The sequence below is a fragment of the Dysidea avara genome, chromosome 6, assembly GCF_963678975.1.
Source record: "Dysidea avara chromosome 6, odDysAvar1.4, whole genome shotgun sequence".
NCBI classification, from domain to species: domain Eukaryota; kingdom Metazoa; phylum Porifera; class Demospongiae; order Dictyoceratida; family Dysideidae; genus Dysidea; species Dysidea avara.
Genome location: NC_089277.1, coordinates 6,021,381 through 6,093,469, shown reverse-complemented (window position 1 = coordinate 6,093,469; position 72,089 = coordinate 6,021,381). Strand labels below are relative to the sequence as shown.

The following is a 72,089-nucleotide window of genomic DNA, read 5'->3' as shown; positions in this document are numbered from 1 at the left end:
ACTTTATTGATCTAGCTATACGTAACACACTAATAAGAGGACAAGTGGTCTCAAACAGTTTAATATAAAGCTGATGCATCTTCATCAAATGGGAATTTTGATAATCAGGACACTTGTCCATGGTCTCATTTGTACACAAACGTATACCTTTGAAATCAGGACACCTTGATAATTAGGACGGTAGGTGGGTCTGCACTGTATAAATGTTCAACAGAATTAACACTTCACTTACTACAATACATTCTATGCACATCACAAAGAGCTGGTTACTATGCATACCTACAAATGTCATGTAGCATTTATTGATGTATCTCACTAGAACACAAAGACAATGTATCAGATAGAAAGTACATACACTTATCCTATCAGTGTAGTAGTGATTAACATCCCACTGGTGTGGCAGCCATACAAGAGCTCGTACAGTTATCAAATTAAGACACTTTCAAAATATCAACACACCTGTCCTAAGTCATTTAGTCACTTGTGTATGGAATGTGTACAATGTTGTTGATAAACATTATCATTTTATTAGTAATCCAAACAATGAGTTGTGTACCTAGTCTATGACCTCATTACGATGTAATCACTGAATATAGTAATGAACATCTCGTTTGTACATTCCATCAACTGATGATGAAACTGGTGTGTGTTGTTGGTTGATATTGTTTACACTTCAATTGATCATGATAATATCATGTATGGCTTCATTATCTGACCAAGCTAACAAATTATTAGACACAGTTTTCATACTGTAATACTATGCACATGTCAAGTAGGTCCCACCATTTCTACTGCCGAGATGACAGCATTTAAAACAACACACGTAATGTTGTAATATGACATAATACATGTGTGTATTACTGTGTAGCTATGTAATCAGACAGGTTGTCTCTGTAAATTACCACATAATGTAGTTAAGGTTTTGAATTAGTTTTGTAATTGTATTCACATGCTTCTAGAAGTTTCTGGACCTGTACAGAACTTTTCTGTGGTTTTGTAGGTATAAAAGCAGTTGTAACTTTTAATACTTTAGAGTAGAATTGAGTAGCTGTACACTGTGTGACACTGTTTATTGAGTTGCTGATTAAAAGCTATTTTGTAGTCAATTGTCAGGTTAATTTGCGAATCTGCTAACACGTACACATGCAAAGCAAAGCCTATGGCAGACATGAGAAACACAGCTATTGCCGCCAACACTAAGTTTCCTGTGCAACACTCAGACACTTGAGGTAAATCCTCCTTGAGCAGGGTTAGTAGCCTGCAGGAGGACTGCCTAGGTCTCACGGAGAGAGATCATAGAACCTAAAATTCCACAATGACCCAACACTGCTGAACGAGACAAGGACAGTTTGTCCCAGTAAACACCAGATATCCATTGATATTAAAACTGTGTGGCCATGAGCTGCTTCCCCAGATGACACCAGGCCCCAATATACAGTGGGTAGACTGGAGCAATGTGAGTAAAGTTTCTTGCTCAAGGGAACAATAACAATATTAAATTGGCATAGCTGGGCATCACATTTCAATTACTAGCCAATGCTCTAGCCACTTGATTATGCTGCCTCTCTCTCACACACACACATGTGCTCGCAACACACACCTGTGCTTGCGTGCATACCAATATTAGCCTATTAGAGTGATAGTTGATGATATAATACAGGTCCCAGAACAAATGGAGTCACACTGCCATACGGTTGCAAGCCCTCACCATCAAAGTTCAGGATGATTGAGTAATTTGACAAGAAAAAATTTTAATGAAATAATTATTGAAATTTTTCCTGTTTACCTCTAGAGGTACACCCAACTATTCAGTTTGTGCATAACTCTGCATGTCTCATCCTATAGATGACCAATACAGTAGAACATTATCCAAAGAACATCTTGATAGCTAATCAGGACATTTGTCTGTATAGTTTCATTTGTACTAGGGTATACACACACACATTTAGAAATCTGGACACTAATTAAACCCTCAATATAAATATTAATAATTACTTGTTACTTGAGGATGGTCCCAACAGATCTAGGTTCCACCTTATCTTCACCTACAAAGACAAAAACTGTTAACAAGTCCTATGCCGGTGTAGCGAGACAGTCCATTCACAAAGGTATCCAGTATATATTGTATACTCCACCATTATCCCCCTAGTGTATAGTATTAATGTGAAGATGTAATATTTGCATTTGTCAATTCCACAGCATAATATATAATTGCATTTCAAACAACTAATTCACGCATAATCAGTATAATAATAATAATAATTATAGCTACAGGCCAGGGGCATAGAAAATGTGTCACTACACCCCTGAAATATATGTATAAAACTACATTATGTTGTTATAATGATTAGTCCCAAGCGAATGCATTCATCTATTATTTCCTGTACTGCTGCTTCTTTGACTTTATCCTTTCCAATTTTTTCATATTCATTACTGGTTAATGTTATCAGTTCCTTGCCATCACATATTATAGACAGCTTATAGTGACCTTTGTAATGTTGGTCTTTGCCCTCTACCCGTGCGATACTTGATAGGTCATCGCGAACTTCTACAAGTTTCTGGGCAGCTGTCTTCTGTATAAACTCATTTTTGAGCATTAGAACAGCCTTCTTTTTCAATGAAACTCTTGGTGGAAAAGGTTTGATCGAAAAATCATGATTTATTACTGAGTTATCAGGCATTTCATCAAGCAGAAAAGCAGCAGATAAAAGTCTCTTGGTAACATTTCTAACAAACGCCACTAATCTATGTAGGACAACTGTGAGCAAGTTATGAGTTCTCTTTTGCTCCTAAACCCTCAGGTAGCTGCAGAATGTATCCTTTCAGAGGCTTATCAAGGTAATAGTATGTCTCATCTTCTAATTTCTTTTTTTCTGTCGGTACTAAATTCGCTCTCCCTACACGTGAAGTTTGGTTAAATTCTATCCATACCTCTTTTTGCTCAACCCGGATGAGGCTTCTATGAGTAGAACAGTTACGAAAATAGTGCAAGATAGCTAAACTTTCTACATCACCTTCTGGTATCTCTAGTTTAATTATACTCCCGCTAGTTGCAACATGCAGTTTTGGTTGAAGTTCAAGAAAAAATTCAATAATATCCCGGTAAAAATGTGTGCCCTCTCTTATTTTTCCCTTAAAAAGAAACTCAGTCTTTTCTTTTTTGAAATCATTTCGTTTGTCATGAGGACATTCCTGATTCTCCAGACAAGTCTTCACTCCTTGGATCTTGAATGGAAAGTTACACTTCCTAGCATTTTCATGAAAATGATCTGGCCTTCCTTCATTTGCAAAGTGACAATATAAAAGAAAATACGTGTAGTCTAGGACGCTATAAAGGTCGAACATGATTTCACGGAACTTCATCCAATCGGTGGCTACGGGTCCGGCGCTGTCCTGCTGCGTACCAGCACCATCACCACGACGAAGAGTTTGGTTTGTCTTTTCGAAGTAACCTTGAATCGAAATTGCTTTCTTTAGGAGAAGTCGGATACTTTCGAGTTGATCCTTTTCCCATGATGTCAGTCTACTAGTTGCCGGTTGGACTGTACCGCACCTATCTGGAGTAACCCCAGCCATGCTGGTATAGTGGCTTAAAAGGAATATGAAGTCGTTACTGAAATAAATAAAATATGTTGAGTCATTGTTGACCTTTGTTATAGACCGTATTCCAAATTTCTGTTTTGGGGACTCTTATATTTTCGGGTATTATCCCAATTATCATCGAGTCGCTACTTGCAGCACTGCAACTTGTCCCTCACGGACAACTTACGTGCTCCCCCTCTGCCATAAGTGGTCCCCATCGGCTTTATCATAGACTCCATCATAGACCTTTGAGAATTAAGGCGTAGGGTTAGGCACAAAGTGCCCCGGCACTCAGCTTGCCGGCACTAGTACTGTGCCGACCTAGCTTCCTGTTACACTGTGGCGTTCGAGGTGGCCTTATTAATACTAGTATGCGTACGTGTTATACAGCTATATGAGACATTAAAGTGACAATCATGCCAGCAGATTATTATTATTATTATAGACCTAAAGAATGGCATGCATACACAAGATCGCAGGCTGGCATTTCATTTGCAAGATATCCTTGGCAGGCTAAATACTGTAGATGTTAGGTGAGTGTTCTATTAGAGTATTGACTGACTGCTCTATTAGAGTATCTCGATCTTGTAGTGAGATCGAGGTACTCTAATAGAGCAGTCACTCAATATATACTCTAATAGAACAGTAACCTAACATCTAAAGTTGCCGGCATTAGTATATTTAGCCTGCTAAGGATAGCTATCTTGCAAATGAAATGCATGCGATCTTGTGTATGCCATTCTTTAGGTCTACAATAATAATAATCTGCTGGCATGATTATTATTATTGGGGGTAGCTACAGGTAAGAAGGCAAAGCCTGTAAAAACCTGATCTAAACAATCAAACTACTACAAAAATAACTATACAATATCATACTGGTAACCATAATAAAATCTATCTAGGTGTGTCTTAAACAAATTGGTTGAATTAACATTAACTGAATCATGTGGGAGTCCATTCCAATCATTTATAATTCTTACTGAATAAAAGTGACGGTGTGGCAAGCAGGTAGCATGTGGTTTTTAGGTCTTTAAATTATGACCTCTTGTTATAGAAGATATCAAAGGGTAAATAAAGATGAGCTATCCATGTCCAGCATGTTATGAAATAGTCTGTATGTGTAAATTAAGTCCCCTCTATGATGTTGATATCTGAGAGATGGTAGGTTTAGGTGGTTTAATCTGTCAACATATTGCAAGTCTTTAATTTCACTCACTAACTTGGTAGCTATTCTTTGGATTTTTTCAACTGACTGCTGATCGAGTATATGAACTGTGGACCCCATATAATATTTCCATACGTATTCTAATATGGGATGGACAAAAGATTTGTATAGTTGGAGTAACACGTTGGTTACTCAAAGAATTTATTAATCACAGCTAGTATACGATTAGCTCTTGTAGTTACTAAAGCAGTATGAATATGAAACTTTAGAGAAGAGTCAACGGCGATTTCCAAATCTTTGACAGACTCAGTAGATGTTATACCATTACCATCAATACAATAATTTCCATAGGGGTGGGTGAGACCTAAATGCAAAACATAACACTTGCTAATATAAGAAACCAGGTTTTCGACCATTCAAACATTGATTGTCACTTTAATGTCCCTATACAACTCATGATCAATGTAGTCCACAGTAAACCATTCAAGATATGTGACCGGACCTGAAAAAACAGGGCATGTGGGCACAAACTACATCCCATCACTTAACAAGTCATATCTCAGTACTGGAACAGACTATTTGCATTCTGTAACTTGCATCATAACGCCATCTAAATGCTTACTATGAGCTGAAAATTGCATTGCTATAGCATTATGGTACAAAAGGTTATGAGTGGTGAAAGTTTGAAAAAGTATGCAAAAATCATGTGCCCACATGCCTTATTTTCACAGGCCCAGTCACATATTTTGTCCTGCAAAAAGCTTTAACTTCTGGGGGGCACTGATCCCTACTCCATATACTGGAGCACCCCCTTTGATAAACCCTGAATCAGCTGCTGTAAACGTTAGCTAGGGGTAAAAACACAATAGCTAGGTAGTATATACAGTGGAGCCTCTCTAAACAAACTCCCCGAATTAAGGACACAATAAAAAACCTCCATAATAAGGACAAACATTTTGGTCCCAACCAGTCTGGTCAATACATTTTTACCTCTGTAAAAGGAAAACCTCTATATTACAGCAAAAAGTGGCCAAAAATTCTGGGTCCCACAATGTCCATAATAGAGAGGTTCCATTGTACAATTAAACTTGCAGCTTTATGCCGACAAGATAAATTACTATAATAACACAACTTTAGCTGATACTATTTTTAGTATTACTATTATCAGTAGCTAACTATTAGTGTTCACAGTATTGAAGTTCACTAGCACAATCCAGTGGCAGAGCAAAAGGCTACTGGAGGTTTATCGGCTGTGATGCCTGATCATATAATGTACCCACATCCATGCATTACAGTTACAGTGCTATCTAAATAATGATGAAAAGTATAATGGCTTATTACATATCACGTAAATGCAATTCTAAGAGGTTCTTGGAAAGGTAATCTTATGTCGTTAACATGAAGCATGATTAAATTAGGAGCTGAATTTTCATAAAAGTACAGTATCACCTTCACTGATCTCATGCACAACACTATACAGTCCACGATGAGCTGATATTGTAGTCATTAAGTCACCAGGAAGGTCAGTGCCATTTGAATCAATAGCTATGTAGCAGTTGTAAACTGGAACTGCTATACAGTGTATTTCACCATCCCTAAAGTACTTGAGCTCTTTATAGCTATTGATTATATCCTGCATAGTCAAGGAGTATAATGCACAAGAAGAGAATGTCATAATATCAAGCGATAGAGATACCAGATCTCGTTTTCAAGGATAATTGTTTGTAATGATCATGTGATCAATGACTAACTTACTCACACTTAATTAATAAAACTATTTTATATTGCATGTACTGTATACTCTTTTTGAGTCCTGCAACTTTGAGTGGCCATGTCAGTACAATCTTCATGATGAATTGTGGGTCAATACTTTTGTGAAATAATGTTGTGAAGATGGTGAAAATAACCATGTGACACCCACGACCCTGTGTAAAATGGTGAAATATACAGTAACTTAAATAGTTGCATGGACATCTAGCTTTCAGATTTGGCAATTATTTAACTTGATTGCATGGTAATCATCCTAACCTACCATAGCACTGGCCAACAGTGAGGGTGGTCTGGTCATGACACTGATGCTTTCACACATGTATGGGTAAAACAGTGGATATTATAGAGAATCCACTAAGTGTAAAGTTTGCCAATGCTGGTATGAATCTCAACTACATGCAGGATTCAAGGAATGGAAAGCATGAAAGTACATAGCACTGACTCATTATCACAATATTGTTTGAAATAGCAATAAAATAAAATTCCGTTTCATCCCATTATAGGCCCACGCCTTAGCGCGCACTGTAGTGCAAAAGTCTACAAACTAGATCCACGCATGCGCAGTCGACAAAAGAATTCAGGGTGGAGGCCTACATCTGGTATCTAAGGATCACTCTTACTTTCGTTAGATTTGTTTACCTCGCTGTTCAAAAAGGTATGAAATATATACCTTTGTCTGGTGATTGCATGGACGTACTGTTGATGTCGAAGTAGTACTTGTATGCAAAACTGATAAGGGGCGTGCCGGGTGGGTGTAGCATCAGTTTGTGTTGTTATTGTTATTATCTACTTTACCAGTTAGGCACTGGAGGGTGTACACAGAAGGCAGAGCCTGTTCGAGGTGTTTACCCATAGCCTAGGAGCCGTGTTTTGTGGTCTTCGGCTGCGTAGAATCCTAGGTTCATACTCATTTAATATACTGTATTTGCGTTTGATCATTGACTAAAAAGAGGCGGAATTGCTCGAGAATTGGGCCACGTGTGTTCAAGTATTGTACTGGAAAAACAGCAGGGAAAAAAACAACAATTAATCGTTGGATTGTAAGTGGGTTGGGTCATTTGGGTCACACGGGTCAAGTGGGTATTATCCACTTCACTGAATGTCTGGGTCTGACTCGGATTAGATCACATGTGACTATAAGTTAACAACCTCGATTGTATTGGTGGAAATGCAGTCAAGAAACTTATGTGGAGCCACATCCACCATTCAGGAATATGCTTTGCTGTCTGTTCGGGATATGTAGAGCCACACCCACTTATCAGAATTGTATCAGCTGTTCTCTGTGGGCATGCATAGCATCACCGGATCTGTGTTGCTACTTGAAATGTAGGTACTGAACTTTCTTCTGGAAATTCTTCAGTAATTGTGTAGCTACATGTAGAGCCACACCCACTTCATAATACATAGTTACTCACTTCTTGTAGACAATCCTTTCTATAGTGTAAAAAAATGCAGGGCTAACTAATGGAACTTGTGGACTTCTCATCTTGTTCTTGAGGCATGTCTTTATTTTAATTAAACCATGTCAGATCCAGGTCCCATCTGCATTACTATTCGGGTCAGTGGGTCAAGCAGGTCAAAAGTACTGACCCACTTATAACACTGTTACTAGATGGAGAGTGTAGTCTCATCCAGCTGTAGGATAGAAACCATATGCATATTGGATCGTCCAGGTCTGACCTTCTTCATAGAAGATCGGATTAACATGTAAAATAAATTAAATAGATTTTATGATGTGGAATTGTTGTAGTCTAGTCCCAGCTTCTTTTGGAAGCCACACCCATTTATCAGGTTAATAACTAACTGTCTGTAAACATAATATGGAGTCATTCCCACTTATCAGTATGACATTGTGTATTGCAGCCTGTAGGTACCGTGTTTATCACTGTCTGTATGCATACATGGAACCACGCCCACTAATTGATTCAAGTCATAGTAGTAGGTCAGCTTCTTGCCCACTTATCTCAGAAATGTATGATACTGCGTATGTGGAGATTTACCAGTAAATTGCTTTCAAGTTAGTAGGTATGCACGAAGCCTCATCCACTTATAGAAAATGTGTAGCTACTGGTTTATTTTGCTTAATATTTTAGTGGAATTCCCAGAATGTATCTCTTGGCACAAGCCTCTGTTTTAACCAAGATCACAACTGGTCATGATTAGTAGTTGTATAGGTTTAGGGTACTATTAGGCTTATACAACAGAATTTCAGCTGTGAAAAGGTTAATTAATTAATTTAACCTGCTCACCACCACACCTGCCATTTTGCAGAATCGACATAAACGCCTATAGGATTACTATAGGATTACTATAGGATTACTATAGGATTACTATAGGATTACTATAGGATTACTATAGGATTACTATAGGATTACTATAGGATTACTTTCTAAGTGCTCTGTAGCTTCTGTGGGATGTTATAGTAGCCTCTGCACTTAACCTGTAGCGGTCAAGTTTTATGTGAATGGGAACAGGGATAACCGGTCACTCGTGCACTATTGCAGTTAACATACACTTTTTGATGGTTGACAACCTACCAAGTGTTTTATGGTAATGTGTGTTGGATAAACCATACAAGAGATAAAGGGTATCCAAATTGTGATCTGCACTTTCAGCGAATTGTTCCATCAATCTACATCATACAAAATGCATGTGGTGACATATGTATAGTGCCGGACATCATAACTTTCCAAAAACACAACAAGCTATATAATTTGATGTACCACTACGCATGGTTGTAAACAAAGTGCTGCACACTTCAAAGTGTTTATCCTATGGCTATGCAATCAATGTCACTTTACTCATGATGTAATAAGAATTAAAATGATACCTAGGGATTTACCCTACAACAAAAGCATGAGAACCAAAATACACAATGAAAATAAATTTTGGTTTATAAGTACGCAAATCCTTTACATATCTTTAGAAAATGATCCATAATTCGTTGCCAGTTGATCCTATTCACTCCAAATAATTGCTGGCTAATTTGCCATTCAATGGCAAGTAAGGCCATATATAGCTCATGTGAAACAAATGCTAATTAACATGGTGGACGAAGCGTGGAATGTGGCATTATGACAAAACCAGTTGCTGTCCTTCATCACTTTAGCCTCTGTTGTTACAGTGGTTGTTTGGCCTTCCCCTAGTAGCCCAATGAATAAGCTTCCTTTTGATATCTGGTAAAGTCAAGTAACCTGGCCATATACCAAAGCCCATTTGGTAAAAACACACATTCCTCAAACTTTGGTGTGGCTATAAGAGGTTAATGCTGGTTTCTCTATGTTTTGAAACTATTACTCTTGACTAAATTAGATTTTTTTTTAAATCTATTCTTGTACATATTAAAGCAATAATGTCAAATTTACTGGATTCCACTAGACTTTTCCCATTTTTGGTAAAATTACACCACCTCATAAACAAACCACCATAGCTTCCGCATACTTTATTTTATGGAAACACAGTTTGGTTTATCGGACTCCTTGATGTCAGGCAAGCCCCATGGTATATTAGATTTTGTTCTGTGACAAACGGAAAGGACAGAAAGAGTGTTGTTCTGCTGAATTATGCATCATCAGGTAAATAAATGCTGGAAAACAAGATTTCTTCGTATAGTTCTTTGTAAAATAACCAGTTAAAGACTCAGTATGGATGAATTCTTAATCACTATGCTTCAACACATTAAATGACACTACGCTTAGCAGATTTGGTTGAGGATAACAGGTTGTACTTTTAGAGTTTGTCCAGTCGCGTAATCAATTTGTCCAATAGACTGTTGTATGGAGTGTGCATTATGCCTTAATCAACTAATGAATAAATGACACTGTGGTTAAGTTAAAACCACAGTACAAGTGGCATTGTATAGGGCAATTCAAGGACTTTCTTTCATGTTATAATGTGCTGTAGAAATTATGGGTGCCATTGCCCGTATTATTGTGTTTTTGTATATAGTGCAAAATGCATGTGGACAAGGGAATCACAAGGAATGACATGGTTTTTGAATCAGCTTGTTTGACCAACCTGAAGTTGTGAAAGGGATAAAAAGCATATATTGCATCGTTTTAATGATGAATTCTTCAGAGTTAAGGGTAAAGTTTTGCATTCTGTAAAAAATATATTTGACCATTGGTAATGGCTGGGATTTGACAAAATGTACAGAGTAGCTACATTGTTAAAATTTAGGTGTAGTCATAGCACTTTTAAGGGTGTCTGCTTGCGTCTTTAAAAATAAATTTCTGCAGGTGTTAAAAAGGTGCTATGAAGTTTTTAACAGTGTAGTTGTGATATGATACATGTTATACATTATGTCTGTGTACCAAAATTCATTGCCACTGTTGTACGTTGGCTGAGAAAAGTGAAGTTTGTGTTATCTTTCAATGCACAATAAAGGATATAATATCAAAAATCCATTCTTGTAGAAAGTTAAAGCTATCACTGTACTTCTTCCTACCAAGATTCAGCTGTGTAGCTTGCACCTCGAATGTAAATTACTGCATCTAATTAGTTGTTGCATCACTGCATAAATATTCACATTAATATGGCTTCGGCACTTGTTTGTGTGACCACGATGGGTACATAGTGACTACGTACTTCACTTGTCCAAATTTTAATGATATTGACCAACCCCCTAAAGTTATGACATCACAAACATATAAAACTACTTTTGGAAATTTATGATGCCAAGCACTATAGTAGCTATGTATATGAATGGAAGATACAGTGCAACCTGTGATAATGGTCATCTGATTAAGTGGTCACCTTTGTATATCGGCCATTGTTACAAAGTCCCAAATATTTTCCCATACAAAAGTATGCATGCATTGTGGTTTGTATTAATCCCTCATCACCATATTTGTAGAGGCTCCAATCGACTGCTTCTAAACTGCTGTAACTTACACACCATGCCATATAATCCTATAAAACCACATATCATACAGTGCGATAATACTGTGTAGTAGGGACCACAAAGGAGTAAAATTCTTTAATGGAATTTTCTACTGACTGACTGACTGACTGCCTGACTGACTGACTGACTGACTGACTGACTGACTACCAGATGTCTTCAAACAAGCATAACTTGATAACGGCTAAGGCTATTGGCTTAATTTCTCACTATCCGACGTTGTTTCAGCCCGAGAGGTACCTTTTGGCATACTGTCGTACATACAATACATTCTTCATGGACTCACCAGTGTCCTCCTTTGTGTCCCTTTCATCTTTGCTAACAGCAAAAAGTTTTGACACGTGATAGCTTCCCTTTGTAATGAAAATCGTCCGTATTGTTCATAGTGGCTACTTTGTTTGTAGAGGTGCTTTTTAAACAGTTCTTGATTTGTACTGCTGTGTAATGGGTTGAACATAGCTGACAATGAAGCATAATAGATACTTCACTTTTCAGATGATAATTGATAAAGCTGGGGTGCACGGCACCATTTCAGATGCGGTATGGGTGGGTTCACTAGTCATACTAATTATTTACAAAAAAAGTTAACAAACAAGTATGCATGCAAAAAATTAGGAATTTTCAACTATAGTATGTTCACGTTGAGCTGAATCCTGAAAAACAGCTAAAAATTAAAAGTGGATTTTTTCTCAACAGAGTTAACATTTCAGCCAACCAGATGATTATTGGTAACAGCAAAGGTGTCAACAACAGACACGTATGGTTTGGCTCCACTACAAGTTCGGGAAAGGGCTGTAATGGACACTGTATTTATATGGCTTCCCCATAGGAAATGTATTGTGAAGATTTTGATTAGCCGTAAATATTATGTCAAACATTTGAACAAAAAGATTTTGAAATAGTTTTAGTGGGTCAAGCAGTACTACAAATGAGCCAAATTTCAAGATCGTGTGTAATTGCATCTGCGAGTTATTAAATGTTTTTGAGGGTTCAGCTCAACGTGAACATACTGTAGCTATGGAGTAGGGACCATTGCACATCAGACCCTTAATTAAATGTACAGCGCTTATTTTCATGCAAGAATTCACTGCAAGCATTCGGTACAGTCAATGGTGCCCTAGTGGATAGAATCTTATTTAATAAATTGTTTTGCAAATTGGCTTGCATAACATGTAAGTAGTGAGAAAAATGGCTCTACTTGTTGCCACATTCTTTAGTAATCTTATTGTCTGTATAGGTACTCTTCTATACATGCCTGAGTGAGATCTGTTATTAGAACTTATATTTTAACAGGGTAAAGATGTGCTGTGGCATGGAAGGGACACTTGACAACTGACCAGAATAGATGGCACTTGACACTATCAATCGATATGCACTTTAAAGCAAAGAAGCAGATGCTATTTATTGTATTTGTGATCAAAAAAATAAGCAGGACCGCCAAGAAAATTTAGGGGGCCTTGGGCAAATTAAGAATGTGTTGCCCCTATATAACTGATAGCTAGGTAACACCTTAGTGTGGTATGTGAAGCATGTCAGCTTAGGAGAGACTGGAGGCATTCCCTCCAGGAATTAGACTCTGAATATGAGAGTGATTTCAATAATTTGTTACAGTAATTCTAAATGTTTGACTGTTGTATTAGGGTGACTGCTCTATTAGCATATCTCAAGCTTAAATTAAAGCTTTACTTCTGCTAAATAAATACTACCTATAGCTAGAAACATTTTAAATACCACACCCTCTGAAATTGACTGTAAGGCAGTTTGTTAGACTCACTAATATGTTTGCCTGACTGTTTTATAAAGATCACAATGCTCTATAAGCGCTATATAAGATATATTACGAGTAATGGTTTGCTGTCCCTAGCACTATACTCATGTTGCTATGAATCTTGTGGAGCTTGCTGGCTAATAGATGCTGAGGTTACTGGGTCTTCGAGTCTACAGGGAGATTTATACCTTTTTATTGCATGTGGGAATATTGTAGCAACATATGGCCCTCTTGGGGCTTCCAATAAAGTTGGACCCAGGGAAAAATGCCCCAGTTTCCTTCCCCCCATCTCTGTTGATGGCTCTGACAATAAGTCCAACTTTTGAAAATGTGATGGTACTATTAGCGTGGCCTTATTACTGAGGTTTTACTGTGAAATTACCTACACAAAGCCTGAAATGTTGCTTTCATTTTTGTATGCGTAATAGGACATGTCATAGTCCTTGTCAACTTGAAACAGGTTGCTGGACCTGTATAGCTATTATTCAAACATCTGTAAATAATCTATTCAGAAAAATGTTTTCAGATTTGTATTTAGGATAGACAACCTCAGAACTAAGTTTATGGAGTTTACTTATCCTTCAGCGTCATCTACTGGCTGCAGTTTATATAGCACAAAATGTTTTGTTAATGTGGGAATGGAACACAAACATGTGAGAAAAAATTGGAGTGGGTCTATGAACTAACCATGGATGCATGGTTTAATAATAAACGATAGCTAGCCATGTATTTTTATTGAAGTATTTCTGTTTTATGTTTTTGTTATCAACAGGTTAGCTATATCATTTCATCATGTCTGCTAAAGAAATAAAGCAGGCAACAACAAACTTGACATGTCCAATCTGTTACCAGTTGTTCAAGAACCCCAAGTATCTGCCATGTTATCATTCCTATTGTGAAGAGTGTCTGGAGAAGATGGTGGTACAATCCAAGATCACATGTCCCGAGTGTAGACAGGAAGCAGTAGCTCCTGCAGGAGGAGTGAAGGAGTTTGCTAACAATTTCTTCATCAGCCGTATGGTGGATGAGTTGGTGCTACAACATAAAGTGGAGGGTGAAGAAGAAGTTAAGTGTGATGAATGTGATGAAGATGAACCAGTGGTGTCTTACTGTCCAGAATGTAATGTATTTTTATGTAATTTTTGTAATGATAACCACAAGCGCAACAAAAGATTTCGTGGCCATGGTATAGTGTCTTTTACAGAATTGAAGTCCAATAAAGATGTTCACCTTCAAGCTAAGGCTGTAGCTCCAATGTGCAAGGAACATGATGAACAACTCAAGTATTACTGTGAGACATGTGAGCAGTTGGTGTGTGTGTACTGTACAGTGAAGGATCACAATGGACACAATCATGACACTGTTAAGAAGATGACTGGCAAGCACAGACAGGAAATAGAGGAGATCACTGCTCCAGTAGAAGAAATGATTACAAGTCTCTCTGAAGCTCGTGATAACATTGACAAGATGAGGGTGAAGATAAGACAACAAGGTGATGAAGTGAATAAAAAGATCGATCAACATTATGATGAACTGGTCCAAAAGTTAATGGAACAGAAAAAACTGTTAAAACAACAAGTAGATGACACAGTGTCACAGAAGGAGAAAGTAGTGACAACACAACTAGAAGAAGTGGATTATGTACAAGCAGAAATTTTGAGCATGAAGGAACTGAAAGATGCTTTGGAGAAGAGCTCTGATCAAGAAGCACTGTCTGCAAAGAAACTAGTGATTGATCGTATGCAACAACTAACTGACAAGTACAAGAAACTCAATAGTCAATCTGTACGAGAATCTAAAATAGAGCTCAAGTTTGTGCCTAGCAAAGAACTATTTCCACAATTCGGCCAACTGTTTAATGATACTAAATTCCCTGCAGTGTCCACTAATGAACAGCAGATCACAGAAGTTTCCTGCAGCAATGGTCTGCAGTATCTCAGTATGGAAAAACCATGTAAAATAGTTAGCTGTAATGGACAAATGGGCTGCCCTTGGGGTATTGCATTTTGTGAGAATGGCATGTGGGCTGCGGCTGATTACAGCAAACATCGTGTGTATATATTTGATGATCAAGATCAACTGGTAAGAGTTGTTGGAGGTGAAGGTAACAAATCTGGTGAACTATACCATCCCATTGGGGTTGCATTTGAAGGTGATAATCACTTGTATGTGGCTGACCTTGATAATAACAGAGTGCAGAAGTTTGTTGTTGATGGAAACTACATACTCCAATTTGGTGGCAAAGGAAATAGAGATGATCAGCTAAGTTCGCCTTATGGCATTACAGCACATAATGGTAAAGTCTATGTTGCTGACACTGACAATAAACGTGTCTCAGTATTTCAATCAAGTGGTCAATTCTGCCATATCATTGGTGATGGACACTTAAACATTCCATTTGATGTAGTAGTAAACAATGATCATCAACTTCTCGTTGCCGATCATGGAAATCACTGCATATATACTTTCAGCATTGATGGTCACTTCATGAACAAGTTTGGTACACATGGAACAGGAAAGAAACTATTTTGTAAGCCACGAAATCTCACAGTTGACTTGAATGAATTTATCCTAGTGAGTGACTTTGGCAATTATCGTATATCTGTTTTTGACAAATTTGAAAACTGTATCCATCAATTTGGCTCACGAGGGTCTGATGAAGGTCAGTTTAGAAACCATGGTGGAATTGCTGTCAGTCCTAAAGGTCTTATATACATTAGTGATGGCGGTAATAAAAGAATTCAGATATTTTCCACAAAGACAGTGACTTAAGAATTGTGCATGTACTATACTTAGTTATAATTAAAACCATACAATGCTATTTGAATGTGCTAATGCAACTACAAAGGAAAAACTAATAAGGAATTTCAAGTTTGATTAGGGATCATAAAGAGAAGTTGCTCACACCTGTAGATATTTATATCAGTAAACATTTAATCCCTATACACACGACTGACGTAGTACCGTAATTTGCTTTTTTTTTTCATTGTAAAATTATTTTCATATGCAAAATTTGTATGAAAATTCCTTGCACGAAAATTTTTATACAAGATCAAACTACTCTAATAAAGCAGTCATTTACATAAATCATATGAAAATATTTTTACACAAAAATTTTTTGCACGAAAATAAAGTGAATTACAATATATCTGCAAGTTTAGGTGATCTCGTGTTTCACTTTTGTTGCTATGATTCCTTAAATTCCTAATTTTTCCTTGTTTACTTTTTTTATTATGACTGGTGAACTCATGCATTATAACATTTTCATTTCCCCGAAATCATATTTCAAGGGTTACCACAGAGAAGTTATGAGGATCTATGCAGGGACAGTGGTAATGTTGCATAGCATCAGTGACTGGAGAAGTTTCCTATAGTTTGTAATAAACATTTCTACAATAGTGAATACTGCCATCAACTATACAGAGAAATGTGACAAATAGAATAATTGGCTTACCAGTTGTATTTCCATACATTATATCATAATTGCACTTTTTTTAGGGTTATTTTGCAATTTAAATGGAATTGTTCACTGTTGGCTGTACAAATGCAGTGGCAGATCTAGAAATTTTCAGAGAGGGTTTCAGGTTCCACTCAACATCAGCCTAGCTAGCCGTAAGTCGAATACCAAAAAGAACTATGTATATAACTCTTGGCGATTTTATCACCCACACGAGTTGTAAATAAATTAGGGGGGTGTGGTATGGTTTCAGCTGAAATCTCCCTGTATCCGCCACTGAAATGATAAATGCATACAGCAATGAAAGGTCTCTGTTGTAAATTAAACACTTGAATATTTCACCCACCAAAAACAGAAATATATATATTCACAACTTGTATACAAGAGTAGTTTTGTACTTGTAGGAAAATCAAGTCTATAGTATATAATATCACCTATTGAATGACATATTCAATTGATCACATCATCATGAAGTGAACTTGTAAATGTGGATAAACTACATGTAGTGTATAGTTCCATATAGCCTTCAGATCATGTGTAAATGCTAATGGATGTTTCCAATACTTCCTTTGACAGCTGCTATTTAAATTAATAGTATGTAGTTGTTGGTTTATGCAAAACTAAAAGTATAATGCTTTGTGACGGTATTGGTCCAACTGTATGTTGGCCACAAACTAATACTTTCATTTACAATGCCACTTAATAGTTGCATGCACCAGTATGAAAATATAACATATATTTTAAAGGGGTTGTGTTTGATTTACATGTTAAAAATATCAAAGAGATATCATTGACCAAAGGTGATTGTCAGAAACTTGTCAAGGTGGGACTTGTAATTTGGGGATTCATTGATAGTATAATTTTATCAAAGGATGTAGCAAATCATCTCATACAATACTTGGTAGCTAGTTATTTCCATACAAAACATAGAAAGTTGAATATTGCTAATTACACATTGCAAGGTTGTATCAATTTAACTGCTTGAAAGATCTTCAGCTAGATGACATGATTGGATTGGATACCATGGAAATCAGAAGTTTTACCATGTATGTAAGTAATTGAAGGTAATGATGAACTGTACATTTCAAAATCTGGTCACCAGCTTATATGATTTTGACCCTAATAAATCCATTTTTACTACCCTTCATACCTTACAGTCAACCTTGGCTGCCTCTGATAAACTCCAGCATCAGAAATACCTCAATTTACCATGAGAGGTCAACCGCTGAAATGGTTAGAATGCTCTAAGTGCATTTGGTGAGCTGAGTCAAGTTGTGGACCCCAGAATTGATGGCAGGTATCACCTTGTGGACACAGCTAGTCTGACCACTTGTATGGAATGCCATCTAATATATCTGCTGACCAAGTGCATGGCCACCCTGAGATCTACCACTACCAGTATAGGGCTCTTGCAAAGCTATAGCTACAAAAGAGAGAGTTTTTGAATGAACTTGCTCTTATGAATCTTTCATCATTGATTAAGAAGACTGAATTCTCTGAAAATATAAGTGCATTCATTATTAGCTGGAGTCCATGATATTTTATTTGATCATTTGGCACTCTAGTAGAGTGCACATTTTTTTCTAAGCATTTGTAATACAATGCACATAATTTCCATTAAAATAAAACCACTGGGTAGTAAACTAGAACTTTTATTAAATTAAACGAAGTGAGTAACTGAAAGCAGTGACTCAGTGATAGAGGGTTTGGGTATATAGGTGTGAATGTCCCTAGTTCAAACAATGGATAGTTCTTTCTACATTTTTGTGCATGTCTTTGTTAACAGCTTGGTTACTGTTCTAGTAACATATCTCAATTGAGCTTGTTGGTTTTTGTTTTATATTTGCTTAGCCAATACTCTCAGTCATTTCAAATCCTATAAGGTTTGCACTATGATTTATCTGCAGACCAAAATTTTACATTATTTTTGTAAGTAATTTACTCTGCAGGCGTGACAAAAATCAATTGCATTTGTAAGTTTTGAAAATTACTCATAACTTGATACAATCTGTACACAATTGGAAGATAAATGTGCTGTACTATGATGATCCAATGAATTATGCAATTTTTGTAAGTGGTGTGAAAGAAAAACAAGTTGATGTGCTACTTGTAAAAACCAGGCGGCATGCAGCGCCTGGTTTAATAAGTGGAAGAATATGGAAAGAATGCAAAGAAAATAGACAAACTTTGAAAGTGCATATCTGGACCAATTTAGCTCAAACTTGGTGTGGAATATGTCACAGCTGAAGGGATATTTCACAGAAAAAATCTGTTTAGCCACTACCGAGATACAATTTATTTTCATAAAAATTGCATTTTATTGGTTCCTGTATATATATCTAATCCAAAACAGCCAAGCTGTAAAAAAACAGTGCGGCCCTCAAAAAGGCTATGGTGAAAAAAGATGTGAAATCCAAGGTGGCGGCCAAGAAATGGCTGTGATGGTAGGTTAATGGTAAAAATTTTAATAACGACAATTCAAGTGAATTTTTGTGCCACTTGGTCTTGGCAAAAAAATTCACCTAAATTGCCGTTATTAAAATTTTTACCATTAACCTACCATCACAGCCATTTCTTGGCCGCCACCTTGGATTTCACATCTTTTTTCACCATAGCCTTTTTGAGGGCCGCACTGTTTTTTTACAGCTTGGCTGTTTTGGATTAGATTTCATTTCTTTTTGTATTTGTATACCCCAAAGCCGGCCTATGGCCAGCTTTGGGACTTTTTAACCTGTCTTTTTTTCTTTACTACAGGAAGAAGAAAAGGTGAAGCAGATGTACTTTAATATTTCTGATTTTATCAGTAAATGTACAAATTATATATATAATACATATATTTATCATAGAACTCTCCATGGTGGTTTCTTTGTAACTGAACACTCTACAAGGTGACTTCTTCTTGCTGCTCTCTCTACAGGGTGAATGTTTGTAGCTGAATAATCTACAAGGTAACTTCTTCTAGCTGATCTATCTACAGGGTGATTTGTTTGTAGCTGAACTATCTACAAGGTAACTTCTTTTAGCTGATCTCTCTACAGGGTGATTTGATTGTAGCTGAATTCTGTGCAGGTGATTTGTTTGCAGCTGAGCTCTTTACAGAATGGTTTCTTTGTATCTGAACTCTCTACAAGGTAACTTCTTCTAACTGATCTTTCTACAGGGCTATTTGTTTGTGGCTGAATTTTCTACAGGGTGATTTCTTTGCAGCTGAACTCTCTACATGATGGTTTCTTTGTAACTGAACTCTCTACAAGGTAATTTCTTCTAGCCGATCTCTCTACAGGGAGATTTGTTTGTAGCTGAACTCTCTACAGGTGATTTGTTTGCAGCTGAACTCTCTACATGATGGTTTCTTTATAGCTGAACTCTCCACAAGGTAACTTCTTCTAGCTGATCTTTCTACAGGGAGATTTGTTTGTAGCTGAACTCTCTACAAGGAAACTTATTCTAGCTGATCTCTCTACAGGGAGATTTGTTTGTAGCTGAACTCTCTACAGGTGATTTGTTTGCAGCTGAACTCTCTACACACGATGGTTTCTTTGTAACTGAACTCTCTACAAGGTAATTTCTTCTAGCTGATCTCTCTACAGGGAGATCTGTTTGTAGCTGAACTCTCTACAGGTGATTTGTTTGCAGCTGATCTCTCTACATGATGGTTCTTTGTAGCTTAACTCTCTACAAGGTGACTTCTCATAGCTGATCTTTCTACAGGGTGATTTGTTTGTAGCTGAACTCTCTACATGATGGTTTCTTTGTAGCTGAACTCTCTACAAGGTAACTTCTTCTAGCTGATCTTTCTACAGGGTGATTTGTTTGTAGCTGAACTCTCTACAGGTGATTTCTTTGCAGCTGATCTCTCTACATGATGGTTCTTTGTAGCTTAACTCTCTACAAGGTGACTTCTTCTAGCTGATCTTTCTACAGGGTGATTTGTTTGCAGCTGAACTCTCTACATGATGGTTTCTTTGTAACTGAACTCTCTACAAGGTAACTGATGTCTCTACAAGGTCACTAGTTTGTAGCTGAACTCTCTACGTGGTGGTTTCTTTGTAACTGAACTCTCTACAAGGTGACTTCTTCTAGCTGATCTTTCTAGAGGGTGATTTGTTTGTAGCTGAGCTCTCTACAAGGAAACTTCTTCTCTCTACAGGGAGATTTGTTTGTAGCTGAACTCTCTACAGGTGATTTCTTTGCAGCTGAACTCTCTACATGATGGTTCTTTGTAGCTGAACACTCTACAAGGTGACTTCTTCTAGCTGATCTTTCTACAGGGTGATTTGTTTGTAGCTGAACTATCTACAGGTGATTTGTGTGCAGCTGAACTCTCTACATGATGGTTTCTTTGTAGCTGAACTCTCTACGAGGTAACTTCTTCTAGCTGATCTTCCTACAGATGATTTGTTTGTAGCTGAACTCTCTACAAGGAAACTTCTTCTAGCTGATCTCTCTACAGGGAGATTTGTTTGCAGCTGAACTCTCTACATGATGGTTTCTTTGTAACTGAACTCTCTACAAGGTGACTCCTTCTAGCTGATCTTTCCACAGGGTGATTTGTTTGTAGATGAACTCTCTACAAGATAATTTCTTCTAGCTGATCTCTCTACAGGGAGATTTGTTTGTAATTGAACTTGCTACAGGTGATTTTTTTGCAGCTGATTTCTCTACATGATGGTTTCTTTGTAGCTGAACTATCTACAAGGTAACTTCTTCTATTGATCTCTCTACAGGGCGATTTGTTTGTAGTTGAACTCTCTACATGGTAGTTTCTTTGTAGCTGAACTCTACAAGGTGATTTCTTCTAGCTGAACCATCTCTTTCCATAGTTGCATGAACTCCCTACAAGGTAACTTCTTCTAGCTGATCTCTCTACAGGGTGAATTGTTTGTAGCTGATCACTCTACAGGGTGAATTGTTTGTAGCTGATCTCTATACAGGTTACCTGTTTCTAGCTGATCTCTTGAATTCTCTTCAGGGTGACTGCTCTATTAGGATGACTGCTCTATTAGAGTATCTCGATCTCGCACTTACTGCACCAAGTTGGATTTCGTGTTATAACACCGTGGCTCAAAGTCTGATTCTTCTACACCATTGAAGAGCTTTTCTAAGATGATTACTCCATCTATACAGCGATTTTCAAAGCATTACCCCAAGCGGTTTATCTGGTAGGCGTGGCAAGTAATCGTTTTTTATTAGCTAATCTCGATTGCGTAATTGTTACACACTGTTGGTTTTTTTGTTGTATCTTCCTGGTTTTTAGCTCGATTTCTTTCAAACCACAAAAGGTTTGAGGTTCAATAGTTAACCTATTCACCCACCGATTTTCAGCTACTTCCCATACGCGGTTTACCCTGTAGGCTTGACAACATATTGGTGTTATTTTTTGTGAATAATCGATCATAACTCTTTTCCTGTTTATCGTATCCTAGCCAAAGTTGGTACAGAGATGCGCCTTTATACCCCGCTTCAGTGTGCCAAATTACAAGGCAATCGGATAAGGCGTTCGCGTTTTATAGCAGTTTTTGTAAGTGTGCGAAAAGAGGAAGAAAAATAAGAAGAAAAAAAAAACGAAGAAACTAAGCCAATTTTTGAAGTCGCATATCTCGGGAACGCTTGAAGCGATTTCGCTCAAATTTGGAATGTGGAGTGCTGAAGGTGGAGGGAGTGTCCACAGCAAAAATCGTCTTGTTTTATCAAGGCAGCACAGAGCTACGGAGGTGTGAAAATTGCGTTTTCTTCCTTCCTGTCAATATACTCACGGGTGTTGCGCGCCGGCTTCTTGGGCCGCATGACACACTACTGTGTGTCTTGATGTATATTTATACACTTGTCTGTTGTGCACTGACTTGGATGCATTGGCTTTTCTTGGCTGCATGACATACGTACTGTCATGTGTCCTGATTTCATAGATCTAATATTCTAGAACATTCTATGTGCATCCTATTAAATAATGTGCATTCTATTATGGTATATTACAAAAATACAGTGGGTGCTTAATGTTAATAAAACTAAATAATATTAATCACACTGAATCCCTTTATGGTAATATAATTTTAGACCCTTTTTGTGGTGAATTTGGTGGATTTTGGAGGTGTCTAAGTTACTTAGACCCTTTTCATGTTTATTACGTGCACCTGCCCTGGTAGTGTACTTGAAAATTATTTTAAACCTGTAATTGTTGTTACGGATGGAGTAATGGCTTTTTTCTACTAATGAATGCTACATTTCTCTGTTACAAGCAGCTGTCAACAATGCTAAGGTACAACAACTACATAAAGGGTCTAGACTTCAGACCACAGGGGTCTAAGTAATTTAGTAACCCTCAGGCCCTGTAGTAGCACCTTCGCTTCGTTCAGGTGCTACTACAGGGCCTGAGGGTTGCTAAATTAGTTTGCTCAGGTGCTACTACAGGGCCTGAGAGTTACTAAATTACCCCTGTGGTCTGAAGTCTAACTATTACGTAACCCCTACTCAGTTCCATAGTTTATAAAATGTAATACCAAGAGTACATAATATTTATATGGGGCCCCTATATAAATATTATGTACTCTTGGTAATAGCTACTGTATATTGTAACTTGCTGCAACTCACAAGATAACTTATCTGGATCACTTGCTCAGGATCCCAGACCACTACCACAACCTAGTTCTTATGTGTGTGATCACAAAGCAATCCAAAGCCACTTAACAGTGGTTTAAAACTATTCTTTTACACTATCCCTTACCTCAAAGAATGGGATAGAAGGCAGAAAAGATGTACTGTGCTGTTGACTGGATCTGCATCTGCCATGGTTTATTAAGAACAAATCTTGCAGCTTGGTGTTGGATCACTTCTAATTTGCTGACTGTTGTTTGGTGATAAGGATCCCAGATGGTTGAGCAGTATTCAGTAAGAAGGTAGCAATAACTGTTTCTATAAGTGTTCTTTGATTTTATTGGGGCATTATATAAATTTCTTTTCAGAAATCCAAGAAGACGGTTTGTCTTTCCACAAATATATAGTCCCATGATAGCCAGTATAATAGCAGCAGCAAAAAAAAACAACGAATAGCATCTAGCAGTAGCTATATAGTAGCAATGGGCAGTGGCTATATATAATAGTTCTACATATAGCTACAGCTAGTTGCAGTAGAGGCAGTATAAGCATTGAGTGCAGTGTCAGTAGTAATAGCTATAAATAGTAGCAGCTATGGTATAGTAGTAGCAGTAGTTAGTACTGTACTGTGACGTGTGAGCAGTATGCAGCAAGCCCTGCATGCTGCTATAGTAGCAGCAGTAGCTAGCTAGTCGTAGTATATCAGCAGCAGAATTAAACGCAGGTGTTGGGGGTGGTAACTATAAAAACTGAGAAACTGGCAGGGAAACATATATCACTAGCGCCTTTGTCGGGGAAACACGCATCCCTATAGTGATACGTGTGTGGGGCCCGGAAACACGGATCCCTAGGGATATGTGTGCGGGGAAACACGAAACTCGGGGAAACACATCACTGTGACACCGGTTCGCCCTCCCGACTGGGTAGTCTCGCGTGGCCAGACCACTTTTTTCCGTATATTAGGTGGGGAAAAAAGGGTCTGGTGCAACCCCAATAGCTGTTTACTTCTGAGCCGTCCGCACATTCCGGGGATGCTAATTGAATAACATTGGTCACAAAGGAGGTGCCACGACGTCAGTAAGTTAACTAGAGATCTGTTTATCCTTTAAACGAATCTTAATTTGCTCCGATGTCTCTTTTATAGCATCTTGAAAGTTAATCCTCATCGTGTAACAAGACTCACAACCGTAGCAGGAGTGTAGGAATACTTCATAGTTTTACTGACGTCATGGCACCTCCTTTGTGACCAATGTTATTCAATTAGCGTCCCCGGAATGTGGGGACGGCTCAGAAGTAAACAGCTATTGGAGTTGCACCAGACCCTTTTTTTCCCACCCAATATACGGAAAAAAGCGGTCTGGCCACGCGAGACTACCGACTGGGCAATGCCTAACTGTTACATCATAATTATTCGAATGCAACACCTCACCTCTTTAATATCCGAGTCACCACGATAAATATGCTGTTTTTGGGTTCACGGGAAAAAGACCGAGTTGACTTCCGCACGTTTCCCGGTGAAAGCAGAGCAGATGCTTCACACATAAAGCAGACTTACAAACCTCGAACACCAGTAAAGCCATTCACCCACTCTCTTAAGCTGCGTCGACCCTCGCGTCGACCTTTCTTCCACCGCTTCTCGGACTGTATTCGCGTCACGTGAGAGGTTAAATGATTCCGTTTTAGTGGGTTATTCCGTTCCGTTCCGTGGCCCTACTATACAACATAGCGGGATATAGCAACACATAACGCGCCCATTTATTTGACTGTCTGATGTGAAAAAAAATTATTTGGCCTACAGTTCAAGCACATAGTCTACTTAATGGCAACACCTCGAGCAATTAGGAACGATAAAAGAAAACCCACTGAGGTAAGCAGTACTGTGACATGGTGTGAGCTAGTCTCGCCCTGGGGCGAGACTAGGTGTGAGCATAGACATCAGAGCCTACGAAATTTCGTAGGCTGTAATATCTGTCGCGATCCGCGTCGACCAAAAGTTTGCATTAATATGGTCTTCAACCGACTTTTTTCGATGTTTTAGAGTATTACCATATTACCATATGCCCCCCTCTAATCGCAGTTCCAACCCCCACCGCCGACATGAAAGCGTGAAGCGCCGTCAATATGAGGAGAGAGTTCGAGAAATCGAACATGGGAACCGAAGTTCAATCTTCTCGTTTTCTCCACTTCAGGTGGCATGGGTTCCTCTACCACAAGCGTCTGGCCTTCCTCTTGTCTCGCACGTGGAAAACTCCGTAATGTCATATCAAAACGAGGGGTCCGCCACTTTTCAAAGGGTGTACGAGATTTCGAAATCACAGCGATTTCTCTGAAATCAATGATTTCATAATTTCAATTACGATTTCGTGATTTCAATTCCGTGATTTCACAATGGTTGACTCTCATGAAGCCAGTAAACTGGAGGTAAAAGTTGTGTCATCGTATTTAGAAAAGTGCAGATGCTGCGGCCATGCATAGCCGGCTGGTTGAGACCCATGCAGGCACCCACTGTAGCAGTGACGTTGTCATGTAGTGCTGGTAACGATTAGGTAAACAATCTCAGCAAAATGTACAAGTACAGAAGCAATCATCTAGCTATTATTATGTATACAGTGGGGTTTATTACATGAGCACCTTAATTGCACCTACCCATAGTATACTCTGTTGTCATGTCCTTATTATTTTCCAGATGCCAAGTCATATCAAAACATTTGTCAACTTTTACGGTACATTATAAAAATCCGTAACATAAAAAAATGACACAGTCTATTAAACATGGTGCCATAACTTCTGCATACTTTAATTTACGGAAATCTGGTATGGTTCATCAGAATCCTTGATCAATGGCAAATTGAGTGATATATAGGAGTTTGTGAGAAAAGGCAGGACAGAGCCTTGTATCGCCAAATTACGCATTCGGATACGTAATAAAATAGCAGGGAAACCCTGTTTTTTTTTGTATGCCTTGTAATGTAACTTGGTATAATAATAATTGGTTAGTCACTTACTTCGGGCAGATTCTTAATCAGCAAGTGTTGACACATACAATGATACCAAGTTTAGCGAATTTGGTTAAGGGTAACAGTTTGCTTTTGGGGGGTTTTCCTACCCAAGTAATTAAATTTAAATTGCATGGGGTGCATATTATGGTGTAATCAATAGTAAATAAATGTTAATATGGAAACGCTAAACGGAATCGTGTGGAGCAATTCAAGGGCTTTAATTTTTTGCATAACGTCCTGTAGAGATTATGGGTGCTACTGCTTGCTTTAATGCATGTACTTTACATAGGGCAAGAAATGATGGCTGTCAACAAGGTTTTCAACCAACTGGTTTGACTAAGCTAAGACTACCAAAATGACATGGAGTAAATTTTTAGCTGACATAATGCATAATTCATAAGAACTAATAGCAAAACTTGATGTTATGTAAAATTTGTTTTGACCACTTCGGTTTACAATTCCCAATAGCAAATTTTGTTATGATTTGGGGCTTCAGGAAGTGTCCAGATTACTACACAGTTGTCCTCGACATATAATTATATTGTTAGGGTAAATGGGACCCCTAGCTTTTGTGTTAAAGGCACCAGTGCTTTTTCTGATGCATTTTGTATAGTAACAGATAGGTGTGAAGTGGAATAATTTTCTGATCTAAAAAAGTCTTCAGTGGCAACCATTCTCATTGTGAGGACAGTCATTCCAAATGGAAGTGAAAGTTATTGAACAAAGCAGACTATATAGATTATATAAACATTCAAGTATACAATCAGCTTGAATTCATCACTCCTACAATTCTCAACACTCTAATGATTACTAATTGCTATAAAAATGTAGTTGTATCCATAGTGCAATTAAATGTTTGGAACCACTTACGTGTGCCTTTTTTCCACAATAACATTATTTTTCCATTATATGTTGCAAACATGTATGCCACACTATATTTCTATATGGGTATTTAAAGAATGCATTATATAAGAGCCAACGGACTGAACTTTCCAACAGCAAGCTTACAATCTTGCTCACACTAAATCCTTCCTTCACTCGAGTTAGTGTAGTAGCAAAAATTAAGTAATGAAATCCTTAACATATCATGACTTGATAGAAAACACGTTGATATATACTGTGCTGAACATTTTGTAACTACGTATCAACTGTGTTATGTGATGTTACTGTAGGAAGAGAGGGATGAAATATGGAGAGCAGCTGAAGATGGTGACTTGAATACATTGCAGCAGCTGCACTCTAATGGAGTTGATGTAACTGGTGTTGTTAGTGACACAGTGAGTGTGTGTATGACATGGTTGTGTGTAAAATTTAACTCTGTCAGTGTTATATATCAAGACTCACGGTAGTGAGTCGCGCGGCCAGTAAAGCAGAAACGCGCGCCGCAGACAATAAATGACGCGACCACTACGTGAGGATTTTACAAGAACGAACGTTGTCAAATTTTCGGCCTTCCTGTAATCCACCCGTCACTTACGCTATCCCTCTGAAACTCTGGAGCTGAACTCATCGTGTCACTAGTAACTACCACACAAGCAGTGAAGCAAATCCATGCTGATTGTTTCGTGATCGAGGTTGCCGACATCAAAAGGGAGGTTTCATTTTTATTTAAAAAAAATTTTTTTTATCGCATGCGGTTAGACGCAACCGCAGGTGTATGCCTTGCGTTCCTTTGTGCATTCCGAACATTGATCGCCCTGTTATCGCTTCAGTATTCACTCAATCACCTCAAGATTCACATCATCGTTTTCACCATACATGATTACCCTACAGCCGTGATTTCAGCACCAAACGAAGTTTCAGTCGTCCTCAGTCGACCTAGAGGCCAAATACAAATCCCAGATTGTTGTTTTCCGCAATACTTGCTTTGCATGTAGGGCAATGTGTCTTTAAACTGTTCTAAAAGTTTCGTTCAGATTGAAACATTTGTTTTCGAGAATGGCTAGTTTGAAATTTGAATTTAGTCGCCCACGTCATTTGCTCTCTAAGAATTTTACTCGGAATTTAAAGAATGACGCAGAGCACAACTGCGGTCACTGGGTATTGATGAACTGGCGCTCTATGTAGTTAGCTAATCAGTACATATAGCCACCAAGAAGTGTGCTGCCATAGATTATAGTCCATAGATATAATCTATGGTGTTGCATACCATCCTTCGTTTTGAAATTAGTCGCCCCCACATAATTTGTCCTCTAAGGGCGCGGCTTAAAGAATGACACAAGAGTACAACTGTGGTTACCAGTTGTTGACACAAGCTGTGAGTAATTAGCACATGTAGCTAGCTTAAAAGGAAGTGTGCAAAATCGTCTAATACAATTGTCACCATGCAATATTGCATTTTATAGCACCCCCACACAAAATTACACATGTAATTACAACATACAGAGGAGACACATGAATACCAAACACTTTTCACAACAATAATGTAAGAATTGTACAATAATGACTGTAATATAACTGCTATGCAAATGTTTTGGCCCGCCATGGTAGCAAGTCTCACATGACGGCATGTATATTCATCCAAACACAATGGGAGGAACGAGTAAGTATGATGACAACAAGTTGGTATGACTCCATTTGTAGAATCCAGATGAGTGGGTGTGGCTCCAGTATGTCTAAACAGTTAACAAACATTCCTGTTAAAAATACGTGCTAGAGATGCAATATAATAGTATAGTATTTAAATGCAATAATACATAGTCTCCATTGCATCACTATCAAACGACACTAAGTGGCAATAAACAAGTTCCACCTTAATTTATACACGTGATCTGATCCTGTATATTCTGTCAGTGGATGAGATCCACTTGGCCAGGACAAAATGTGACTCAAGTGTCCTGGATGATCCATACTCAACCAACTTATGACCCAGTGGCATAATGGAACTGACTATTTATAGAGAATACAATTATATTTATTTCTAAGATGTGTGGATGTGTGGACACATTACAACATATTACATGTACATACAAGACATGCTACGTACTGTTTTAGCATTTCAAGTCACCACATTATACACGTACCAGTCAACAATGTTTCATAGTGCCCATCAGTAAACCTGAAGAAAAGTTACGAAAAATAAAAATTCACATAAGTACAATGAAACCTCATTAATATGGCCAGCTGTGGGACCAAAAAATTTGGCCTGAATAACAAGGTGGCCTTATGAATGAGGTCATAAGTGATGCTTAGCTATATTTGGGACCTACTAGAGGTGGCTAATATAATAAGGTGGTCTTATTAAAGAGGTGGCCACTAAGTGAGGTTTCACTGTACATACAGTTCACAACATTGTGAACAATATTAATGGTTAACAATATACACTGAAACCTGCAGGTCACTTCTTGTGGAAGATTGCTCTCTACACAAAATGACACATTCCGAGATTGTATTTAGATGGATGATACAGTAACGCATTGTGACTTCAATACTCGTGATGTGTCACTGCTAGGCAGCAACCATATACACGGCACTGCCACATCGCACTTGCTCGCACACACAATTTTGCTAAAGATTTTACAAATTGATAATTAAGGGGTGTGGCAACTAGCTGTTTCGCTCGCAAGACTGTGTGGCAGCTGTTTCCCTTCTGTACAAGTGGCCACCAAGACAGGTCCACTGTGGATGAAAGCCAGGCATTAGATATTTGACATTTCATGTGTTGAAGACATTCCAGGGCTTCTGGTAGTCTCAAATCTCACCACAGTTTAACTCAGGCAGTGTTGTGGTCACCACTAAACTACTGGAATGCTGTGTTATGTTCATCTTATGCTTGGCTACTATATTGTAGAACTGAAATGGATACTCTGAAAAATATATCCTATGGATAACGACTTCATCACTTTCTTCATCAGGAGCTTATAAGGACCAATAGTGAAACTTTTTACACTTGGGGCTGACAGTCAACTGCCTATGTCTGAAGCAGTGCTTTTGGTGCTCTAACAGATTGGCTGCCCCCTTGCTGCCAGCACTCACTGTCTCATACGCTGTCATACACTAAATCCATCTCTATAGCCAGTTAGAACAGCATGCTTCTTACCTTTTTTTAAGGCAGCATAATGCAGCCACCTCTTTAAAAGGCAAGGTCAGAAAATTTTGTCCCTACGGCCTGAATAATGACCAGTTTTCACTGTACTATTAGTGATTAGTGATCATGGGGGATTATTTATTAAGATATACAAACGCTACAACCTCTAAATATAGCAGTAAATTTTTTACCCTGGTCCAATGTCTCGTAATAATCGTGACTTCGTGAGAGACTCTACTGTGACAAATACATGTTTATCATGCTAAATTGTTTAAGGAATGCTCAAGACTATTGTGTAGATCTAATTACTTTATCAATAGAATCACCAACAATTGGAATAGTTTGCCTAATTATGTTGTAAATAGTTCTTTGATTAACACTTTTAAATCATTATTAGATAGTCATTTAATTGATTCAAGATTTATTTTTGTATAAGTCATTTAATTGATTCCAGAGTTATTTTTGTATAATTACTGCATTGATCGGGTATGCAGGCTGTGCCTTTACCCGTATTTAATCATAATCATAATCATGCGGATATGTGCTAATCGCCTTTTTACAATTAAGTTTTACAACACAAATACATGTATAGTTAAACTCACCAATTGTGACTAAATCTCTTCAACACGAAAAGACAAGTAATAAGACAACCTTGGAGACAACAGCCACGCAAGCCTATTCTGGTGCGTTTATTTAGTAGTAATATAAATTTTAAAGGCGTTTATTTACAACAGGAGATAATTACGCGCCCCTCTATTGTCTCTGTACATACTTGCTTTTTCTTTACTATTCTCATTTCATTTCACAAGATCTCTTGGCAGGGGCGTAGCTTCTTCACTTGAATTAGTCAATGCTTGAAGTAGATCAAGATACTCTAATAGAACAGTCACATTTCTACAAGTGCCATATTTTTATATTGTAAAGTCTGTAAGTAGCTAGAACTATGCAATCCGATGCTAAGCAGAAGTTGTAACTATGCTAAATATTGATTGTTGTGTTACAGCTGTTTTGTGACTGCTCTAATAGAGTATCTTGATCGTTTCAATGCAGTACAAGATGAAAGGCAAAGTGTTGTTAAGGGTTTACTAGTTAAAATGGGTGTTAGTTGACTGCAGTTGCATGCCACTAACAGGGCCGTCCAGAGAAATTAGAGGGCCCAGGGAAAAGAGTTAAAGAGGGGCCCAGGGGCGAGGAAGGGTCTAGATCCTGACTGCTCTATTAGAGTATATCGATCTTTCTTTAAACAGGTATTCAAGTGGCCCCTTTCGGGCTGTGGTAGGGGGCAAAATACCTCAGTTACCCCCAATGTTGGCGGCCCTGGCCACTAAAATTACAGTTATATTTTAATATTCTGTCACTGTAATCTGGGGTTTCTGTCAAAACCATGGAAACTCACCTACTGTTATCAACAGTGCATTGCTTATTCTAACAAAAAGTATTGAAATCCCATCCAAAAACAGCTTATAGCTGTAAAAAAATGCGTGTCCAAGTAAAGCAGAGTTAACTGCGACAAGACAACAGCTATATTATGTACTTTACATGTATAAACTGAGAAATTGAGACTGAATTCTTGTGCTAAGATCGAGCAATGTGATGTATATATATACCCATCCAAAAACAGCTTATAGCTGTAAAAAAAGTGCGCGTCCAAGTAAAGCAGAGTTAACTGCGACAAAAAGTAATGATATCATAATGCGGCCATGTGCGAGGTGTGCAAGTTGTAAAATTAATATTAGCTAATCAGATAATACAATGTTATTGTTAAAGTGTTACTGAGAACTATGTGATGCTGCTAGTTTTTAAGTGTGTGAGCATCTTCATAAATGCCACATAAATTTAATTCTCAATAAAGCAATGTGTATAGATTCTCTGATAGTAATAAATAGTTTGAGTTTGGCCGCCTTTCCTGTATACAGCAATGCTACGAACAAAGGAAAGGCGGCCAAACTCAAACTATTTATTACTATCAGAGAATCTATACACATTGCTTTATTGAGAATTAAATTTATGTGGCATTTATGAAGATGCTCACACACTTAAAAACTAGCAGCATCACATAGTTCTCATTAACACTTTAACAATAACATTGTATTATCTGATTAGCTAATATTAATTTTACAACTTGCACACCTCGCACATGGCCGCATTATGATATCATTACTTTTTGTCGCAGTTAACTCTGCTTTACTTGGACGCGCACTTTTTTTACAGCTATAAGCTGTTTTTGGATGGGTATATATATACATCACATTGCTCGATCTTAGCACAAGAATTCAGTCTCAATTTCTCAGTTTATACATGTAAAGTACATAATATAGCTGTTGTCTTCTCTTTTTCCTTTGATTTTCAGGACTTCAAACAGTGTTAACGAACCCAGTTTGTTTTTGGTATTAATATAGTCCTGCAAGTTAAAGAGGGGAAAGAGAAGGACCAGGACCCCTCAGATATGCCTATGGTTTGACTGTTACGTAGTACCTTTCTTCATCATGTCAAAGATTTATGGAAAACCTGTATGTATTCCATCTATTCTTTTTATGCATTCTACTTTAAAATTAAACTTGCATGCACAAACATTTTACAAATCCGATCACATTTTGTTACTTTCGAGATACTCTAATAGAGCAGTCACTACTGTCACAATTGATAACTTTTGTGAAGGAATCATGACAATACTGTTTATTACCATCAAACAAGTTTAGTTGACGTATACTAGCATAGCATATGCATATGTTAGTTGAAGTATATGCGTTCTTTTAGATAGCTATCAAAAATGCTATCAAATCAGGGGCGGATCCAGGGGGGTTCAAAAGGTTCCATGGAACCCCCTTTTGAAAGAGCCTCTCTTACTCGAGATACTATAATACAGCAGTCAAGATCGAGATACTCTAATAAAGCAATCACAGTATTCTAAAGGGGAGCAGTGTAGCAGGCTACGTGTGGAGTTATAAATAAGGAAATATAGTTGGTGAGGGTATCTATGGTGAGGGGCAGCTATTGTCAGCAGGTGATAACCATTTTTTTTTGGTCTTCAACTTACAGCTAGGCTGAAGTTGCAATTCCAGAGTAGAACCCCCCTTTTAAAAAGTCTGGATTCGCCCTTGCAAATTCAAACATAGGTCTAATTTTAAAAGTTATTTTAAAACTTTTCTCTGAAGATATCCAACTAGAGTCGTAGAGTGTATATCTTTCATTCATCCAGCTATACCAACCAAAGTTATGTAAAATAATATAACTTGTGTGAATCAGCATGGAGTAGTGTCTTGGGAGCAGAGTTGTCATCTTTAATGCATGCTTATTGCTATTACTGTAGTACTCTTCTTCTCTGTGTTCTACAAATAATTCTGGACATATAGTAGACCATGGACTAAGCGCATCTAACTCTAGCCATTACTCTGGTTACAGGTACCCATCACTTGAATAATTATTTTTGTGGGTACCATAGGAACTTCAGGACGAGTATTTAGTTCTTTTTTGTTGCTCTTTCACTCATGCTGGCTATAAAGATATGTACTTTAAACCATTGCAATTCACAGTCTAAATAAGTTATACACCATGAACTAAACAATTAAATTACTCCTCAGGCCTTAGTAGCAACCTTGCTGCACTCAGGATGCTACTGCCTCGGGCCTTCGGGGTTACTAAATCGCTTAGTTCCCTTGATCTTGGTGTCTAACTATTATTCACGTTGTAGAAATGCTTGGATGTAATTTGCTGAGTTTCATATGAAATTAAGGTTACGGTAAACAGCAGAATGTGATTTTTGTACTATATGTTTAAAAATGAATATACAGTGGAACCTGTGTTACAGTCACCTGGATTAAGTGGTCACCTTTGCATAATGGCCATGGTCATGAGGTCCCAAATATTTTCCATACAAATGTGTGCATTGTGGTCTACATTAAGCCGTCACCTGTCTAACGCATATAATGGCCAACCAAGAATCTGCCTATGAATTACTGTATACATAACTTCATCCTTCTTATAGCGGTCACTACCTTTTATGGTGGCTTGTTAAGCCAATAGTCTGACACCACAGCACTGTTTCAATTAATGCGCAATTATCACACTTCCTGCCTTTCAATGAATGCTATATGAATTATCAGGCTTCATTGCTTAAACATATTCAATAGCTACAACCAACATTCATAACAAGCTCACCTTGCCCTTTGTGTATAAAAACTAGTAAAATATTACTGTATTGCGGTTAGCGCGAGCCTCTTAATAATAATTACTCATTTATAACGGTCATAGCCACTAAAATGCTGCTGACCACCTTATGCAGGTTTTCTCTATAACAGCCACCTGTATATAAAGGCCAGATATATCTGGTCCCAAGATGACCATTATAGACAGGTTTCACTGTATATGCTTTGTAAATCTATTATATACACTGTATAATTATATACAGGCATGTAGAGCATGTACTCCTTCACCATCACACAGAGTCACTGGCTAAATAGGTGGTGAATTGTATAACTACAGCGACAGGAGCAACGCACAGTGCCAAATCTTTCCACGTCAAAAATTCCAGCTAACAACTTGAGATTGTCAAGCTCTTACCACCTCAAAACAACAAGAAAAACAGAAGCTAGGGACTGATATCCTTTACTGGTACCTGTGTTGACACACATGCACTGTGCTGATAAAATTTTGCTACAAAATGTTGCGGATTGCTCACAAATTTAGTTAGAACTTCCTGGAAAAGAAATGACGCCCCTCTTACCTCATCAATCCCTTTGCCTACTATCATTAAGCAGATGGAGGGTAAAATACTGACCTGAAACAAGCATATACCGCAGAGTAAACTGATGTGAAGTCTGACACATGCGTTTTGACAAATTACCATGAAGGAGAGGTATTGATAATTATACATGATGTAACGGATAACGTAATTTCCAACTTTATGGGAAAGTTTATGTGCAAGAAGCTTCTGTAGCTTGAACACGTAGAGCTATAACTGCTATTTAGGTACAAACCATCTGTGGTGAGTTCAGTGTTCACCCCAACAATGACAAGGCACTTGCGAGATCGTGATAGCTGCACTCTAAGTACTATATAGCTCCACAATAATTCAGGAACTAAAAATCAAGTTGAATAACCAACAATAAAAACCAGGTAAGCACTGCATATCAGATTATCCACAAGACACACTTATTATTATTATTACTTGGACCGTGTCACATACAACCAAGTACATACGCCAACGTGACAACCCCCTGGTGAGGCTATTAGGTGGCGAAGGCACGATCAAAATAATTGTGATCCAAAATTAACTCATTAAGTCACAATAGTGACAGATAACAAAATAGTGGCATCATGACTAGAGGCCACCAGTAGCTAAGTGCCGGTACATCATTGGTGTGGCAATGGCACAGTGATGTGTACACAGTATATGCATACAAAACATACAGGAGAGAACTATACAACATTATTGAAATATTGCATGCAGCAACACATTATTGGCAACATCACTGAAGATAAAAATCATTCGGCTATGTAGCCAATATACAGCACAGTATCAATATCAACTAGAGGTCACCAGTAGCTAAATACAGTTCATTAGTGGTGTGGCAATGACACAGTGATGGTTATACGCTGTATGCATACACAACTTGCAGTAGATACACAATACCGTAGGAGTATACAAGCCAGGTGAACCAGATAAAGGAACACAGCCAAGCCAGCCAGAGCTAGCCTAGTAAGCCAGGTGAAGGCAAATAATTAAACAATACTGACAAGAAAACATTAAAACACATAGCTACCACACTCTTTATAACACATTTACATATAAAATACAAGTAAACAATACAAACAGACATACTGTTCCTTGTCTTGTGCAGCTGGCATGGTGAACTTTCTTTGTATCGGTGTCGGGCGTGGCATGGCGTGGCATGGCGTGGCCGCCTGCTTAATCTTCCTTATGTGAATGAGTCCACTGGCAGCTGGCATGGCGAGTTGAAACTGACATTACAACAGTTAAACATACTTGTAATCTCTTGTTTATGTGTAAGGTGGCGTCCCAATTACTCTGCTGATGTTTGCTAATCTTCTCCTTCACGTAATCTGTAATTAACCAAGGGTGTGGTACTGGGCGTTATATAGAATTACATGTACGGTCAAGTCATCAGCACGAACAGGCACAATTATTATACGTCTGTGCCTTTGTTTACCGGCGAGTTGAACCCCGGTTAGTGCAAGTCCATAGGCCTGGTAGTTTTCCCAAACATTATTTATTTATTCATTATTATTTATGACATAATTTTAACACCATTTTGTATTATTCTTAGTACTTGGTTGTATAATTACTAGGCCCGGGACAAATACAACCAAGTACAATCACCAACAGGACAACCTACTAATGGGGCATGTACAAACAGTGCACGGCCAACACAATGTGTGCAGATCATGTAGAAAATATGCACAGGAAATGATACATATGCATACGTACACAGTCAAGGGAGTTTAACTGGCATCAGGAAACCACAATACTAAAACACAACTGACACAAAAACCAAGTTAAGTTAGCTATATTGAAAGTTTATATTGTAGGTGTGATGTGTCTCTGAAAATGACTCAGCAGTGAAGTGAGGCTATGCAGAACAAGGGACATGGTGATGGCTCAATTAGCAAATGATCCCAATCAAGCCAATATGGCACAACAGATACTATTGTAACTAGAGGCCACTGGTGATGTGCCAGTATATCAGCGGTGTGGCATTGGCACTAGTTGGCACAGTGATCAGTCTATAATAATATGTATACAGCCATGCACAACATACAGGAGATAGTTACACATTGTTGTATATGCAGCAATGCATCTTGTTTATTATAGACTCACAGTAGAGTAGCTAGTAGTTAAGCCAGGTGGAAAATAATTCCAGCCGCTAGCAAGCCAGATGAAGGATGAAGATGTATAATACAACTACAAGTATTACATTACTCATTATCTTGTTGTTCATGAGTACATCAGCTGGTTGTTTACAGGTGAATCAGCTGGTATCCCAGCTGGGAATCAGCTGGTTGTTCACTGGAGTGCATATCCTGCATACAAAATACACAGTTACAAACATTTAAACTTACTTGTAATCTTGTTGTTTACGTGTAAAGTGGCCTCTGGCTCTCCTGCTATCACTCAGCAGATGTTTAATAATCTTCTCCTTCGCGCAATCTGTAATTAAGCAAGGGTGTGGTGCTGGGCGTTATATATAGAATTTCATGTACGGTCAAGTCATCAGCACGAACAGGCGTACTTATTATACGGTTATGCCTTCATTCACAGGCGAATCTACCCCTGCTTAGTTCATGTCTCTAGGCCTTGTAGTTTTCTCAAACATTATTTATTTATTTATTAAATGTGATTTTAACTACATTTCGTATTATTCTTAGTACTTGGTTGTATAACTAGGCCTGGGGCACATACAACCAAGTACAACCACCAATGGGGCATGTACAACAGTGCATGACCAGCACAGTGTGTGTGGATGGAAAAGATGCACAAACAAGTGATATATACAATTGTGAGGGCCTGCTACTATTATGTTGTATTGAGTACCTGACCATGGAAGACCACATAATGCATTGTCGCCACCCCTGCATGGTTCTCACAAGTTGAGGTGCAAGTGCATGCTCTCATATCTATGGTATTGATATTGAATCTCATGCCTGCAAGCAATGAAGCTTATACATCCATTAAACAGTCCTAAAATTATAATGTTTAATGAGGTACTGGATTAAGACATGGATGGCTGCTGAAGTTTCCAAGAGCAGATGTCAATGATAAAAGAAGCAGGGTATTTCACTAGAAACTGTTATCTGAGTTTTTTGATATGAGCTGGGCCATATGTCCTAAAGTGATAACATGATATACTACAAGATGAAATATAGGAGATACACAATACAGGAGATACAATGCAGGTGATACACAATACTGTATGCAAGCCAACAAAGGGAGACAGCCAAGCCATCCATATGCCAGCAGACTGCTAGGTGAAGGTAAAATGTACAATACAAGAAAACATTAAAACATACCATGCTCTTTACAATACATTTACAAACACTAGAGGTAGCCAAGCCAACTAGTCTAGCAAGCCAGGTGGAAGTACAAAATAATACAAAAATACATACCGCTATTAATCTTTTTCCTGATCTTGTGCAGCTGGCATGGTGAACTTCCTGTGTGTTGTTGTGTTGGGCGTGGCGCTGGAGCGCAGCCACTGGCAGCTGGCATGACGACTTGAGACTTGGTGTGCCAGCTGGCAACAATTCCAAAAACAAATAATCAATAGTTCGTTCGTCTAGATCGCTGTTTGAATCCGCCTGGTGGATTAACTGCATTCTAGTGGGCATCATGTGCTAGCTGTTTTGATTGGTGTTAAATAGAATAGTCGTACGTTCTATCACCTCCACGACAACATCCGCCCATTATACAATTGTCTCTTCATACAACATGGATTGTTTTCCTGGTGAGTGTGAAGCCTTAGGCCTTGTAGCTTTCTCAAACATTATTTATTTCATTATTAATGATGTAATTCTAACCGCATTTCGTATTATTTTTAGTACTTGATTGTATAACTAAGCCCAGGGAAAATACAACCAAGTACAATTACCTACTGGACAACCTACCAATAAGGCAGTGCATGACCATTATAATGTGTGCGTGTTGGCACATAAATGCAATTATAATCAGATGCTACATAGATAATATAGTACAGGGATTCGCAACAGTAACATCATTTCCGTAGGAACTAATAGTTTTAGGTACGGACAATCCTCGTTACAGGTTTGATGGGTCTTGGTTACGGGCTCAGAGTCAGCCTCGCTTCACAAAATATAACCTTCGTATAAATCCTCAGTCATTGGGGATTTAGTTACTGCTTAAAAAATTCTCGTACCTTGTCACAATCTTTAGTAATAGCGCCACAAAAATGATTGGTGCCGCTCCAGAGCAACCATAGTGAAGAAGTTCCGGCTGCAAACTGCCGTGATTTGATAACACTCACTTATTCTAATAGTGAATAGGAAACTGTCAAGGTAAATCCAAGAAGAAATAAAGTATAGTTGGTGAGATATCGCCACTCAAAGTCCCTACCTGTAACGAGGATTGTCCTTAGTGACGTCACTGTTGTGAATCCTTACTTGTATTATCTATGGCTATACATATATAGCAGGCCCTAAGAATTCATACTGACCAACGAACGTTTAATTAAGTCTAGGATATTAATTTATGTATCTGTACACAATTTGTGTCCTCCTCATGTGATACCAGTTGTTTAAATGAGGATGGATCAGGGTGATGGATTAAGACATGGCTGGAGTTGCCAAGGGCAGACCACAGTGATATCTGGGACAAAGAAGCTGAGTATTTCCACTATGTGTCACACACAACCATCATCTGACTCATCCGCTGAGTTACATTTTTAAGTTTGAGATAGGTCGATATGTCAAAAAATGGTCACATGGTGTCTTGGATACACTGCAAGATGAAATAAAATGTGTAGCAGATCGCTGTGAAAGGTGGCAGCACCTTCAAAGGAATACTAATGGATATGGCACATCAGTGGTGTGCGGACACTGAATGGTAGTCAGAGTGATTGGCACTTCACAGCTACAGGAGATAATATTTTATTTATTGTTACTGGGTAGTTAATACAAACACAGTGCCAACAAACAATATTACAACATGAAAACAAAGTCTACCTCTGTTAATAATTCGCCTGAACGTATGTGCTGACAGCTGGCATGGCAACTTGGGACGGCTTACAGCTGTACCTGGCACTTGTCTGAACACTTACAAAACGAAGATCCGGGCACAAGCGATTAGTAGATAAGTTAGCAGTAGACTTGCAGATGGTCGCTAATCTTCTCCTGGCCTTTGGAATCACAGGTGTGGTGCTGGGCATTATATAGAATAACACGTTCGTCAAGTCATCAGTACGAACAGGCGTAATTATTATACATGTGTACCTTTGTTCAGCGGCATGTCGAACCAAGTTCATAGGCCTTGTAGTTTTCACAAACATTAATTATTTATTTCATTCATTATTATTTATGACATAATTTTAACCGCATTTCGTATTATTCTTTGGTTGTATAATTATTATTATTATAATGCATGTATAAACCATTTCACAGCTCTCTCTATATACATTAAAATGCACCAGTGCTTGTTGCTGAGCCATGTAGATAGGTAGAAACTATGATCTCTGCATGGCTATATTGCTGCAGTTTACTTAGAGCTACAACGATTGATCCTCTGTGCCCTACATCATCTGAAATGTGTGTTACTTCATCCAAAATTTTCCTGTACAAAACAAGATTCACACAAGAACAATACAAGTTTAAAAGCTATAATCAGCAACAATGGGAAATTGGAAGAATAGAAGACGTTATTTCAACAATCGTTGACATGTATTCTGCAAAAGAAAAAAAGGGGTAAAGGATGACATTCTTTAGCTAGCAGTGTGTATACATTTTTATATACTTATAGGGAAGTCTCCAAACCAGCAGAGTAGAGCCGCATAGACCCTGCAGAATGTCGAATCATCAATATTGATCTGCTCAATCAAGACATGGAAAATGTAGTAAATCATTTCACTAGCTGCAGCCATAACTGAGGATAGCCAAATTATTCTAAACACCATGGCTTAGTCTGGAAATGCATTGGTTGTGGACACAAAATGTCTTTCCCTTCCCATTGGTAACTACTGGACTACTAACCTTGCTGCAGTATGGGGCGACAGGCGGTGGATTCAATTCACTAGAGGAGTTCTTGGTATCCCAGTAATGTCCGAACTGTCATTCATGCAGACAGAACAACAAGTTGGACAAGGGTGGTGGACTGCCCTTCAGGAATCAATGAAAGCTGCAGGAAGGTAAGAAAAAACATGCAATGAACGCAATGACTACCATCAAGGGGAACCTGCGATCACTGTCGTTGTAGATGGGAGATAAAGAAAGCGCACCCACAAATACTCATATAATGCTTTGTCTGGTGTTGGCGTAATAATTGGGAAGCACACTGGTAAACTACTCTACATTGGAGTACGAAACAAATATTGTACAGCATGTGTAGCCAGCAAAAAGAAAAACAAAGGAAAAAACTTAGCATGTTTACTTTAAAAATTGGGAAGAGGCGTCAGCTTCAATGAATGGAATCAGATATAATTGTGGAAGGCCTCAACTACTTCAAGAGCAGCATGGCATCAGATATACTAAATTTATTGGGGATGGAAGATAGTTCTCTTCTAGCTCATTTGAGGGAAGATATCACAGTCTGGGGACATGACATAGAGAAGCAAGAATGTGCCAACCATGCAGTAAAATGCTATTGATCATCTTTTTAGTTGGCAAAAGAAAAGCCTCAATACAATGGTAGAGGTAAATTAACAGAACAGATGAGAAAGAGACTTGCAAGTTCTATGCGCTGTGCTATCATCAACATAAGTAAGCTGTCTGACAAAAGAAAAGCAGTCCGTCTACTGCAAAGGGACATACTGAACTGTTCTCTGCACTGCTTTGGCAGTCATACCAAGTGTAGTGCTGACTTTTGTAAAGTGGTAAAAGAGTGCAATCAAGTCAAGATGAAGAAGCTTCACTGGCTGTTAGCATACATCAATCTACTTCAGGTACCAGTACTTCTGCCTTAAATCCAGATTATCCAAATGAAGAACTTGATTCATCATCCTGCATGAGCTGTCACAACAAATTCTAACAGCTTGTCTAGTGATCACCAATACATTTCCATGCTGTCTTCTCCAGATAGTACATCGAGTTCTCTGGACCTGCCAACTTCTGACCAATTGTCATCTTCCAGCACTTCAGATGACACATTTCTTTCTGACAGTTCATCTGTATCTACCCACCTGAAATAGAGAGTGATGCACTGGGTGAATTTCTTAGAGAACAGCAAAAAACGTGGGAAGATGCTATCAGTGAAAACCCAACAGATCTACCAGAACCAAGTCAAATGATCTGTAATATATACAGACAATGGCAAAAGCAGAAAACTTGATAGGTATTCAATATATGTTTAAGTTAACATCCTAGATTACATAATATTCGTCTTTAAACTTTACCACAAATTTAGTCTTGTTGAACTTAATAATCCCTACTTAGCAAGGAATATGACATTAGATGAAGCTGTTTGTAAACAAACAAAAAAATTGTCTTCGTTGTAGCAACAATGCTGAAACTCCAGTTGAAAGACAATCATGATATGATTATTACTACCAGATACAATGTGCCATGTACAGCACAAACCATGAGTGGTGTGACTTTGTTGTAATGGCTAAAAGTGTCCATATTGAAAGAATAGCCTTCTACAGGGATCTTTGGAAAATTAGTGTCCAAAAGCTTAAAACATTTTACTTCACTGCTGTGCTACTTCAGTTAATTAGCTTCTCCAAGACAACTTGTCCGAGAACCATCTGAATGGCTGCAACAAGAGTGGACAGACAAATATGAGACATTATACTGTAATAGTTGTATTATTTTTCTTTGTACTTAACTTATTGTTGTTTGTATGTATGCATTCTGTATCACTAGTACTGTTTTATTGTTTTATACACACTCCATTAATTGGAACACTTTGATTTTAAAACTTATTTAATATCACTAAATGAAACTTAAATGACTGTACGTCAATTGGGCAATTGGTTTACACTAACGTGCATGGCTCCTTTTCTGTTGAGAGAGTTTATGTGATGTAACAAGCAACATATAACTTTCAACTACTGCTAAGCTTAGTGTAAACACAAAATGTATCTTGCACAGAGGGTCTTGTTGCTATCGAATTCATCAGAACAGATAAATAATGATGCTGGGGAAAAGCCAGGCTGACTAGGACTAGTCCTAACCCCAAAATAACTGGCTTCCAATACACAGAAAGTTCAGTTGGGATTTCAAAGTTGTCCTATAGTGGGAAGGACTGGCTCTAGTGTGGTAGGCCTGGCGTAGCTATGTTGCACCCTCGGTTGTACTGGTAGTTTGCGCTGTGTAGACATTATGTACTTATATAACTACTTACTTACTACAACGTACAATACAAAAAACTAACCTTTGTACCAAATTAATGCTAGTCATTTCTGGGGTGGAACTTTGAACTTGGTCCCGTTTGTTCAGTTGTAGACTCGCATAGCATGCTGTTGTAACAAATTGGTGCATTAAACTCTTACAAATCACTGAGATATAATATACTACTCGCTCGCTTCAAAACAGATCAGCATGTGCTTTTGCCAAACCAATAAGCTAAGTAATTACATAAACATCTGTCATTACATAATTATAGTAGGGCTTCTGTGGTAATCAGTGGCATTATTTTAAGGCTTCAGTCATTAAACTAAGTAGTGCTTCCAGTTGCTTGGCTTCCACTTTACGGTAACCTTAACAAAAAACTGTTTCATTGATATAAACTCTCAAATACTTGGCTTGTGGAACTTGATGAATCATGGCATTGTTTATATGGTAAAAGGTGAAAATTTATCAAACACTCACATTTTATGGGATCGAATTCATAATCCAGCATTCGGCATAATCCTGTAGTCTGTTAATATTGAATTTTACTATCTTCTGGAGAATGAACCTCTCTGTAGAAGAATAGCATCATCTGTATACAACTTTAAAGCTGACTTAATTTTATTAGGCATGTCATTTACAAAGTAATTATAAAGGACTCAATACTGATCCTTGGGGGTTCTCTCTGAGATAACCTGGGTTGAAATGCTCTGACCATTTACTACACGCTCTTGGATCTGTAGATCTGCCTATGAGCTGCAAAACTTTGGTATCATCACAGTAAGATCAGCTTTAAAAACTTTTGTTTTGTGTCAGTGCTCTCCGGGAGATACAAGATATCAATTTTGTGTCAGTGCTCTTCAGGAGATACAGTACAAAATATCAATCAGTATAGTAGAACATGTTTAAGTAGGGGTTGCACAAAAATGACGCTTGCTGCCTAAAATGCTACCTAAAATACTGCCTTTAAAATGGTCCTAGAGATATCTTACATGACAAAAATCACCTTATGGAATAATATTAGTCCATCTAACATCTAATACAACGTTAAAAACAAGGAAACACAGGTAGCTGGATATAGAATTAAAAAAAATCACTCTAACCTGAATATTCGTCTGCCAACCTGTCTGCCTGCCTACCTGCCTGACCGCAGTTGCAAGGCTGGAGGCCAAATGGAGCAGCGCACAGCCATAATTTTATGCTACAATAGCAAACTTATCAGTGGGATGTGCCTTTTGGGGTTCCAATGAGTGTGTGCCCTCTGCACCTTGTCTTTCCTTTTATCTTCTATCAGGCTCTTCTTCATTCTGTGAAAGCATATCAAGGTATTAATTTTCTTAGTTAACACTAAAGTCTTTCCTTGAGCAACATATTTATACACAACAAAAGTGCTTGTGTGCCCGGTATAGATACCTGTACGGTCATGATAGGTTTGAGACCATCCCATTACTGATCTTGGTTGATTAATAACGATTGAGTGTGGAGACTACACCTCTTAACAGTCCAGTTACTCGATCATGATGACCACACCCCTTATTGTTGGTCTAGCTGTATTTATAATGTTAGCACAGTGATAATATCAAATAGTGACATTCCTTCTTGTTTAGGTCTAGGCCAACTTGAGATACTCTAATACAGCAGTCACCCTAATAGAACAGTCACATGTGTATGTGTGCTATATTACTATATTTAATTTAAGAAATGAAGAAGGGATCAGGAACAAGAAATGAATGATGATATTACAGCATAGCTTATCCGTCACCCTGATGATAGGAACAATCTGAATAGTTCACCATTTCTTTATCTAGAGACATATAGAAAATGTAATCAAATGAAATTTGAAAAATGCATGAACATGTGGGGTTTCTGCAGATCTGGTTATAATTATTTTTATTGTTGAGCAATGTCGTAATGTATAATTGACATTAGTGTATGTATGTTTTCCTACAGCGAAACAGGACCAGTCTTCATTACGCAGCACTAAATGGCCACTACACTGTGGCTTCATCCCTACTTGATTGGGGATCTGAAGTGGATTCTGTTAATGTGAGTTGGTATACCCATTATCTGGTGTATGCATTATTTAGGGATAATTGTGATTCACCTCTTCATTAAGAGTAAGAATATCTTTCTGTAACATGACACAAACATGAGTTATGTGCATTTTTCCATTGCGTTAAAACGTGAGTTTAATGTCGCCATTTCTAAGCTTCTTGTTTGATAGCATGGGTATATTTAGGCCACAAACTATACCTTGATGAATGCCCCAGTTCATGGTGAGCAAGTCCCAATTCTGTAGTCCACTGTGCTCAAGATTTATGATTGATTAAACAAGCACCTGTAATATTCTCCATACACAGTACAGTCCATTTATAACTTCACACATGCGTGGCAGTTCTGGAGTGGCACCATGGCACTTGCCACAAAACATTCTTGTGTGGTCCACACCAGGTTTGTTGCGTGGTCCACGCCAAGTTTGTTGCGTGGCACACATGCGTGGTGTGCCATGCATATCCCTCACTGGCTGCCACACGTGATCCTTATACCATGCGTGGCTGTAAACCACGTGTGTGTGTGAACCACAGACTCTACAGTAGTTACATGTACAGTGCTGTATGTTTCATGGGTTTGAAGGTTAAATAAACTTTGAATTATAATAGTATCGATATTCGTCTCTTCACAATTGATCTTCATGTGCCACACTCACTTTTTGAATCATTGTAGTTTAGTTTGCTACCATAGATGTAACTTTATAAAGTGATAGATAATGCATGAAAACATTCTTTTAGCTGTTAGTTGGTGTTTGCCTATGCATGATTGCAGTATAGCAGACATGCCCATTTGCAATTGATCGATCACGTCATTCAGTACTGTTGCTATGTACTTTCCAAATGCTTACAAGCTTCTTAAATAGTATTAGAAAGATAAAACTCAAGAAGGACATTAGCTAAATAATAGTTAGACACCAAGACCAAGGGAACTAAGCGATTTAGTAACCCTGATGGCCCGAGGCTGTAGCGTCCCGAGCGCAGCGAGGGCGCTACTAAGGGCCAGAGGGGTTACTAAATCGCTTAGTTCCCGTTGGTCGCGGTGTCTAACTTATTTAGACTATGGTTTAAAGTACATACCTTTATAGCCAGAGCATTAGGGTGGCGTGAAAGAGCAATGCAGAACAGCAGAACAGTTTCTTCCTGAAGTCCTTACAGCGCCCACAAAAATAATTATTTGACCGGTAACCAGAGTAACGGCTAGAGCTATAGTAGATATGCCGCTTAGTCTACTATTTCTCCAGAATTATTCACAGAACACGGAGAAGAATTGTATTACAGTATTATCAAGTACTCCAGTGTACCTTTCGTGTTATAATTATTTTTCACGTACAAAATTGCCTGAAGGCGGGTTACTAAATGAACATGTGTAGGTGACTAAATGAGCATGTCAGGTGACTAAGTGATTTAGTAACCTTCTAAATGAGCTATATCATAGTCTAATAATTATTAGTCACACGGGGCAATGGTTCCATGTGTGGCAATTAGAGGACTCCACGTGTTGCAATGTCATGGCATGGCAATCTCTTTTTCCACACGTAGTAATTCCTTGTGCCATGACATGGCAATGACCAGTCCATACATAATTTTTGCTTTTGCTGTGGGAAAAATTGTATGGTGCCATGCCAAAAATGCCACATATTTGTGAAGTTATAAATGGACTGTACTGTAAGCACTGTACAAATCAATTTTTTGCTGTTTGTTACTATAACTCCAAAAGCTCTTACCAGATAAAGCTGAAACTTTAACAGCCCATTGGTTTTTCAAATTGTTCAAGCAATTTGTTTACAAAGAAGTTAGGGCAGAATTGTTGTTCACACCACGTAATAAACATCTGAAACTCCATTTTATGACTTGTTTGTTAACTGTCATCTATGCCCATGTAATGTAGGTCATGATCATGTTCCCAAGAATCTGCCTGGTTTTATTTACATTATGGCATTGTTCTATGCATAATAATTGTAGAATGGCTTCGTAAACATTGCTGTGCTCTAGTGAAAGGAATGCAATAATGTGTCAGGCTTTGGTGAACTGGTTTACTGTTTGAAATGTATTGTGTTGGGATTAAAAGAAAATACAGCACGGGTACACCTGCAGCTTTGAAGTATGCACATTACACTTTTGACTTATATTAATTTTTTTCTACTTTCAAGTGCAATAACTATATTGTACTGACGAATCTTTATAGTATTATTCTTACTGTTCAGGTGGAGCATTATACACCACTACATTTTGCTGCTCGTAGTGGTCACACGGATATTGCTGCACTGCTAGTAGGAAATGGTGCTGACGTGAATATGAAGAATAAAGTGAGCTATAGGTACATGTGTAATTACAGCATACAGCGAGGTTGATTATTTTAGCTATTGAGTATTGATATACTTAAAATACATAATGATTAAACTATATTTCTGCACATCATTTTGATTACTACAGGTTGGACGTACTCCATTGGATTGTGCTGTTTTGGGAAACAAAGGCAATGTGGTAGAGTATTTTGTTAACAGAGTACAGATGGACACCACACAGTATGATCAGGTACAGCAACACACAAACACACAAGATGTTTGTAAGACCAATAATTAGTTGTTTCATGGGCAGTCCAGAGAATAGGCATGGTCTCAATGAAGCGTGGCCCATGAATCCACTAGTTAAGTTGACCTGACCTACAGTGTATTGTGTAAATAAATGGATAGCAATGGAATGACTATCATTGTTGTTTATCTATATGGACCGGGTCACATACAACCAAGTATAGAGTTGTTGTTGGCAATCTCAAAGCCATTATATAACTTTAAAGTGCAACAATTGACCTGGGCAAAATCACATGTAAATTTTCACAACTTATCGGTCTAGTAGTGTTTATAACAACACAGTAAACATTGCTAACCTGTTGACATTTGAAGAAGCAATTATCTCTAAGTCTGGTTTTCAGACATTTCAGCAAGTATGCATGCACATATATACACATTAAGCAGCATACAAAAGTAGCAATACGCCACTCACCTACATAATCTGTCACCTTATTGTTGCTCTTCATTAGTGGTGCCAATATCACTTCAAAGAATAGTCTACAATACTTATTATTGACTGTGAAAAGTGTGCGATTATGTCATCTTTCCTGCAATCGTGTGTGAGGGACCGGTTATGTCTGTTCCCATTCACTTAAGAGCATGACCATTGTAGGATAACTGCAATGCTACGGCAGTAGCTACAGACCACTTATAAAGTGGTGCAGGGACGTACCGAGGGGGGTTTCCAGGGGTTTCAGGAAACCCCTTTGGATTTTACACACTACTTGAAACTTTAAGAAATTGAAACTCTAGGTTTTCAGAATCTGGAATCTATCATGGAACAGGACACATTGTAAACTTTTATCATAATTGAATAATAGCTTCTCACATGATAGCAACACTTATAGCTTATAATTTTGGTGGAAAGATCGAGATACTCTAATAAAGCAGTCAGGCAATATAAACTACTGTAATATAACAGTCACTTAGCTGTAGTGGAAACCCTGTTTCAAAATTTCTGTGTACGCCCCTGTGGTGCTACAGGTGTTGATAATCTATTCTGCCTTAAGTTATGGCAGTTGTGGTGAGTGGGCTATTTCTACTTTCTCACAAATATAGTCAGTACGCATTCATCCAAGCCCCCTGTCAAATATAGTAACATCAGAGTTGAACATGTGTTCACTCCCAATGGTTTTGTACTGGAACAAGCATGTTTTCATGTTGTAAACATGTTTGCGCATCTGAATCGTCTATACTAAATGTATGGGATACTTTTACAGCCTCACAACTCACTTGATCTTGTCTGTATCAAAAGCGCTTTTTGATAACCAGTTTAGGGATTCACAGCCGTACTAAATGGCTGGCCATGTAACAAAAGTTATTTACAAGAAACGAGGGCTCAGCTGAATGCAAACAGACTATAGTCACCTCATCTAGGTCTATACTACATAGGGCATGACTGAAATATCTCTCATGTAACTATATCATACATTCATGTGTGTATATATATATATACACATACATACTGTTAGTTTAATCATAATGTAGGAGACACAGGAAAAGATTGAGCAAATATTGTTGGAGGAGGCATCCAGAATAAAGTCTATTGTACAACAAGGTATTATTATAATTATATCAAAAAGTTTACTGAATCAGAGGAACATCTGTTATTTAAACTACAATACTAGAACACTATTAATTCCTATTCCAGTCAGATTTTAAATTAATAGTTAGACGTCAAGAACCAAGGTTCTACGGGATTTAGAAAACTTGAATACCCTGGACTTTAGCATCCAAGCATAATGAGGGCACTACTAAGGGCCCGAGGGTTTTGTAAATTCCGTAGAACCCATTGGTTCTAGGCCTGAGCCTATTATGCTCAAAATTTTACCTATTATTCTTTCCAGAATTTCCCAAAAAATTCTCCTATTATTCTTTTTTTTATTCTTGTATCCAGCCTATTATTCCATAATTATTCTCATTCAGTATGTATCTGTGGCTAGTCACTTAGTTTTCAAGATGCTGCTATAAGTAGTTTTGTCCGAATTATTAATCGCCATATATGAAGCATTCCACCTTACACATCATTTTTCTATCCATAATAGTTACAGCAGACTTAGAATAGCTATCTACAGTAATAATTCAAGTGTATTTAATTATTAGTGTATTATAAAAATAAATAAAAATAAATATTATGCTGTAACTACTGTATAGCTACTAAGTTAGGTAGATAATAATGCTCAAAGACTTGAAGAAGGTACACTGGTATAAGATGTACAAGTTTCAGAATTGCAGATAATCATGCAGTTAAATCCCTGATGCTGGCTGCAGATTGTTAACATGAAACGATCTGACTGCTCTATTAGAGTATTTGAGCGTTCTATTAGAGTATATCGATCTTTTAGAGGTTTTTCAGCTCCTTTCGCCAGCACTCCTGTCAGCTTTATATCATTTGTGGTAACTTAACTCTTTCTTCTAGGTAATCAAACAGAGACACGCCCCCTAATTCCACCGATTATTCCCGTGGTCGTCCGATTATTCTAAAATTATGCCTGTAACCATCCTATTATTCCGGAATTATTCTCACGAAATTGGTGACCTATTATTCTCAAGATTATGCCGGCATAATAGGCGCAGGCCTAATTGGTTCTTGATGTCTAACTTAATTTTGTTATTGTACCTTGAGTTGACAGTAGATTATAATCGAGAAATGTATCGTTAATCATACAGTACAATAGTACTGTGTAGTAGGGACCACAAAGGGGTGGATGTGGCCCATGGAAAAACATCGCCCAAAAACCAGTCTCATTTTCCCCGATGACGATGAGGCAATATTGGTTAGGTAAAACTAAGCCTAAACAAGTCTTCAGATCAACCTGAAACACTTTCAACAAGTTGCTACGGAATTTTTTTATTAAACAGATTTTTTTACTGACTGGCTGACTGAGTAACTGACTGACTGATGCCTTCAGACAAGCGTAACTTGATAACAGCTAAAGCTATGGGCTTGTTTTTTTCACTGTTTGACGTCACTTCGACCCAAGAGGTGCATTTTGGCATACCATAGTATGTACAATGCACTCTTCATGGACTTACCATTGTCCTCTTTTGTGTCCCACTCAATCGATCATCTTTGCTGAAAGTGTCAATTTAATGGTAGCATGTGATGGCTTCCCTTTGTAATGGAAATTATCCACAGTGGCTACTTTGATTGTAGGGGTGTTTTTTGAACAGTTCTTTATTTGTACTGCTGTGTAATGGGTTGTAGTTGACAACGAAAGTGTAATGGATACTTCACTTTTCCGATGATAATTGATATAACTGGGGTGTGCCCATTTTTTTCTTTTGATGTGGTATGCATAGATTGTAGGGGTGCTTTTTGAACAATTCTTAATTCGTAATGCTCTGTAATGGGTCTAACATAGCTGACAACGAAGCGTAATGGATACTTCACTTTTGAAACAAGCTGGAGTAGTGCATGATATTAAATCATAGTAAAACAATAAAAAACGTTATATCCCTACTGTGCATTTCCGTTATGATATCTTGAGCACAGTAGGGATATAACTGTCATGTACCACTCACCTAATAGGTGGGGAGAGTCTCACAAGACAGCTGTAACACTTATAAAGGCCAGGTTTCTAACATCGATTGTGGGTAACCAAGCCGGACGTTGCGATGACGTTCCCCCTGCAGTACTGCAGCCACCTGAGATATTGAAAGCTAGTACACTATGGGTTATATCACTAACCTGCATTCGCTGTTCGACTCTCATCATGTAGTGCTCAGCATGCCAGCGTGATCACTCAATCGCCATATAGACTAAGCGCCAGACTAATCGCCATAGTGATTCTCTCGAGCGAAAAAAAATAGCTAAATAGACGTTTTAAGTAAACAAAACCTAACTACTAAACGATACTAGTCTAATCTTACTATTCACACTGGCTAAACTCGAATCTGGTGGCATGACAAAACTGGTTACCACAATCGAACATAAAGGTTATAGTATTATTTAGAATATATTTGTTTTATTGAGTCATTGTCGAAGTGGACTACAGTTTAATCTGGCCTAAGATGGCACCAGACTAGTAAGGTGTATAAGTACGTTTATATATATATGTAGACTAGAGTTGTGGCCACCCGTGTTGGCTTTTTCGATCGCCATTGGCTGCTTGTAAACATTATACGTATTGGTGACGTTATGGCCCACAATCGACCTTTACATGTCAGGCTATAAAAGAATTCGAGTGATCTGTGAAGTGTCTTTCCACCTATTAGGTGAGGTGTCGTAGTGGTCTTTGCTACCGGCACTTGTGCTATGCTGCACATGCAAAACCGCAGCCAGTGCAATATCTGTATATTGCACTGCGGTCGGTGCATTATAACTTATAATGCACTCGTTGTGGTCTAAAAAACCACAACCAGTACGTTATAAGTTATAATGCACTCGCTGCGGTCTGCAGCAGTGCAATATACAAATTATGGCACTGGTGGTGCCTTTGAACTGCCCACGCAGAGTGGTACATCACTTCTTATTGTTATACTGTGATTTAATATCATACACTACTCCAGCTTGTTTAAGTACTTTTTATCAATGTGCTATGGTCCCTACTCTAGTTGAAAATTCCAAATTTTTTTGTGTACTTGTTACTAGAAACAAGCTCTCTACACCTCCCTCTAATTCAACATGGCTGTTGCTACCCATTTAAACGTCCATATGTTGGAAATGTTGCAGGTGTGTGCTATGTTTTAAAGTACAAAACTAATTGGACTACAACTCATTGTTGCCGCTTGACAGCTGCTTGTAAACAAGAAATGTAGTGTTGATTAGTACAAATAAGGCTGTTACCTAGCCATTTAAATTCCCATGCATTGTAAATGTTACAGGTGCATAATTGCCGTGCTTCATATTGCACAGTCTCTATTGGACATGAGCATAGCAGTGCAGGATGTAGAGACCACATTTTCAGCCAATCAAATTTCATTGTCAAACTTGTAGTCTAAACCAGACAATAACTAGAGATGTGTGTGTGTGTGTGTGTGTGTGTACCTACCTACCTACCTACCTATCTATCTACCTATGTTTGTCCGTACGCACCCACACACACGTACGCATCGTAAAAGTGATCACCAGCAATACTGCTCAAGTGAAGTTTGTGCCAGGTCCAGTTCTTTGGAACCAGGACCCTGCTATTGTCAACAGACAGGCTGATAAGGTGTGTGTGTACTTACCTCTCTATCTATGTTTGTCTATACACACCACATGGGCAAAATGGTTAAATGGTAAAAGCAGCTTGCATGTAAGAAGTAAAAGCAAACTGAATTGTGTATTAAACTTCCACATGAGTAAACTTTGCTCTGAGGTGGTTTCTTTTTGGCAGTCTGTAATACAAGTGTGGCAACTCTCCTTAGATTTTGTGAATTACCTTCCCTTCAAGTTTTACAGATGTTTAGCAACTGAAAAACAACAGTGTGGGCCTCCTAGACTACTAGGAATAGCTTATCCCTTTCAGTTGGAAAGGGGGTGTATCCCCTACTTATGCAAACGAAAATGAAGAGCAGCTTTGAGGCTTTGCCAAGAGAATTTGTGAGAAAAAAAGATGATACTTAACTATGAAACAGTTTAGAAGATACTTCTGTGTGAAATATGTTGTTAAAAAGCAGTTTGTTCAACAAATTCTTCCTTAGGCAACATAATTGAACAATTACAAAAATCTTATGAATTACAAAATGTAAAATTATATTAATTTTATTAATTGATGTATTATAGCTACATAGTTGTACTTATGTTGGTTAATTACAAATGAGTTGGCTGCATGGCATCTGGTTTTAGAAGTAGCACAACATCAACTTATCTGTCTATAGTATCTAAACCAAGCCAACCAAGCTACAAAATAAGGGTGCGGCCCCCAAAAAGCAAGGGTAAAAAAGTTGTGAAATCAAAAGTGGAGGTCAAGAAATGGCTGTAATGGTAGTTAATAGCAATATTATTAGTTGCGGATGCAGAGGAGTAAGTTTGGCCATTATTAAAATTTGCACCTGCTAGGAACAAAAAAGCACTGTAACTTGTACATTTGTGTAATTATGTGTGAACATGTGCATGTACATTGGTTGCACTATGGGAAAGTTCTGCATAAGTTTCTGTGTATATGCCAGTCTACACAAAAATGTTTCTGTGATTTTGTGAATCCTGGAAATTTGGCAAGTTGTTGTCATGCATTTATTTATACTTTGTCTGTTCTGAGATTCTTTGTATAGTCTGTTCATGTTCACCTGAGCCGAGTGAAAACCAAGACATCACATATATAATTTTCTACACAGCTTATCTAACACAGCAATGCCATATTATGTTAGCTTATTTATTGTACAGTTCCACATGCAAAAATGGGACGAGCAGCAGTCAGCAAAAAGGTTGTATATGCGTACTTACAAGCTTCACATAAAGGCACCAGAGCTGCCAACCAACTAAAGCTGGTCATGATGGGTGCTGAAGGAGTAGGAAAAACAAGCACCGTTCACTCTCTACTTGACAAAGAATTCCAAAGGGACCAGGAGTCCACCATAGGTGCAGCTGTTAATCGTTGTATCATTGATCGTGTATTGGTGTCAAAGTGGAGGCAAATAGAAATGAAACATCACACACAAGAGCTGCCTAAACTGTATAATACTGAAATGAAGGAATGCATATCAGAAATATCAAAGAATCTTAGTGACAAACAAATACCAACATCCATTCAACAAGAAGTTCCAGAAGAAGTTGTTACACGTATTAAGGAGGTGATGGGAGCCAAGAAAGTTGCTAATGATGATGTACGCATCATAATACTTGATTTGGGAGGGCAGGAGATCTATTATGAAGTCCATTTTATGTTCTTGGCTCCAGAGGATGTAGTATTGATGACCTTTGATGCTTCAAAAGGCCTCAAGCAGCCAGTGGTGTGCCGACAGCGTTTGAATAGGTTTAAAGCAAAAGTAGCCACACGAGGTATGCAAACCAACCTTGAAGTGCTTGAAACCCTTTTCCTTGCTGTCTACAGTCACTGTGGAGATTCAAAAAAAGGATACATCTCCAACAGAATTCCAACAATATTGATGATGGCCACTCATGCCAAGGGTCTTACTGAACAGCAGAAGCAAGATATCATTGTAGAATTTTACAAAGCATTTGAAGGCAGACCTTTCTTAGATCACTTACCAAAGAATCGATCTGATGCTTTTTACTTCATTGATAATGAAGTAAGAGAGTGCAAAATTTTCACAAGCATAAAGGAAATTATTTTAAAGGCCTCCAAAGCTACCATTGAAAAGCAGTGTCCCATTTCCTACCTGCAGTTTGAAAGTGGCTTGTTGCAAATATCAGAGTCTAAATCAATCATCACTATGCAGGAAGCTTTAGATATTGCGAGAAAAGCTGATGTTGAGGAAGACAAAGTAAAAGAGCTTCTCCTCCACTACTCCTACAAAGGTGTTCTCCTCTTCTACCCTGATACGCCTTCCCTACAAGATGTTGTCTTTGTAGATCCACAAGAAATTTCAGATCTAGTCTCCTCTGTCATTACTACACATGATTGTCAGCCATCTTCATCTAGTCTCCAGGTAGCATGTATTCGCTATGATACCTATGGGTTATTAGAGGAAGCATTGCTTGATGATATTTTGGAGAGGAGTAATTGTCTCCAGCAAAAGGAGATTATTTTAGGCTTGTTGAAGAAATTTGATCTTGCAGTAGAAGTATCAGTGGACACAAAGTTTATTGATGAGGATGACAGCTATGTTTCTCCCAAGAGTGGCAAAGTGTTTGTAGTTCCCTCCATGTTGGTGTACAATGAGAGGATGGTGTACCAGAAAAAACCTGATGATGTCGTCGTGTTGTTCCACTACCCTGACAAGTTTATCTTTGAAACTGTCTTCAACCATGTGATTGTCAAGACTGTTCGTTGGTGCAATGAAGAAGGACATCAAGTACGACGGTATGTTTATAAATTTGTTTTGTAATTACCACTATCATGCAACTTTCTCCAGAATCTACCGAGGCACTGGCTACTTTGACTTCAAGATGAGAAAACAGAGCTTCAGGTTACAGCAGTGCTCAGACACATACTCTATTAAATGCTACATCACTATCCATGCAGAAGATCAACCAATGATGTTGACACAACGTAAGAAGCTACTGACACATTTAAAGGAATCACTCCATGAAGTTCATTGCACATACATTCCATCAGCTAAATTTCCCATTGGGTATGTCGAGTGTCCCCTGGAACATACAGAGAACTGTTTTCCTCATGTGCGGCTTGATGACATCTATGAAGTAGAAGATGTTCCATGTTCAAAAAATGAAAATCAAATTGTTCCCAGGAAAGCTTACATGGCCCTTAAAACAATGATACATGTTTCTAGTGAGTATACTAGTTCTTAATAGTAATAGTATTTAATATTTCATACAAATTTGTTTAGGTAAACCAAAGTGTACTGACGTTCCCAATGTGGCACTAACACAAGGTATGTGTGTATTAGTGTCATAAATTGTAGTTTATTAGCTGATTTGTTGTTCTTCTATAGTGCCTACTGTGTTAGAATTAGGGGACATCGTTCTGCCAAGAATTGCTGTAGACTGGAAATCTGTGGCTATTGACTTAGAGCTCAAACAACACACTATTGCAGTTATAGAACAGAGGTGCAGGAATGATCCACGAAGTTGCTGCATGCAGATGCTTAGTGAATGGGTTATCACAGAACAAGGTGTAAGCCCTAAGACTTGGGCTACACTCCTGTTTATAATAAAACAAACAAAAAAGCTGGCCAGTGCCTGTAACGATATTGAGAATGATCTAGCCAATCTTCCAATGTATGTGAATACTCTTAATACTGTATTATGGGTATGACATGTTATACTTTATCAATAGTGCAAATATCACAAAATTGAAGTTACCTCAGCACCACCCACAAGGTAAAAACATGACGAGTTGTACTGTTGATATATGTACAATAAGTTATTGTGTAGTTAATTTATAACATTTATTGTAGAAGTGAAGATGAAACATCTCAATTCAATGGTAATACCAAAAGTTGCAGCCCAATGGAGGGTGATAGCTGACTATCTGGAATATGACCCATCCATGATTCAAGTGATAGATCAACGATGGAGGGACCCCATCCTATGTTGCCAGGATCTATTTAGGGACTGGCTGGGTACTAACCATGGAGTGGGTCCCAAGACCTGGACCACTTTACTGTCCATATTGAAACAGATAAGACAGCTGATCGCTATTGCTGAGGGGATAGAAAATGAATTAGCTGAGCTGAAATCGTATGTTAATCAGCATCATGTGTGTTACGTTGTTATCCCTATCCTATTGTATAGGCTGTAGACTATAAAGAAGCAAAACTATAAACTAAATGGTAACTTTGCAAATAGTGTAAATTAAATTTCAAATATAAAATACTGGACTTGTTATTTATTATATTATGCAGTGAATAATTGTCATGCATTTGGGTATTCCACAAAATTGGAATTAAAGAACATGACAAAAGCACCATTTTTTTGTGAGTTCCTTACCACATACAGTAAGATTAAAGTTTTGATAGGATCCACCTCAGGCATGCCTGCTTGGAAGCCATTCAAGGCTTGGAAATAAGCCTTTTTGCAATGTTGGTGTTTAAAGAGTAATTTGAAAGTTTAGAATAATCTAGAGTATTTCAAGTGACATTAAATTTTAAAGTATGTCATTAAATTATAAATCATGTCATTAAATTTAAATATTTATCAACACATGTCTATGTTGTTGTGTTTTATTCACAATTACTCCATTAGAGCAGTTGGACAGTACTGCTGCCTCCTGTAACACAAAGATAAACACATCTCCACTCTGCTTTTTACATGGACTTGAACCACAATCACTTGAAGCATGCAATAATTCACCAGACCACCACCACAAGTATCCCTAGGCTGTGTTGTGTCCCACAGAGAAATCCATATGCACTCTCCTCAAGCATACAAGTATTTTGACAGATGGAATCTTGCTTGCTTGCTCTGAAGTGTACAATTTACAGCCTAGGGCCCAGATCAAGGAGTGTTTACCTCCTCAGAAATGTAACCATGTACCTGCTTATAGGAAAAGCTAGTAGAGTACATGTTTGCTTACGATACAACAATTGTATCATACAGAAAGATAAAAAATAGCAAGGAAAAGAACTAAGCTCTTCTGAAAACTAATCAGTGTTGCATGGTCAATCTTATATTTGCAGGACTGATTTATTGAATGCGGGAATTTGAAAGACTAGAACAGTCAACATCTATAAAGTTCTGCTACACAGTGATAAAATTACCATGACCACTGTGCTAGTTGAACTCTTCTTTGCATGTGATTTCAGCAGAACTATCTTACCCAATTGTGCCAAACATCATAGTTGAAATTCTACACTTTAATTACATGATCAATTAAAAATTGTAATTCTGTGTTATGCCAAAACTCTCTATGTGTATCATCTTTGGCTACTAAGTTTCACGGTAATGGTGAATGTAAACATGCAATACTAAGTTATTTTTCACTACCACAATTTGATTTTAAGATTGAAATACTTCATCAGATTGCATCATATGTTTGAAGCATCTTTAATACTACAGCATTTGATATATACGTACCTGTGGAGATACTGTACCTGTCCAGTCAGGCTCTGGTAGCAAGGCAATTATATTTACATATATGTAGTTAGTCATTTATACTCTACTATTGCTTAAAAGCTGTCTGGAAATTCATGAAAAAAATTCATGGTGACTGCATCCAATGGTTATACTGTACTTAAACCACACTTTGCTCTCATGCACAATCTTGGTGAAATCCAATACATTATATCCACTAATACAAATACACATTTTTAGCATTACTTCAGCTTGGAACTTGAGTAAAAGAACTTCAACTTACATGGTATACAGCTGTACTGCTGGATTAATGGTATGAGGAACCTTATTGTTGTGGTCATGCATGTGATTTCAGCATAAATACGTTTGTCATGCATTCAGCAATAAAAATGTTTTCATGCTAAATAACAAGAGCTGGTGTAGTATAAGCTGGTAAGTTATCAAGCTATAGCTACTTCGCAAACAAGCACAAAATGAATTCTGTAAGATGCATCCTGTGACATCTGAATGACTACAGTATAATTATATACCGGTAATCATTTATATATCACAAACTAATTACTGCAAATAATTATTACAGTGTATATTCATTTCCACAGTAAGCAACTATATAGAAGAGAAATTCTTCTATACAGTTTGTGGATCATAAAAATTGTATACACTGTAAACTATATATACATAGTATGGATGAAAAAATTACTTGTCTGCATTGCTGTCAGGTGTATTAATTCCATCAAACTTTTTACCAATGCAAAGTCCAAATAGACCTAATCTTATGCACATGCACAGACTACGTAACTGCTATTAATGCTCTTTTCATTCAAGAACAATCAACAATTTGAACAACTTACTAGTAACTTTCATTGAGTCTGAAGATTTAGATACTATATAATCAAGGATAAGCCTGTTTTGCTTTCTTTCCACCTAGTTTTCTTTCCTTTTTTCATACCTATTTTGCTCAATATTTCTCTATTTTGCTGAGCATGAATAAAAATTAATTGCAGTATCTCAAGCTTACAAACACATGTAACTGCTCTATTAGAATATTTTGCACTATTAGAGTATCTCGATCTCTAGTCACCATTCCTAATGAGCATAAGTTGTCCTAATACTATGAGTTGACTGTACTATTAGAGTATCTCAATCTTTTTTATACAAAGTTTACTAAAGTTGCCATTTTTTGGTGCCCATTTTTCTTCTACCTATTTTTCCAAATTTCTACCTATTTTTCCAGCATTTGCTCTGCTTTTACCAATGTATTTTTCTGATAATTTTGCCAGCAAAATCGGCGAATCTCAAAAAATTTGTATGGCTGCACCAATAAAACAAGTATAACATTAATTTTATTTGTGCATGTTGTCTTAATTATTTTATTAAGATAATATGTCACTGAATTTTGGAAAATGATCCAAATCGCACATTAGAAGTTTCGAGATAAACGGTTTTAAAGAATTCAAGCCAGCATAACTCTCCAAGGATAGCAAGCACATGTATGTAATTTACACAAATGATGCATCAATCTATTACCTTTCAGGCCACTTCCAGTACTTGTAGCTGCTTGTAGAGTTTCCCGCCAAATAAGATAGAAAATCTGAGCAGTTGGACAAGTGAAGTAGTATTACGAGTGCTCACAAAGGAGTGGAGTGTGGTGGAGTGGGCAAGGGTTAGATCTCAAAATGGAGGCAGACCATGATTGGAGTCCAGAGAGGAGATTACAGGGCTGTGCTGGCTCCTTAGTGGCTAATATGTAGCAAAATCTACAGAAAAACGTCTGGCCAACATTATCAGGCTGTCCACCAGTAAACTACTGGTTCTTGCCAAGCCAGGTCCTTCACAAGGCCTAAAACTGCCACTCGAGTTCTACACGAGCTCTACACACCACCCAGAAAAGACGTCTGTTGAACCCAGCCTCAAGTAGTTTGAGTGGTACTGAATGTCAAAACTAGTAGTACGATAGTGTAGCTATCCACTGGTGGTGTTAGTTCGATTTTGCTTGATGTACGATTTGGATCGGTTTTGTAAAATCTGGTCACATATTGTTAGTTGATTTCTATCTATGTACTGTACAATATACAATTTTATTGGACCAGTAACCTCTAGGTGATTACATAATATGATATGAGACTGGGTCTGACAAAACTGGTCTTATCGCCCATGTCAGAAGATTCAAGTTTTCACCAAGAACACAAAGCTACATGAATAAACTATCTAATTTCAAAACCAACATCAGCTAGACTTGAGTGGTCTGCTTTTGCTGGCTGCTTTTCCCAAGTTCAGTGGCGATCTGTGTGTGTGGTGTGGGACCTTAATTAAGCTCTGGTCAGTCTTGGAATGGCTATACAGCTCCATGGTGTTAAATAAAGACCTGTTCTGAAAAATTCCGTTTATTTAAGCCAGTTTTGAGACCTGAATGGCCCATAACTTGCCTAATTCATCCCCACGCGTTCCTTTTCAAATTTTTTGAACAGCCTCTTGCCCTCCTTCCGGGTCCCCACCTCCCTCCCCTTCTGGAGCTTGCCTGATACAAGGCTTGACCAATTATGCTTTGAAAACAGCCTATTATGCTTTTGAGCAGTGCTCTGAAATTCAAACTGTTTTACAATGCTCTATTAAGAGTTACTCAATTTTTTTCCTGTGAAGTGTAAATAATTATGCTGTGCCTAGAGTCACGGCACCGTGACTGGACATTTTGCTGCTAAAGTCATGGCGCAGTCATCCAGAATTCACACACTAGTTGTATGAAGGTAAGTTTTTGTTGAGTTTGAGGCGAGCTAGGGTTGGCAGGAGTCTAGTATTCCCCGAGTATTCAACTTTAGGGCATGCGCCTAGTAGTATGCCCCGAGCATTCAACTTTAGGGGACGCGCCTAGTAGTATGTCCCGAGCATTCGACTTTAGGGGATGCACCTTGTACTTTTAGAGTTAGGGTTCAGGTTTAGTTTCTTCTTTACTGGTGTTATTTATATAGGCTTCTTCGTGAATGATATAATAAGGTACAAACTAAGGGAATATGGTAGCTGGAGCCACAGTGATACAGTGATAGAGTGCTGGGCTAGAGTATGGGACCTCCCGGGTTCGAGCCTCGCTTTAGCCAAACTTTTTTTTTCGTTTTCTTAGGTTTTTTGTCTAACTTTTTTTTTACTCACGTGATTGCAGTGACTCTAGGCACAGCCAAATAATTAACCAAGAAACAATAAAAATAATAACATTGCACATTTTCTTGATATAAAATACAGTATTAAAGCATAGTGTGTTCATGTTTTGCTTTATTTTTGGCATGCACATTGTACATTTATAATTATTTAAAGTCTTGAAAATCATCATAATATTCTGGCATAATGCTTGATGCTTTTACTAGCCTATTATACTGTGCCAGCATTATTGGCGCAAGCCTAGTAAACCTTGGTTTAAAAACTATTTAAAATGGTGAGAAACTTAGCTGTTGGCTACTTGCACAGTGGAGGTAAGGAATTGGTGTAAAATGTTTGAAAATTTGGTATATGCATAGCTTCTACCATTGGCAAGCTACAATAGACTAAATACATAAACCTACTTTTCTCAGTACTTTTAAATAGGCGATAATACTGGTTTGGATCATATAAGAACCTAATACAACAAGACATCTCTATAAATTTTTATGTTTCCCTGCATCTGTCATGACAGCATTTTCTTTGTAAACCATCATACATAATTCCTTGTTATAAGGCAGATGCTATATGACGCACACCACACATATTGATGTAGTAACTGTAAACAATAGACAGCTCAGACAGCTGCGGTAAAAAGATCATGTAAAAAATACTTTTATTATATGGAGAATATACATGTTGTCAATGTATTTACACTAATCATACCTGACACACATCTATTCAAACAGGATCTATGTGTATCCACCTTCATGTAGCACTCATATATGCATACACCTCTTTACGTACATATTACACAATACCATACTTTCCATACAACACAACATTCATAGAAATAGATGAATTTCATAATAAAGAATTTAAATTGTTGCCCCTAGCAACCTGAATTTTACATTATTTTGTAAGTGTGAATGTCAAAAGTACTGTCTCCAGTTTTTAAAAGGATTGCATATATAGGTCATGAGATATGACATTTTAAAGTTTGTACTTTTCCCACATTATCTATGGGAGGGGGTAGCAGTTGCCCCTTCTGGGCAATCACATGGATAATGTATGGGAAATCCACAAATTTCAAAATGTCATACCTAATGATCTATACACTCTATCATTTTAAAATTTGGAGAGGTTAATTGCCAATATGGCACAATAGATTCTGTTGTAGCTAGAGGCCACTGGTGATGTGCCAGTATAAGTTGTGTGGCATTGTCACTAGTTGGCAAAGTGATCACGGTCTATCACAACCTACTGGAGATAGATACACATTGTTGTATATGCAGCAGTGCATCTTCTTGTTTCAGTATTGCAGACTCACAGTAAAGTAGTAGTTAAGGTGGAAAATAATTCCAGCTGGCAAGCCAAGTGAAGGATGAAGATGAAACAATACAAGCATTACATTAAAATATACGCATTACCTTGTTGTTCATGAGCGCATCAGCAGCAGCTGGTTGTTCACAAACGCATCAGCTGGTATCTCAGCTGGTTCAGTGTTCACTAACGCCTGGCACATATCCTGCATACATAATACACAGCTACAAACATTTAAACATACTTGTAATCTTGTTGTTTATGTGTAAAGTGGCCTCTGGCTCTCCTACAATCAATGCTCTGCAGACATTTGCTAATCTTCTCCTTCGTGCAGTCTGTAATTAAGCAAGGGTGTGGTACTGGGTGTTATATATACAGTTACATACAAGAATTGATTGTGGGCTTTAGATTTCAGCCTTTATGCAAGTGTACAAGCAGCACCCTACAAACAAGGGGACAAGTTGACATGATTATTTTTGGTAAAAAAGCATTGCAAAAGGACTGAAAAGTATGGATGACCCTTATGCAGTGTAATACAATAACTGCAAGAACTACCATATATGTACAATTTTTGAGGGATGCAATTTTCGTGGATTTCATGATTGCTTGGCTTTCCACAAAATTTTCACCCTCAAAAATTAACGATATTAGGATTAGCTGTTTGTATGAATACGTTGACTAGCCACCCACCTGTGAAGAAATGTTGTTCTGAATGTGACTGTTCAGAAACTTATCAGTTCCTTAACCAGAGCCAAGGTGATGCTTGATAGCATCAGTGATGACCACACCTGTCCCATGAAACAAAGCCTGAAAGACGTTGTGGTTTCACAATAAGGCATATTTTGATTACATGTAGAAAATAACAAAAATCAGGTCTCACAATGTCGCACTGGCTTGCACACGCAATATTGTGCTTGGGCCGAACCGTAAGTGGTTTTGGATCCAGTATGTAAACAAGCCCAGGCCCAGGCGTTTATTTCTTAGAGCCCACGAGGTGAATGGAGATTGTGAACAAAGTGGTGCTGAGAGTACCTATATAATTGACTTACAGTTCGGAATCTTCACTTTGCAACAATGAAATACGGAGGTAAAGGGTATTTATCCAGTATATAGATTCCTGTACAGCACACGACTCCAGCATTTACTATATTATAACCAAGTTTTTGGCACTCTGGTGAGAGCTCTGCCTGAATTGAAATTCCATCACAGCCTTTCCAAAGTGGATGCAATATCTGTTTTCTTGTCGATTACACACTCCCCTGGGTTATGAACCTGAGGAGTGACAATCAGCTGTGTGAAATTGTCAAGTGGTAGTATTTATGGCATAGATATGACATTTGTGCTATTGTCAGCACCTACGGAGCTGTGTTGTACTATCAATGCCAATAATACATCATACATCTTGAATGGCTTCATACACATAAAATTTTTGTGGTATATATGACTGATGTAATTAAGTGTGACATAATGCATCACCAGCTCATCACTGTGGGCTCATTTCAACTGTTAATTCACCTTCTTTGTCTTTTAGTTGTGATGCAGCCCCTCTAATTGACTATCTATTGAGACAATGTACTTCCTGTAGTGTTGATGTCTATCAGCAGACTAGACTAGACTGGCTTTCTGATCATCTATCTTCTCATCTGTGACATGTCTTTGAAATAGCCTTGGAGTGAGATGCACTGTGTTGGCTAACAACACTCCTCATTGCTGAGCATGGATTTGCTTTAAACAAAGGGGAGTTTTGTGATGCTCAGTTTTTAAGATTTGGATGGTAACCTATTAACTTGCTTCAGACTTGTGTATGTGGTAAATCTCTTTGCCTTTAGTTGTCTATAGTGCAGTGTCATCATCTTCTGCTACATAATCCATTTCAACATTTTAGCATAGTGAGATACATGTTATTTACTGGCCACGTACCATATGAAAGTTTAATCTCACACAGTTAAGCATTTCTTCTCTTGTATAGCTACACCTCATTTTGGAGCTTTGCATTCATCCACATGTACTTATCAACCAAGATTGAGTACAAGAAACATATACACTAAATTAAGCACTTAAAATAATTACATTGTATACTTGAGCTTACCAACCAAACTCCACCATATTGTGTACATAACTATTCAACTAACAATTGACCTACAAATACTACAAGAAGATATTTAATTACCACACAGCATTTTTAGTAAATATTGGCATATACACCCCTGTACGTAGCATCAGTTGTCTTTGTTGGATTGGCACTCTACATCACTCTACATATGCACCTAACAAAACTATTAATCGCAAGCTGAAATATTTTAATTGTTATATTGAATGCTATTTTGCAACTACTGGTTGAGGTTAGCCATAAAAATAACATACTTGTCAACTTGTTTTTACAATACCGTATCTACTGTTCATACTTGAATGTGAGTGTAACAGGTTCCTAAAGGCTCTCTTGGATGCTGTAATCGATGCAAACTATCCATATCAATTTTGTATTATATACTATGCAAAGCACTCTTCTTTACAGACAACATAGTACTGTGTATAATGTGCACATGCAAAATGATGATAAGTATAAACACAGTAGTGGTACAACCAGAGAAGGTTGGTCATACATCATAGCCCTATGACCATTGCTATGTGTGAGTGCACTACCAAACATGGTGCTTGAAGTTGGCATCAATACAGTGAAACCTCAGTTATCCAGACCCGAAGCTGGAGTAGTGCAAGATAGTAAAACAAAAAGAATATATCCCTACTGTGCTCAAGATACCACAATGGAAATGCACAGTAGGGATATAACACTTCTTATTGTTTTACTGTGATTTAATATCATGGACTACCACAGCTTGTTTCAGTACTTTTTATTGATGTGCTATGGTCCCTACTCAAGTTGAAAATTCCAAATTTTTCTGTGTACTTGTACTTATAGTTTTGTAGCAATTATGCAGTGAAGTGTATCTGAAAGTACCTTAGCCTAGTTAAATAGTTGTAGAGTGGATAGTTTGTGTGCATCCTATTTAAAGACCGCCCTGACAATTGTTCTACTATAGCAAATGTATTGAACAGGGTTGCCATGAGGTGAGGAGTGTAGCTATAAATATTGTAGAGGATTTAAATAATGGTATAAGGCTTAAATTTTAGATATTGCTTGTTCCGCTCTTCTTTTATTCCACTATTACGTATTCCACGAAATACAGCTTCCCTTTCCTAATTTCTCTTTGTAATTCATTTGTTTACTGTTTTACAACATTATGACTGGTAAACCTATACCTGCCACATCAAAAGAAAGAATGGTATTATTATTATTATTATTATCAATTTCGTCAATGACAGGGTACACAAAAGGCTAAGTGCCTGTACAAGGTGGTCCCCAACAAAACAAAAAGAAACTGTACAATAAACACAAATACACCAGAAACCATACAAAAAACATAAATACAAAAACAAGACAAAGCAGTAAAATTACATAGAAAATAAGAATCGACGAAGGTTTAATTTAAAAGACATGGCCAAGGAAGTAGATATGATGTCATACGGGATTCTGTTCCAGAGCAAAGGTGTGTTGACCAACGTTGAAACCGGGTCACTACTGCTGACCCGGATGACCCACTGACCCGGATTGCTATCCGGGTCAGACCCGGATGTGACCCGGATTAATTAAAGCCGAGACATGTTTCGGCTAGTCTCGGGTGAGCCAACGAGTCTACATTTTGAGCGTTCGATTCGTGTTGAGTAAATATTGCAACTTCAGCCTAGCTGTAGGTTGAAGACCTAAAAAAAAAAAAAAAAAGGTCTTCACCTACTGACAATAGCTACCCCTCACCATAGATACCCTCAGTTTCGTGCTACATACTGCACTTACTAACAAATAGGCGTGGCTGAGCATATGTTGGTAATGCGATAAGTGGGCATGGCTCACAAAAGTGCTACGCGATAGCGTTTATAAGTTCCACGTCGTCAAACGAACAATTTCGTTTCTCACGTGATCCAATCCGGGTCAGACCCGGATAAATTGTAAACCGGGTCAGACCCGGATGACCCGGAGAAAATGTGACCCGGATGACCCGACCCGGTTTCAACGCTGGTGTTGACAAAGAATGAATACCTGTAAGCGTTTATTGTTGAGGCTTTGGATATCAGTGTCAAAGGATGGGATCTGGTAGGAAGAGTATTAAGTTCAAAGTGTCTGGTAAATGTAATAGGTGTCAAATTATGAAGAATAGAATATAACATTAGTATAGCATAATACTGTCTACGAAGTGCTAATGTAGGCCATCTGAGCTCTTTTAAACAAACATCACTGCTCTTGGTCCACTTATGAACATTAGGATCATACTTACTCTGAATCCAACGTGCTGCCCTACGCTGAACACTTTCAAGTACATTAATATCTTTGGATGTAAGTGGAAACCAGACGGAACAGCCATATTCTAAACAAGGTCGTACAAGGGCCTTGTAAGCTAACGATTTAGTAGCAGCTGTGCAACTAAACATGGCTCGGCAAAGGAGATTTAAGGAGAGAGAGGCTTTGTGGGCTATTTTTCTAGTGATCTGACCAATGAAGCTTGGATTGAATCAAAATGCCTAAATATTTGACTTTTGACGTCCAACTGATTGGTTGCTGTCCAATATGATAAGTAAAAGATATTGGTGATCTTTTGTTAGTGATACTGATGGCTTCACACTTACAAGGGTTCAAGGTCAGTTGCCACTGAACTGCCCACTTGTAAATACATGACAAATCTTCTTGGAGCTGTAAGCAGTCATCGACAGAGGAAACTTTGGCATAGATAGAAACATCATCAGCAAAAAGTCTCAAAGATGAGGACTTGACGACAGATCTGATATCATCTATATACAAAATGAATAACCTAAACTACCACTATCACTACATGACAAATTTACAGTACACACATGTCACACTGTTATCATGCTGTCACCCTGATTACTATGTCACTATTTAGTATTGGATAACTGTAGTGTTATTGAAGGACTCTAAAAGTTGGAAGGGACCTTTGTAAAAATTCTAACAACTGACATGTGGACGGTTCATTCCCATTGGTTAAGGTTCACTGATCTCTTACATAGACCCACATATTGTGTGTTTTACTTTACTCCACACTGTTCAAAATATCTAGCTCACTACATGTTATGAAGTACATACACACTTAGCTGATTCCTCATAATAAATTAATAACTCACAATTGCTGCATCTCATGAGTCATCAACTAAATTCCCTCATGGATGATACTTGTTGAATAAAAAATCCTCACTGTAAACTACACATATATACACACACATACAAAGTACAATGAAAGCACACTGTACACATACAGTTATGCATACAATCACACAATAACAAAACACTATACCATATGTGTGAAAACCGACTTCTTTGCATAATTCTTTTTTCGAGGTACTATAAATGCCATTCAAATACATTGGGCAAAAAGTGTGAGCTACATAAATAATTTTACGCATGTTTAATTGCTTTAATAAACAGTAAAGGAAGACATGAATTGAAATATCTAATAAGCCAATGGATTTGCCTCATCATGGAGAATAAAAATAATATCTTTGTTTTATGAAGCAAATGTGAGTTACGTGTGTTTGGTCATGTTGTGGTAAAATGTAATTTTATCGTTGCTGTTTCTAAGCTTGAACAATCTACTTGCTTAATAACATGGGTGTATTTAGGCCAAAAACTAAACCTTGATAAACTTCCATTAATTACAAGCTATTTAATATGGATATCTTCCTCGTTATCAAGGTGTTCTGATATTACAAGTCAGTCTATGTACTAAGAATGCTTTGGGACTTTAACTAAGTGTCCGGATTATGTAGGTTTCCTCAAGTGTACACAATAACAGGTTCCAGTGAATGTAGTAAAGGAAGCTTAGCTTGTAGGCATGACAACATTATTGGTATTATTTTTCATGAATGATTGCTAATAACTTCTTGACTATTTATCGTATTGCAGTTAAACTTGAAACCAAAGTATGCCTTAATGCAATTGTGCTTTAAAGTTTATGGCGGCTTTTGTAAGTGTGTAAAAAGAAGAAACAATAATGGAAAAAAGACACTTTTAGAAATCTTATATCTCAGAAGTGACTTTGCTCAAATTTGGTACAGCTGTATGTGGACTACTGATGGTGGAGGGTGATTCCACAGCAAGAATCATCTTATTACACAGCACGGTGCTACAAATGCGTGAAAATTGCATTTTCTTTTCCAGCTTCTTGGGCAACACACAACACACTACCATGTGTCTTGAACTGATTTTGAGGACAAAAACTTTTCATTGATGTAATACCACAACAGAAATTTTCTCTCTCATCAATATCTAGTGATATAGTCACTACTCACACCTAACCACAGATAGACCACACTGGATGGTTTGATCTCTACATGAAATGAATGATTCATCTGAGCAGCTCTGTGAGGGAGTAGAGTAGTGTAACCTTGTCTGTATGTACATATACACAAACATACAACAGAAATGAAACATGATGATATGATGTTAATAACTATCATTTTGATCATAGACATTTACATCATTACAACTATTTCTTAGCTGCCACCTTTTGATTTCACATCTTTTTTTACCCTGGATTGTTTTGGGGCTGCACCCTTTTATTCATAGCTTAACTGTTTTGGTTAAACTGAAAAAATGCTGCCAACTTTGAAACTTCCTTTTTACTTGTCTTTTTCCTTGAAGATAAAGAGGTTATGTGCATTATTTGATTGTGTCCGTATTTTCAAAACATTTGTTGTATGCATACACGTACATGTTTATTTACAACTCTCTACAGGATGTGACTTGTTTGTGGCTGATATCTCTAGCTGGCCCATATAGAGCTCTGAATATGTGTCATGCAATAAAATTACATCACAGAATAGATGAACTACAACCACAAACTCAAAACATTCACTGAGTTTCTGCAACACAGAGAGACTCAATGATCATATCTATCCAGTCAGCTATAGCTGGAGAGCATGGGAAAAAGTGCAAAGAACATTTGGATGGAAAGTTAGGCATACACATGGGCAGTTCTGGCGATGGTAGGTTAGAGCTAAGGGGACTGCTCTAGTTCCGTCCACATAGTTGCTACTGTAGTGCCAGTGGTCTGAGCCCCATGGGGTCCAAATAAATGAGAGTAGCACAGCAATGTTAATACTACAAAATTATGTGATGCATTATGTCACACTTAACTACATCAGCCACATATACCACAAAATGTGTATGAAGCCATTCAAGATGTATGATGTATTATTGACATTGACAGTACAACACAGTTCAGTAGGTGCTGACAATAGCACATTTATCATATCTATGCCATAAACACTACCACTTGACAATTTGACACAGCTGATTGTCACTCCTCAGGCTCATCACCCAGGAGAGTGTTTAATTGACAAGAAAACAGATATTGTATCCACTTTGGAAAGGCTGTGATGGAATTTCAATTCTGTCAGAGCTCTTACCAACAGCTAGAAGTTTAGCTAAACTGCCTGCCGGGTTGATACAGACTTATGTATCCGAGTAGTTACACCTGGTTAATCAGCTTAAGAGGTGTGAAGAGAGCACTTTTTCATAAACTCGTAGCTTCTATATACGCTAACTCTGTTTAGGTTATTAAACTACGATAAAAGTCTATGACAATTAAATTCTGTACAGGTTTTCGCTTTAAGCAACTTTCTACCCTGGCTACTAAATGAGACCGGCGACTACACGAGACCAGCATTTATATACCTGATCAGCATTGACGAGTCAACTTCATACCTTGATGTTGTACTCTCCTGGACTCTCCTTGATGTTTCCTCAGCATATTTCACAGATTCAAGCTTTAAAAGAACTCCATAAAATGTTCCTCACTTCATTGTTTATAACACCACCCGGAATTGCTAAAAATAATGACTGCATTAGATGTTTATTTGAGACCCGGCATTCATTCGAGACCTGGTGTTTATTTTTGTTATGATACTTAGGATATACAGATATATTATTGTGTGTTGGATTAATTGTTGCGATTATTACTGTTGTGTTACTGAATAAAATATTTATCATGTTCAATTGTCTTTTAAGGTCCTACACTCTTGTGAAGGAGCCTTTCCAAAAGTTGTAAGTGCCTACCAGTGACACTTAAAATTGGTCCCACCTAATGCACATCCAATGTGTGCCTTTAGATTAAGATCTGATGATTCTTTATATACATTCACATAAGAGAATTGATTGTGGGTTTTAGTTTATCCCACATTATTTACATTATCCACATCACTACTAATTCTAACAACTAACAAACTGAAATGTCAGGTGCTTTACTATAAATGAAATCTTTTGATGGTATTGTACAAATAGTGACATAACCACTTGATCAGCTCTTGTTTCACAATAATTATTATACACTGAAATTCTAAGAAACAAATCATGAGAAAATAATGTTTCAGTGAGTTACTCAGCAAAACACTTTGCTCGATTTCTTAGAAGCTTAATGAAAATGCTTAGGGTTGCTCTGAAGACACATTTGAGCTTGATCATACGTATCTATCCAATACTGTCAAGCTGTTGTGAAGGAAAGTTATGACAATGATTACCGATTGGTGACAATTATTATTACACAACAATAGTGTTGTGACACTAGGACATAGTAACATGACAGTAAATGTCATGATGAGTAAAGTTATATGAAGATTTTGAAGTTTACATAAGTCCATTGTTAAATATCAAATCTACTAAGTAGTGAAGCTGTGAAAATAGGATACACCTTCCACTAAAAATCCAGGGTGAACATGTTGTGAATTTAAAGGTGACAGCTCTGTAATGACGCAAATGCTAATCATAATGAAAATGGCTGCCAATTTTGACTTTTTTCACCGATTATTTTGGGGATGGTTGGGGTCTCCCTTTTTCACAGCTTGGCTGTTTAAGGCCATCACTATTATATTGGTCACCCAATGGAACAAAAACTGAAGCGGGCAGGAGGTGATTATTGATTATTAATTATACACTTGACTCCTGTTATTTCAGTCTCTGATTGTTCTATTAGAGTATCTCGATCTTGAAGGCTTCCAGGTTTGTGTACACCTATGCACCCTGTGGAACAAGAGTTTAGGGACTACTATGTTTATATGCATAGCTAATGTATTTACTTAAAGCTTAGTCACTCTGTGCCTCC

The 72,089-nt window shown here is 37.8% G+C and overlaps 2 protein-coding genes and 1 long non-coding RNA gene across 5 annotated transcripts; 2 read left to right on the top strand and 1 right to left on the bottom strand.

The window, feature by feature from the left end:
* The first annotated feature begins 7,080 nt into the window (after nt 1-7,080).
* Nucleotides 7,081-16,046, top strand: LOC136258438 (tripartite motif-containing protein 2-like). The gene is made up of 2 exons (XM_066051752.1): nt 7,081-7,172; nt 13,958-16,046. The coding sequence occupies exon 2, from the start codon at nt 13,978-13,980 to the stop codon at nt 15,955-15,957; it is 1,980 nt and encodes a 659-aa protein (XP_065907824.1). The 5' UTR covers nt 7,081-7,172; nt 13,958-13,977; the 3' UTR covers nt 15,958-16,046.
* An 8,903-nt stretch (nt 16,047-24,949) lies between these two features.
* Nucleotides 24,950-57,515, top strand: LOC136258294 (uncharacterized). Of its 2 annotated transcripts, XM_066051623.1 has the most exons (15): nt 24,950-25,100; nt 27,405-27,509; nt 45,221-45,316; nt 47,526-47,627; nt 47,755-47,856; nt 49,380-49,449; nt 54,202-55,801; nt 55,854-55,990; nt 56,057-56,230; nt 56,289-56,333; nt 56,394-56,679; nt 56,738-56,781; nt 56,859-57,141; nt 57,196-57,377; nt 57,420-57,515. In XM_066051623.1, exons 1-14 carry the CDS (start codon nt 25,053-25,055, stop codon nt 57,200-57,202), a joined length of 3,099 nt encoding a protein of 1,032 aa, XP_065907695.1. In that variant the 5' UTR covers nt 24,950-25,052; the 3' UTR covers nt 57,203-57,377; nt 57,420-57,515. The 2 variants fall into 2 exon arrangements, with proteins under 2 accessions (XP_065907695.1, XP_065907694.1); XM_066051622.1 differs by having other exon boundaries at nt 55,854-56,230; nt 57,420-57,513.
* LOC136258112 (uncharacterized) lies at nt 28,521-31,011 on the bottom strand. Of its 2 annotated transcripts, none has more exons than XR_010702588.1 (3): nt 30,862-31,011; nt 29,219-29,290; nt 28,521-28,847 (listed from the first exon to the last, which is right to left on the bottom strand). It is a non-coding gene; the product is annotated as an uncharacterized lncRNA (long non-coding RNA). The 2 variants fall into 2 exon arrangements; XR_010702587.1 differs by having other exon boundaries at nt 28,522-28,847; nt 29,256-29,290; nt 30,862-31,005.
* Nucleotides 57,516-72,089: the final 14,574 nt, after the last annotated feature.

Bases quoted from the DNA above. Each gene is read 5' to 3' on its own strand.
- LOC136258438 (XM_066051752.1), top strand. From the start codon at position 13,978: ATGTCTGCTAAAGAAATAAAGCAGGCAACAACAAACTTGACATGTCCA.
- LOC136258294 (XM_066051622.1), top strand. From the start codon at position 25,053: ATGGCAACACCTCGAGCAATTAGGAACGATAAAAGAAAACCCACTGAG. The intron at 56,680-56,737 runs GTATGTGAATAC...CTTTATCAATAG, and splicing joins GATCTAGCCAATCTTCCAAT to TGCAAATATCACAAAATTGA. The intron at 56,782-56,858 runs GTAAAAACATGA...CATTTATTGTAG, and splicing joins ACCTCAGCACCACCCACAAG to AAGTGAAGATGAAACATCTC.